Source organism: Meriones unguiculatus, chromosome 12, assembly GCF_030254825.1.
Source record: "Meriones unguiculatus strain TT.TT164.6M chromosome 12, Bangor_MerUng_6.1, whole genome shotgun sequence".
Lineage (NCBI taxonomy): Eukaryota > Metazoa > Chordata > Mammalia > Rodentia > Muridae > Meriones > Meriones unguiculatus.
In genome coordinates this window covers 12,320,472-12,392,049 of record NC_083360.1, presented here as the reverse complement: position 1 = coordinate 12,392,049, position 71,578 = coordinate 12,320,472, and the positions used below count along the sequence as shown (strand labels likewise).

The window sequence follows — 71,578 nt, the reverse complement described above, 5'->3', positions numbered from 1 at the left end:
TTTTTACATGGGTCCTGGGTATAAAAACTTGGGGTCTCAAGCTTTTGCTGTATTGTTTTACCAAGCTTTTGCTGCATTGTTTTACCAACAGCCATATCCCCAGGTCTGTACTATACTTCTAGAACAATGCACCCCTTCCCCTTTCCTTTCCTATCTCTTTCTTATGTGTATTGGAGACCAAGTAAAGCTTTTGACATGTTTGTATTTGCTAATTCCGTTTCTTCTAAGTGTTTTGATTTAGTGTTAGGTAATAGCAACATTACATAATAAAATGAAATACTGTTTTACTTGTGAATCAGATTCCCTGAACTTTTAAAGAAGTACTTCTACTTATAATAAACTGGCTTAAACTTACATAACAGACTGTATGGATGGTTCACATTAACAGAATTACAGGTTTCAGATTAATTGCTATCAATTTTGGTACTGTCAACTTTGGGTACCTGTTTCTGTTGCTGTGAAGAGACACCATGACCAAAACAACTTCTAGAATAAAAGGGGTTATTGGGAGCTTGCAGAGGGTTAGAGTCCATGGCCGTCATAGCGAGGAGCACGGCAGCAGGCGCAGTGTTGGGGCAGTAGCCGAGAGCTCACAGCTTGGTCCACAGACACAAGGCTGAGAGCACCACCTGGGAAGGGCATGGACTTTTGAAACGTCAAAGCCAACCCCAGTGACACAGCTCCTCCAACAAGGCCTCACCTAATATTTTCCAAATAGTTCCACCAACTGGGTACCAAGTATTCAAACATATGAGCCCACTGGGCCATTCTTATTCACAAATTCATATTTATATAGTTAGAGAAGATACCCTTTTAGGATCTTTTTTTTTTCTTAAGTTTAGAACAATAAATGCTTTGTGGAATATTTAAAATAATTTCTTCCGTATTTAATCTTTGTGTTCCCAAGTTACTGCTTAAGCTGTTGCCTCACTTTGAGATGTTTGTACTTTTAAGTAGTTATCCAGGAAATTTGAAAATTGGTATGCATAGTACTTAGCCATATCAAAAAACAAACTTTAGTCATTAAGTAACTTAAAAGTATGCTCAGCAAAAGAAACTGATAAGTGCTGGAGAGATGGCTCAATGGTTAAGATCACCAGCCGCTTTTTCAAATAACCTGGGTTCAACTCCCAGCACCCACATGGTGCCTCACAGCCCTCTCTGTAACTCCAGTTCTAGGAAATATGTCACCCTCTTCCAGTCCTTACATGTGCTATGCGAACATGGAGGCAAAACACCCATATACATGAAATCAGATAATTTTTTTTTTTTAAGAAAAGTAACAGTAGGCAAATAGCACACATTTAAGCAATGGATTATCTAGACTCTTTCTCTAAAGTTAGTATTTTCAAACTTTCTTCTCTAGAGATGAAAAATGTTAAATAATTTATTAACTAAATATATATTCCAATTTTTAAAATAACATCTATGAAATGTTTATTGTTTATAAAGATTGTCTCTTATATGACTGTGGTTTTTTTCTGGAAATCTAATTTTAATTTTATAGATTTCCAAGAGAGCATACACTTAAGCCTCAATAATTATTGTAATTGATCCTTTTGCAATATTTTTATAGACTTTTTATCAGTAGATCATTTTTCTCCCTTTTAGGAATCAAACTGGATTGATGGTAAAGAAATGCTTATTAAAATAGCTGCAATTGATAATGGGCTAGCGTTTCCCTTTAAACATCCTGATGAATGGAGAGCATGTAAGTATTTAGAGTTCTCTCGGATGGGCAGGGTACAAAATTGATAGAGCTTGAAGTAGGAAAGGAAACTGGATAAAGTGTGATCACTCACTAAAGCTCAGGTCTGTCCCCTGAGGCTTTGCAGGTACAAGTGACTTGGCTCTTGCTATGTGTTGTTTGTATACTTTTGGATGACCTTGTTTGGTTTTAGTCTTGGAAGTAGGTTTGGTAACGAGTTTCTAAGGTATTAACATAGGAATGATAGATCAGAATGTCTTGGTAGAAATGAATGCTGATATTTTGGGCTTTATTCCTTAGCAGGATTCAGACCTCCCATGCCTCTTCATGATGCTTTAGTTACCCTTTCTGTCTCTCCTGCTTCAGATGATTGTTTATGATGCATTTGGAACCAGTTTTGGGACTTTTTTGTTTGCTTGCTTTGTTTTTTAAAAGAGGATTTCTTTTTGTAGCCCCACCTGTCCCAGAACTTGCTCTGTGGACCAGGCTTGCCTCAAACTCAGAGATCCACCTTCCTCTGTCTCCTGAGTGCTGGGATTAAAGGTGTGGGTGGCCACTGCCCAGCTATGGGACATTTTTGTTGTATTTAAAATTTTCCATGTCTTGAAGTATTTCTTCTCCTTTTCCTCTTCCTCCCTCCCTCCCTGCCTCTCTCTCTTTCTGAGACAAGGTTTCTCTGTGTAGCCCTGGCTAGCCTAGAACTCTGTAGACCAGACTAGCCTCAAACTTATAGAGATTCACCTTCCTCTGTCTCCTAAGTGCTGGAATTAAAGGGGTGCACCACCATTGCCCAGCTCATGTCTTGAATTTGTAATTTATGACTTTAATATTTGATGTAGATTCTCCTAAAATTAAAATTTTCTTTGTTACATAATCATAATCTATTTTAGAAGGTAAATGAAGTGATATTTAGGGTTTGCCTTAAAATGCTGGTAGAGGTGGAGATCAGAGAGGGTCTATAAAGCATAATATGTCATTTATGTGCAGTCTTTATATATATGATAGATTATTTGGAATGTGAGAGCTTGTATTTTCAGACTTTGAAATATTTTTAACAAATTTTAAAAATAATCTCAGCATTTGGGATTGTACCTCTTTAGCTTATTGGTGTGCTTGTTTTCTGTTTAAACTTGCCAAATTTTTTTCTTGTCAAACACTGGCATGTTTATATATTCACTCATTTATCTTGCTTGCTTAGATTATATTATTATATATAATATTGATATATTATTGATCATATTTTCAGTTTGCTTGTTTTTTCCTCATGTTTTTCACCATTATTTTCTCTTTATGTATCTCTGTATTTTTTCTGTGTGTGTTGGCTAGGGTTTTTTTTTTTTTTAAGATTTATTATTTACACAGTATTCTGCCCGCATGCCAGAAGAGGGTATAAAATCTCACTGTAGATGGTCATCAGCCACCATATGGTTACTGGGAATTGGACTCAGGACCTTTGGAAAAACAGCCAGTGCTCTTAACCTCTGAGCCATCTCTCCAGCCCCATGTTGGCTAGTTTTATATCACTGTGACAAATACTTGGAAAAAAATCAGTAAAAGGTTTCTTTTGGCTCACAGTTCCAGAGACGTCAGTGAATGGTTACTTGGCACCATTGCTTTGGGTCTTAGGCAGCATAGCTCACATAGCTCATGGCAGGTTGCTTGTTAAAATGGTTGTGGGGAGTGAGACACGGGAAGGCAGCATGGTCTTAATGTTTCAAGAGATGTGCTCTAGTAGCCCAGTTTCCTTCCATGTATGACCCACCTTCTGAAAGTTCCACCAGCTCCAGTTGCACTGTAGGTCTGCTCCTTTGGGAAGCGAGGTTTAGGATCCAAGCTGAAGAGCTCTTAAGTATTTGTCAAGCTACGTGTTTTCATTTGGCCAAACATAAGGCTGGCTGTGTAGTCTTGATTTTTAAAAAGTGCCCATTCTTGGCATTTTCTTTTTGTTCATTTGTTTGATTGATTGCTTGTTTTTTTGAGACAGAATTTCTCTGTGTAGCCCCGACTGCTCTAGAACTCACTCTGTAGATCAGGCTAGCCTCACTCAGAGATCCACCAGCCTCTGTCTCCAGAGTGCTGGGATTAAAGGAGTGCTTACATGCCAGCCATTCTTGGCACTTTCAAAGCATCTGTTAGTACTATTTTCCAGGGTACTGTGCTATCATGTTTGAATATGAGCTATGTGGATATTTTTTCATGTTGTTAGTAACGTCTTTTTGATTATAAATATGATCAATATAAAGGACTATATTTGAAAGAATAGATTTGGGGACAAAGTTTCCTCTTTGTTCATTAAAACTTGTTAGTTTTTAGTACCAGAATGCCCTCAACTTGTCTTTAACTTAATCTGTTAACTTTTGAGAGCCATAACTGACTTTTTAAATGAGTTTCTTCTGACTTTTAGCCTTGTTTCATATACAAAAACACCAGTGTCAATACTCCCGGGTTCATTTGTGTGAAATGTAATATACTTTATTGTCTCGGTGGTCTTTGCATGTATTTTTTTCTGTTGTAACATTGCTACATTGCTTTTCATTTTGTTAGCGTTTACTGCGTGTTATTCTATACTTTTTGGTTCTTTGAGGCAGGGTTTCTCTGTGTAGCCTTGGCTGTCTTAGACTGACTTTGTAGACAAGGCTGGCTTCAAACTCACCAACTGATTTCTTTTAACCCAGACTGAGTCTTTTAATATGTATCTTAAAGTGTCAGTAGATTGGGGCTTATCTTTTTTTTATTTATTTACCATAAATTCTTATTTGTTTTCTTTCCCTATGTTTTGTGGAACTGATTTGAAATGTCTTGTGGTTGCATTTTATTTTTCTCACTAATCATTTGAAACTTATATGCAGACTGCTTTTTTAAAGTGGTAGTTTGGTCAAATTCCTATAAAACATCTGGTAAATTTTGCTAAACATGTGGTGGTGATCAAGGGTTTGGAGCTTACAAAAGAGTTGGTATTAAGAGTGTAGGGATGCTTTAGCTGTCATCCATATAGTGAAAGCCGTGGCTTTATTTACTGTCATCCAGGGAAATCATTGAGAACAAGCACCATTGCCTAATACAGTGCCAGGAGCATAAATACTCAATAAAAGTTTGATATGTGCCCAGTGAATGAAGGGGAAAAGGACTGATAGGGTCTTGGGGAACAGTAAGATTAAAAGAAAGGAGAGAAAGCCAGCAGACAGGGCAGAGAGAACTTTGAGAGCTGGTATCCACCAAGTCACAGTGGAAGAGCTTCCTGAAGGGTGAGACATGGCACAGCCCTGAGGTTAAGGAGCTGCGCTTGGGCTGTGAGAAGTACTCGGGCAGGCGCAGGGTGTGGGAGCTGGTGAATGGTGAGAGTAAAGTGGAAGGACAGGGATTAGAAACCAAAATAGCAAAGAATAAGAGTGTTTTAAATGAAATTGTTAAGAGGATGGAGAGCAAAACATGTTAGAGGAATGTGGGCAGTACGTGTAAACCAAGTGTAAGTCTCACACTGTGCAGAGAGATGGGTTAGGAAAGGGCCGCTGACGTTGCTCATTGCTGTGACCAGATGCCTGGTGGAAGCCTCTTAGGGAAGGAGTTGTCTATTCTGTCTCATGGTTAAGGAGATACGGTCCATCCGTAATAGGGATGGAGAGTGGAACATGAAGAGCATGAGGCAGGTCTATATCTACACGGTGGTGCTCCCGTAATCTAGCATTCTAGAGCAGAAGCAAGCAGATCTCGAGGTCGAGACCAGCTCGTCTATCTAACGTTCTAGGCTGGGTAGGACTATAGGAAGAAACTGTTGTCGGGGAGGGGAACAGAAGCATGAGGCAGATGCTTCACATTTTAAACATTTAACTGAGACTATAATAATTTCCTAGCTCCACTCCTGTAGTCCTACATTTGCTGTTCAAGCCCTATGTTTAGAAGGTTCCACAGCTTCCCAAATATCACCACATACCAGATGTTCAAACTCATGACTTTGTGAAGGTCATTTCACATTCAAACTATAACGAGTAGAGTTATCTGGTTGGTAGTCCTGGAATCTACCTATGTCTCATCCCTTTCTAGAAGATTTCACTGGTTTACTAATCTTCCTAGTCTGTTGCTAAGCTGCTTCCTGTTTTAGGCTCATGAATGATTTTTTTTTAATCCTTTAAAGCCATTTATTCACTTCCTAATTATTTAAAGTTGTAGAGCTTACTCTACAGATTCCGCAATTACTGATCATGTGTAACTATGGAAGATAGGAGCTCTAATCCTTGAGACTGAATCTGTATATGTGAAAGATCACAGGTTCCCACCAATTTCTTAACCCCAAATGTATGTGTTCTGATTTTTTTTTTTGAGACAGAGTTGTTCGAATTAGATTCATTATCACATCCCACCTCTTTACTGTGTGAAACTAAGAAACAGAACAACTTAGACAAGACCTTCCCATTTATTGGCATCCTGACTAGCCATCTGAACCTGGAGTCTGAATAGCTTGTATTGTAAAGGATGATTTGTTCTGAGAAATTTTCTTTTTCTTTTTTTATTTGGGAGAAGCTGGGCATTATAGGAAAGAACTGGATAAATGTGAGTCTGAATAAGCCATTACTCACTGATCATTAACATCTGTTTTCCCACTAGATCCATTTCACTGGGCTTGGCTTCCTCAAGCAAAAGTTCCTTTTTCTGAAGAGACCCGAAACTTGATTCTACCCTATATTTCTGACATGAACTTTGTACAAGATTTGTGTGAAGATCTTTATGAACTTTTTAAGGTAAGTGGATGTTTAATTTAGATGGTATACATTTATTGTTTTCCATGTTAGATTTTACCTTTCATTTTTTTCTCTGGTGCTAAAGATTGAACTGAGGGCCTTCAGCTTGCTGTACAAGGATTTGACCACCGAGCTACATTGTTTTGAATGGCTGTTTTGCAAGTCAGGCTGCTGTAAGAAGGGGCCACAAGCTGGCCCACTCATGCAATGCCCATGTCTTCCTCACAATTTGGGGGCTTAGAAGTGTGAGATTAGGGTGTGGGCATGGTCAGTTTCGGGGTAGCTTTCTTCCAGCGTGCATTCGTTAACATTTGTTCTCATTCATGACATCCTCACATGCTGTAAGAGAGCAGGGTAGCTGCTCCACTGTTCCTAAGGGAATAGTTCTGTTTTGGGGAGGTCCACCTTCCTGACTTGGTTACCACTCAGAGGCCTTATGTCCAAATGCTGTAAGATCTGAGATGAGAGTTCATCACACTAAGGACACATGAGCCTTTTTTCCATAATAAACACCATGATTTCTTATTTATATATAACTTTAAACTTATCCATGTAGCACTATTTTTATCATTTAACTATTGGTGAAATTAATGTTGAGAAAAGTCAAGTTCGTTGCCCAAATTTGGAATGTGAGCATAGATCTGTCAGCATTTTAAAAATATTCTTTATCCTTTCAACATATGGGTGTTTGGTCTGCATGTAAATCTCTGTGTGTGTGTGTGTGTGTGTGTGTGTGTGTGTGTGTGTGTGTTGCTCATGCAGACCAGAAGATCCCCTGGGATCCCCTGGGACTGGGGTTAATAGATGATTGTGAACAACTGTGTTGGTGTAGGAAGCACAGCCAGTGCTCTTAACCGCCAAGTCACCTCTCTAGCCTAGGGTGATTTTCATTTAGTACCAATAGCTTGCTCTTGCCTGGACAGATGTATGGACAGATGTATGCATGGTTCCTGGGGAGGATAGACTAAGCAAACATTTGTCCACATGCTAATTTTTTAAATATTTACTTTTGATTGTCAAAGAAAATGTATTCTTTAAAAATAGGCTACATTAAGCCTCATTTGTAGATACTACTTATGCTTTTAGCACAGCCTGGAAGGGCAGAGAGGAATTAGCAGTTTTGTTTTTATAATACATACATTTGTAAAGTTACATTTACTGAGTATTAATTAAAGACTTTTTTCAAGTTGTATGTTTTTGCAAAATTACTCTTTGAATTATAATGTATGTTTTGTGACCTGAAAGGATTTAATTCTTATAAAAAGTCCAAACCCATTGGCTCATATTAAATCCTTTCTGGAACAAGTTGAAGGTATAAGCAAATAAAACTCCTGTTATTCTGGGTCGTTCCTAAAATGTATCAGATTAAAATAGTTTTTTCTGGTTATGTTTTCAGTTGGAAAGTTTTCTTAATGGTCTTACTTGCTGCCTAGAAGGGTTTGTTTGTATTAAAAATTGATACTTGTTTTAAAGTTGTTGATGTTGGGAGCTGTATTAACCTCCTCCCCCTTTCTGTAACAGATGGACAAAGGATTTGACAGAGCAACCTTCGAAAGTCAGATGTCTGTGATGAGAGGCCAGGTAGGTCACTGTTTGATACTATTTGTGAAGAATGTCTCCTTGAGACAGTTACCAGCACTGTGACTCCTAATACTACCTGTAATGTGTGATGCGGAACCTAGACACCTCAGGTGATGATATGTGAAGTGGATTTAAGTACTTACTCTTTTGCCTCTCTTGCCCTATAAATTATCCCTCTTTCCCTTGAATGTTGTTTGTTTAGCCAGTTGTTTACTCAGCGTAATTGCTTGCCCCTTTAACTATTCTGCGTGGAATCCAGGTTGCACATTGCATGAAGGCAAACATTCTTCCACTGAACTATATCCTCAGTCCCATTTGCTCCCATTCTGATGATGATTGTCTGTGTGTTCCTACCTTTTACTTTGTCTGATACACTTGCACAAACATTTCCATACTTAATTCTTTTGCCAGTAGGTAATTTTCCATCTGGAACACACTTGGCTTTTCTAGAGCAGTTACATCAGCAAGGTTGAGTGCTGACTGAGAAAACTGCATTTCAGTGCAGTCTCTTTACTCCTTCCCCTTTAGCACCTGGACCTGAGATAAAGGCCCTGGGTCTGGTCGCATGAGCCTGAAGGTCATGCTCACTCACAAGCAATACTATTTGCTTCACCTATGTTCCAGAAGGAAGATTTGATATGAAAACTGGCTTTTAGTGACTCCAAACTAATGTCCTCATCCTAAAAGCATATATTTAATATAATATAGCTATCTTATACTGTATTGTGTCAAAGATGAGTCTAGTTTTTGCACTGACTGTTGTATTATACACAGTGGGATAATGGTGAATATAATGAAATCAGATACTCATTAATTCATCAAGTATTTACAGATGTAATTAGTAAGGTAGAGATAGAGTGCAAAGCTCCTTAAGGGCTACAGTATGAATTCCACATGGAAGGGATTATGGAAGTTGTTGAAGAGGCACTCTTATCTGGGGCTGCTTTAGTGTGCACTGTGAAACTGTTTGTGAGTTCAGTGAGGGACAGGTAGGACCTGGTCTCAGCAACAGGATTCCTAATGATACAGAGGTTGTGAAGAGGTCAAGCAGGACACTCTTGCCAGCCTGCTTCCCAGATGATCCCGGGCAGGGATCCCAGCTAGGAGGCTGCCATGTCAGGAGCAGGGAGTCGGGCCCAGTGGTTATACTTATGTAGCAGAGTGTTGCCGTCTCCTAATGAACTTGAACTGCATATTCAGGTAGAAAGAGTTAAGGCCTGCCTTGACTTTTTGCTCGAAACAAATTAACTTGGCATATGAGTATGGCTCGTCTTCTAGATTTTTGTCCCTGAGGGTGTACAACAGTCTGCTTTTATCCTTTGGAGATCCATCCCAAGTTCTCAAGTAGACACCTGAAATCTACAAGCACTGTAGATAAATAACCTATGACAGTATTTGATTAGCAATGAAAATTTAAAATGAAATAATTATAACAATATACTGAAACCTATAAGTTGCTTATTTTTTTTTCCTTCAAAATTTTCCAACTGATGTTTGCTGTGATGAGTACCTAAAACCAATAGATAAGAAGGAACTCTTGTGTTTATCTTAGGAATTTCATTTTAAATTTAAAAAATGTTATAAACAATTTTGTAAGCTTCATTTATGGATTGAAGTTCACACATGAAAAATTAAAAAACAAAACCAAAAAACACACTACCTGCCTGAGAAGGTGATGAGCTCTGAAGTTAGGTAGGACAAGCCATTGGTTTGTGCTGTTCTGAGTTCATTATTCATAGCCTCGCATTCACAAAGGAGTTATGTATTACACAGATAGGTGCAGTAGAGCTGGGCATGATAATGCACATTTACAATGCCAGTACTCTAGAGGCTGAGGCAGACGGATACTCAGTTCAAGATCAGCCTGGACTGCATAGCAGGATCTTGTCTCCAAAAGAGAAAAAGTGCATGACAGGTCACTGAAGAGAGAAAAGGACAAATGGTAGTATCTCGATGGTGTAATTTGATTTGATAGTCTGATTTCCTTTCTCTTTTTGAATATGCATGGTGAGCATATATGTATATATGTTGGTGTTGTGTACACATTAATGTGTATGCATGCATGTCGGATCCCGAGATAGACAGCAGGTATCTTTCTTGGTTGATTTTCTCCTTACATATTGAGACAGGGTTTCTCTTTGGACCCAGAGACTGCTGTTTTGCCTAGTGTGGCTGACCAGCTTGCTTTGAGGATCTCCTCTTTCTGCTTTTTTTACACAGACAGGTGGGCAACAAGCCTCCCCTGCTTTATGTGGATTCTGGGAATCCAGATTCTTTCCATTCCTCATGCTTGCATGGCAAGTGCTTTAGCCAGTGAGCCATCTCCCAGACTCAGGTATGGTGCCAGGGGAGAGGTCTAGTTTTTTTCCCTCTTGCCTGTGGCACTGATCTATTAAAATAATAATAACAACAACAACTCATGGGCTAGTCAGATGGCTCAGTGAGTAGAGATGCTTTCTTCTGAGCTTGATGACCTGAGTTCAAGTTCTAGTTTCAGTGTGGTGGGAGAAACCCAACTCCCTCAAATTGTCTTCTGGTTTCCACATGTGTGCCATAGCACATATGTCCACCCATACACACAAGCATACATGCGCACGCACAGAAAATAAATGAATGTTTTTAAACAGTTCTCTTGGGCTTATACATAGAATAAAAGTTTGCATACCATTGGAGCAGAGGAAAGAGCAGGTGATGTGTCGGGTGAGATTGGGTAGAAAGAAGGGAGGGCGATGTTCCCCAGGAGCTGTCCATGCCATTCTGCTTTGCAGTCATTTGCTCGCATCACCATTTGCTTCTGGGTTGTGAGTTCTTCTAGGGTGAACGTGGTTTTTCCTTCTGTTCGGTTCCTCTCCCCAGACGGGGTCAGGGGTGCTATGTGAAGGCTTCTCTAGTAATAATGCAGGACTGTCATGTGTCTTCTGAATTCCCAAGGAAGACGAATAGACAAAATAGATGAAGATTGAATTCTTTCTGCTGCTGTATAATGATCTGAAAATTAGTATCATGTAATTTTCATTTTCTTGTACCCTTCTGTCTTTCAGGTTCTCTGTAACAATCATGTATTGTTTAGAGTCCAGCAATATTATGTTACTTAAAATGGTATATTTGGATTAACATGCTTGGAATAGATTTTTGTTATGTTATTTTTCAAGATAGGGTTTCTCTGGCTGTCCTGGAACTTACTCTGTAGACCAGGCTGGCCTTGAACTCGACACAGATGCTCATGCCTCCTGAGTGCTGGATTAAAGGCCAGGATTACAGTAGCAGTGCACACCACTTGGCTTTGAAATAGAATGTTTTTAAAACCCAAGTTAATTAGAAGAAACTAGTCAGAACTCTCCATCCTGTAGTCATGGTGGTCCACATTTTTTTTTTTTTTTTTTGGTTGAGCAAAATCTTTATTGTGTACTTCAGCCACTTTTGAAAATATGCCTACAAGCGGTACAGCTGGATCTTGAGGAAGTACTTATCCTAGTTGTCTGAGAAAGAAACAGATTGATTTCCAGAGTGGTTGTACAAGTTTACATTCAAACAAGCAATGGAGGAGGTTTCTCCTCCACAACATTTCCAGCATGTGTTGTCAATTGAGTGTTTGATCCTGGTCATTCTGATGGTTGTAAGGTGAAATCTCAGGGTCGTTTTGCTGACATGGCATCCTGAATATCTCTGTAAAAATATAATCAAGGTTCCAATTAAATGCTTTTCGTTCAAAGATTTGCCTTGGTCAAGAACCATTTTCACAATAATTCACTGACTGAGGACATATCTGTGCATTTAACTAATAATAATAGAATCTGCAATAATGTGAAAGTAAAATGACTTTATTAATGACCACATGAAGTAAATGTATGACACTTTTCCTGAACTAAGAGTCTTGGACACAGGAACTGTCATCTTTGTTTTGTGTGCTTTTAGCTGCCCAGATTGTGGCATGTACATCTGCTCAGCCTTTCTCTTTTTTTTTTTTTTTTTTTTTGTTTTAAGAAAACTGAATTTATTTATTTACTTATTTTTCAATGCAGTTTATTCAGGAACCTTGAACAATCATCTGACCCTGGGGAAAGCCAGCCCACAGCTTAAATAGCCTCTGGGTAGCCAACCCAGGCGTGCCACGGGGGCAATGCAGATAGGTCCACATATATGGAAGCAAGCCAGATCCTCAGCCTTAGCCAAATGTGGAATTGTTTGTGACAGAGAGCGGTGGTCCACATTTTTAGGGTCATGGTACAGACAGTGCTTATAAACAGAGATTTGTAAATTGTTGTTACATAATAGCCTAGAAACGTTTATGGGCATTGTAAAATATAACTGCAACTGCCAGTAATGATTTATTTCCCTGATGAAATAGCAACATGGTTGGATCTAGAAACACATCTGATTTATGCTATTCAAAATACTATGAAGTTTGCTCACCTATGTGTCTTTCTGTTGAAAGTTACTGTTTATCACTTCTTTCATAAGAACCAGAGAAATGCATAGCATGTATATCAGATGTTTTCAGATACCTGAAGGGGAGGTAATGAAATGCCTAAAGTACAGAATAAAGAACATTTTTCTACTATTCAGGAAAAAAGAAAATGAACTGTAATGCTGGACAAGGTGGTACATATCTTTAATCCCAAGCACCCAAGCACAGTAAACAAAACCAGTAAAAGTAATATATATTATATACATACAACTGTTATATACACATATACACATAATGATATAATATATATTTATATGTTACTTTTACTTGTTTTGTTTTCCCTATTTGAAAGTAGGGTTTTAAAAACTTTAAATGGATGACTTCCTGACTTCTCTCTGGGCCTGCTTCATATTTCCCCTTTTTAATGCACAGCTTACCTGTTACTACTGACCCTTGGCCCCTGCTAAAATGAAGGCAGAAAATATGTCTTTATTTTAGTCATCATGTCCCAGCACACAGAAGAAAGGCCTTGGAAATGGTAGAAAGGTAGTAACTTTATTTGATGAATAAGTGAGTAGTAAGACAAACATTTGAAACAGTATTTAAGTTCCCTGTTAATGGAATATATACAACCTTTTGATTTCTTTACTCTCTGACTTCACTGTTGCTGGACATTGGCACATTGGAGTAGTTTAAAATTCCAGTTGGTAAAAACCATCTAATTCTAATCTTGTGCATCTATGTGTATTTAAGTGTATATGCATCTGGTATATATTTATAGTATTTACCCCAAATTGATGAGAGTCTGTGTTTCCACAGATCTTAAACCTCACTCAGGCACTGAGAGATGGGAAGAGTCCCGTGCAGCTGGTGCAGATGCCGTGTGTGATCGTGGAATGCAGTGGCGGCCATGGCCGGGTTGTCAACCTCAGCTGCTCCTTCACCCAGAAGGTCCACTGCAGGAAGCCGTTCTTTTCCTCCTGGTAGCAGATGTAAGGGGAACAGCTGTGTGGTTGTTACCGTGTCCATAAAATATTACAGTGATGTAAATCTGCTGCTGAGAGCACCAGTTGCCAAAACCTCAAAATAATTTAAGTCTTTAAATATACAGAAAATAATGCTATATTTTGAATGTAATCAAAAGTTTACGATTTTTTGTCCAAATATTAAATTTCTATTTCAGGGAAGAGGTAATATATCTCCTATATTGTATTTTTATAGAAAAAAATGTATTTTATGTTGTTATTACCTTAAAAAGTAATTTCATGGTTTACACATGCTAGCATGACTATAATTCTATAGCATTCCAACTAGAAGACAAAGATTGACTCTGAATACAGTAGTAACATTTTTTATACTGTTTAAACATGAGAAGAATCTTCTTGCATTCATTTCAAAAAAAAAAAAAACCTTCAAGGTGACCAAGAGAGAAACTGCTGCTCTTGTAGAATCTGGTTGTAGTTAGTAGATAGAGCAGACAGGGAGGATAAAGCAACTTTGCCTTCATTTTAAAAGCTGCTGTTTTAAAACTGGAATCGGTGCCCAATGGTAGTCGTTACCAGGAACCTGAAAGTTAAATTTTGCCTAAGTGACAGATGACGATATTAATTTTTCTACTTTGGTGTATTTGCTGATGAATTATTCTGTTTTAGTGAGGGAGAAATATCCCCCCCCCCTTTTTTTGAGGCAGGATTTTCCTGTGTAGCCTTGACTGCCCTGGAACTCACTCTGTAGACCAGGCTGGCCTTGCACTCACAGAGATCTACCTGCCTGTGCCTCCGAAATGCTAGAATTAAAGGCATGTGTCACCACTGCTCAGCCTTTTTTTTTTTTTTTTAAGGAAATAATTGAGATTTGAATAGAATAGTATTTAATTAAGGTAGATCTCCAGTATTTTTAAATTACCACATTGCCCTAAAATTTACCATTTGTTTCTCATATGGGATCAAATAATTGAAAAGTAGTACTTCCAAATACTAATTCTAATTAATTTAGTACTGCAGTCAGTGTTAGACAGCACTGCAGAGTAAGCCATCCCCTGAAGTGTATCCTGAATTTCAGTTTGGGGTCCTGAGTTATAGAGCCTTGGAAACCAAGACCCACTTTGAATCAGAAGGGAAATGTCACTGAAACCATCCAACGCTGATTTTAAACTTTTGTTCTTCGTGCATCGTGAGCATCTGTGTATTCTTTGGAATTTGTAGCAGTGTTTAGTCACCAGCCGATGAAAATGGAAATAAGCCCCAAGAGAAAAATGTAACTCCAGAGAAGAAAGCGTTGACGTCTTGCTCCAGGCTCAAAACCAGTGTTGCCCATGCTCGGGCGCACTGGGCAGCTGGTGGTTGGTCTTGCTGCTCGGGCGCACTGGGCAGCTGGTGGTTGGTCTTGCTGTTCGGGTTTAAGTGTGCTGTCCTAGGAATTTTTAATGAGCTTTTTTTTTTTTTTTTTTTAAATGAAAAGTATCCAGGTGGTTAAATTAGGGTGTGGGCAGACACAGCCTGTTTCTCATACCTTTACCTTTGTCTTGGTGGATGTATCAAACAAGCACACTGCTACCCTGAGGAGTCAGTTGGAAACCTGTGTCCTCCTACCTCTTCTGACCTTCCATTAGCTCGGCTTGGGATAATGGGAACCTGACTGGAATATCAAATTAAACCGCCACTGTTGCTAAATACTAGTCACTGAAATGTGCCTTTCAAAGATGTCTGCTGCAGGAACAGGCATAATTGCCTCTGCTGTGGATATGGCTTTCACAAACAATTTTTTTTCAGTATTTTGAGAATTTCTATATTAATTTTTATAACAAAGAACCTAGTATATTGCTACATTTTATACTCTAAAATTAAAATAGTTGAAGACTATTTTTAAATGTCTGACCATGTTAGAATAGTTGAGGTATTTAAAGATTACAAATGACAGTACTTAGGCTGTGTTTTGTAAGCATTCATGAACTTAATTCTTATTTAAATATTGTGGGACTTTTTAATGAGCATATTTATATTGTCAAATATGGTAAGCAAAAGGAATAAAAATCATTGTCTTGAGGTCACTGTGCTCCTTTGTCTTAAATGTTTAGAATGTTTCTAGTTACATTTATAAGCAAGAAGTCACTAATGGTGATAGGGATTGTCTTTGACTTACTGTTCAAGGGGATATAGTCCATCACGGTGGATGGCATGGATCAAGAAAGTGAGGCACCCAAGTGAGGCAAGAAAGGAAGCACTGCACTGAGTAACAGAGAGCCCAAAACAGGAAGCTAACAAGTGGTCTTGGCCCACCCACACTCACCCTCTGTACTGGAGCTTGGAAAACAGAACAATGGGAAACTTTACATCAGTTAAATGTGACTACAACTTGCAACATGGTCTCAAGAGCACAATGTAATAATCTGCAAACATACCCAGAGATTCTCACATGAACAGAGGGCTCAACAGCTACTTCTCAAATACATCATTTGAACACAGACTACGACGAAGCTTTGGTTAACACTGAAAAGGTAGTTCTGAAGCTCGTGTGAAAATGTTATGGGTAAAATAACTGGAAACGAATGGTTGTTGGGAGTTTTTTGCTGGGTCTCAGGCTTCGAAAGCTGTTGCTAGGCAGTGTGGTAGTGTGGTACCTGTAGAAAGAGAAGTCTGATTTCTCAGTAGAGAATTCAGAAGGACATCCTAGCCATGTGGCAAACTGATTTTAAACAAAGATCCCAAGGTAATTCAGCAGAGAAAGAGCCTTTTCAACAAAGGATACATGCAGTAAACCAGATAACAAACCATTTGTGTGTGTGTGTGTGTGTGTGTGTGAGAGAGAGACATATCAACACCTAGGTGCCCTTTACCTCATATACAGACCTACAAGAGTATGTAAATATATTAAATATATTATATGGCTAATATTCCCTTATAAGTGAATATCATAAGTATATGTCATGCATGTCATTCTGGTTCTGGGTTACCTCACTCAGGATGATCTTTTCTAGTTCCATCCACTTGTCTGCAAATTTCATGATTTCCTTGTTTTTAATAGCTGAGTACTATTCCATTTTGTAAATGTGCCACAATTTTTGTACCCATTCTTTAGTGTAGGGACATGTAGGTTGTTTTCAGATTCTGGCTATTACAAATAAAGCTGCTATGAACTTGGTTGAGCAAATGTCCTTGTATGGTGGAGCATCTTTTGTATATATCCCCAGGAGTAGTATAGCTGGGTCTTGAGGTAGTGCTACTCCCAATTTTCTGAGGAAGCGCGAGATTGATTTCCAAAGTGGTTGTACAAGTTTGTACTCCCACCAGCAATGGAGGAGGGTTCCCTTTTAACTAAATCCTAGCCAGCATGTGCTGTCACTTGAGTTTTTGATCTTAGCCATTCTGATGGGTGTAAGATGGAATCTCTGAGTTGTTTTGATTTGCATTTCCCTAATGACTAAGGACATTGAGCATTTAAGTGTTTCTCCACCATTTCATATTCCTCTATTGAGAATTCTGTTTGGCTCTGTACCCCTATATAATATAGGATAACCATACTAAAATCCACAGACCTAAAGAAGCTAAATAACAAGGACGGTGGATGCTTAAATCTCATTCAGAAGGACAAATAGAAAATAGACACCGGAAGCAGTTGAAGAGGGAACAGGAAGGGAGCCTAACATAGAGGTCCTCTGATCCCCAGTAGGGGATCAAAGCCGATTCTGAGACTCACAGCCAAACTTTGGTCAGAGCGCAGGGAGTTTTATGGAAGAAGCAGGGGGTGGGGGGGAGGATAGAAGGACTCAAGAGGGCACAAGAGCTCCACAGGGAGACCAACAACACCAACAAATCTGGGCCCAGGGCCCCTGAAGATACTGATGCACCAACCAAGGACCATGCATGAAGAGGACCTACACCCCCTGCTCATATGTAGCCCATAGGCAGTTCCATCTCTACATGGGTCTTAAGGGGCAGGGACTGTCTCTGACATGGTCTCTGATGCCTGCTCTTTGATCACTTTCCCTGGGTGGAGCAGGCCATGGAGGAAGAGGATTCAGGCAGTCCTGATGAGACTTGATAGGCTGGGGTCAGATGTAGTAGAAGAGCTCTCCCCCTTTCTGAGGACTAGGGTATGGTTATAGGGGGGAAGGGAGAGGGAGGGTGGGACAGAGGAGATGAGGGAGGGGGCTACATAAAGTGAGTAAGGTATAAAAATAAATTACAAAAAAAGTATGTAAATGCCAGGCACAGAGGAACATTACTGTAATCTCAGCACTTACGAGCCAGAGGCAGGGGATCACAAATTTAGTGGCCAGCTTGTGCTGTGTGGGACTCCCTCGCCACCAACAAAAGAGAACTGAGAGTTCCAGAAGCAAATAGGGGATCTTACTGACCATCTTAGGGTTTCTATGGCAGTGATAAAACACCATTAAACAAACAACTCAGGGAGGAAAAGGCTTATTTCATCTTACAAGTGCATACCGTACTCCATCTCTAAAAGATGTTGGGACGGGAATGCATCAATCTGTGTTCAAGATTTGGGTTACTGCCTAAAAGGACCAAGTGTACAAATAGATTCCTTGGCGTATGATGACAAAAGATAGCAAAGCTATTGTAAACTTTTTCTCTTATCAGACAACGGAGAGATAACCTGGGATTTTGAAGAAAAGGCTGCTGTGGCCGCTGGGAAGAGGTATACCAGGAGTCACGCCTTCAGGAAAGATGTGACATTTCAAAAGGTGTTGGTTCAGGTTCCTCAGAGGCTGGGTCTGGCCTGTGAAAAACTAGTCCAGCAGTTGCAGTGGCTGCAGCTCCTGTGAGTCTTCTTGCTGGTCTTTTAGATCTGAACATTGAGAGCACATGATTTCAAAAAGCAGCAGCTAATCCCTGTAGGCAAAGAGATACTTTTCTTCCTTTGGCAACTACAGAAGTCCCCCCCTTAAGGCTTCAGAAGCTCCAGGCAGTAGCAGCAAAGAGCTGGCAAGTGTTCTCCTGCCTCAGGAGTGAGGGTTATGTAAACATCCAGGGAACGAGGCCTAGGAAACTGGTCTAACCAGATGTAGGTGCCTGATGCCACCAGGGTAACACTGCCTATTACCTTCCTGTGGTTATGGAACATTGTCTACTCCTTGGAGTCATGGGGAAGTGCACCGAAACCACATGCTGGCTCAGGCCAGCCTGGCAACTCCATAGCTTGGTTACTAAACAGTTTAGTGTCTGGCCACCCTTGCTCCCGCCCGAGAAGATGGGAGTGCATTACTGGCCCAGATCTCTAGCTAAAATGCCATTATCTTCCCGGGACAGGTTCTGCTTCACTTGTCTGCACAGCAGGTATTATGACCTCCTTGTCAAATCTCAAAAGCCTGCAGTACAGGCTGAGTTGTCTGCATTGATGCAGAAATTTGGGGAAAGCCCTGGAGCACTGCCAAGGAGAAGGCCTCTTGACTGAGCAAAGAAGCTAAAAAGACTACAGGGGAAACTGTGCTCAGTGGGTCCAGGGAGTTTGGGCCTGCACTGTAGGTATGAGGATGTGGGTCGTAACAAAGGTATGTAACAGGATTCGAACAAACTCACTTTACTTACCTATTCCAGATACTACCTGGTGTAGCGCTATGTTTTCCAGGCTACACAGGACACCATCTCTTCTTGTAGATCCCTTCTTCCCTGCTCTGTGCCTGGTTGGCTGAACATTATGGCAGTATTGAAAGCACTGGTACTTCTCAATTTCCATTGCTTTCTGCCAATAGCAGGCACAGCAGAAAAAAAAAAAAAAGTGAGAGCTAAAGAGAGAGGGTTGGGCTCTTTACTCTCCAGCCTCAGTAGGCCACTTCGGAGAGCATACACATTTTAACAGTACTCATTCAGGTGCCTGTGTGTCCCCATTATAAATTCGCTTTTTACCCATGGCTTCTGCCCTGAGGACTTGACGTGATTTCCTGAGCCCTGTTGAAGGACTCATGTAGGATTGCCCTTGCCATAAATTTTTCTCTTTGGTTTTGTTATAGGAAGCCCACCAGAGAAGATCATTCAGACACAATTTTATAGTCAATTGAAAAGTCTTTATTCCAGTCAGATGGGACTTTACTCAGATATTCAGGACCCAAGTATAGCACTGAGTGTTTAGATAAGGGGCTTTTAAAAGGCAAAAACCTCCTCCTGTTAGCTCATTTAGCAGTTTCGGGGGTGTGTGTGCAAACAACCAGTTTAACAGAAGCCAAGATAAGTTAACTGGGGCAGCTTGACCTCAGGTTCTAGAATAGAACCTGGGCCAGTTTTCCCAGGGGCTTTCCATCAAGGAAATCAAATTCTAGTCAAGCCTAAAATGGCCTCAGCAAGAATGCAAGATGGAGGAATCTGTACTGTCTTCTCCTGTCACTGTTTTCAGAAACTATTGTCTCTCTTTGGCTCTGTGTGGTGGCTTATTTGTGTTTTAAGTTTAAATTACCATGTTTCAGAGATCTTATTAAATGCCTCCAACTTGTAAGCATCACTTGCCCAAGAACTGATAACTTCCTGGAGTGCTGGGAGCTATTTACATACAATAACAATCCATAAGTTTTCATTTGTAGACAAGCATGGTTGCACCAATTGCACAGAATGTGTGCTTGATCACACATAGGAAGTATATCAAGGTGTGTGTTTGTCTGGGATTGGATAAAGGTGGGAAGTACATAGCATTGTGGGTTTTATCTTTATATGTCCCTGTCTAATGTAATTTGGAGCCATACTCTGGGAATCCTGGGTATAGACCTGGCAGTATTCATGATCCTGCCCAGTATTTAATAAAACTTGCTTCAAATTTGACTGTTGGTATAATGTTCTTTTGAAATATATGCACCTTACCCTTGTTCATTCAAATGTTGATTTCTCTCCTCCCCACCCCCCACTCTCTGGTTTCAATCTAGATATTGCATTGTGATACTTATTCTAAGCATCCTGTCTCAACTGTGTTGTAAACAGGCCAAAATAAAACAACTAGCCACAATGTTGTGCAAAGGGTGGAGCCAGAGAACAGGAAAGAGGGGAGGAGCCAGAGGGCAGGAAATGAATGGGAAGAGAAGGGGCGAGAGGAGAGCTTGGAGAGGGAGCTGGAGGAGAGATCTTGGGACAGCGTGGAGAGATGGACTGGACCTAATATATCACTAAAAGCAAGTGTAATGTGGGAAATCTAAATGTTAGGAAACCATGAGGGCTTGGAGGTTTAGGAGGGAGTAACTATTGCCCAGCATTGTGTTCTAGGTTACTAAATAAACCCAGTCTCTTTGTGGTGATTTGGTTATACAGCTGTTTAGGACTAACAGCAGGTTACCAGAAGATATACCAATAGTAAATATTAATAGATTCTTACAACATCTGGTGAAAAAATGTGATAGTGGTCTTATTCCTGTCTGGTGGGGTGAATATCTGTAGAACAGAAAGGGTACAGCACTCACTGTCACCAGTCCCAAGATCAATCAGGCTCCTTGGTGGTTTAGCTTACTACAAAATTTAGAAAACAGCCCTTTGATGAAACATCCCTCAATACCTCACTTGATTGTCTTCTGGTTCTAGCTGGGATCTTGCGTGTCACACAGGTGATGTCATCTGATTCTTACTTTTCTCAGAAGAGCGATGTGCTATTTTCCCATATGCACCCAGAAAAGCTCAGAGCAGTTAGAATAATTGCCTGAAATTTAATTTATATGTGAGAGAGCAGGATATAGATTGAGGTCCCTCTGACTCAGCCCCACTGTTTTCTGCTGCCTAACTTACACTGGATTGGCTCTGAGGTTCCTAGTCCTGGGGAACCTCTTCATAAAACACTGCTTCCCAAATCTCCTTGACTCCTTTGAAATGGAATCGATGGTTGTGGGTGGAATGGTAAATTTGAAACAACACATTTCTTTTTTTTTCCTTTCTCTTTCTCCTTGTAAGCAAGGTCTCAGCCTGGGATGGCTTTGAATTCAATGTGTAGCAGAGGATGACCTTGAACTCTCGATTCTCCTGCCTCTTCCTCCCAACTGCTTGGATTATAGGCTTATACTGCCTAGCATTCGAGGTAAGCATTCTACCTGCTGATCTGCCTCTAAACACCTAATTGCAAATATAAATAAATAAATAATAAATAAATAAATAGACAACTACTTTTAATAAAAGCTCAAGATTCACTATTATCCTCATTCTGGGGGTGTCTGGGCTCAGACACTTTGAAACAGAGTCTCCTTAGTTTCTGCTAATATCAACCATGAATTCCTCAGGGGCTGTCTGAGCTGAGAGGGCTTAACTTAGAACAAACAAAGCATTAACTGTGTGCATGTTATGCTAGTGATAAAAACCATGCTTTACTGATTCAATTTTACAATACCGAGTACTGTGTATCTCTATAATATAAAATACAAAAGTATTATCTGTCCCTCCTGTCCCCTGTCAGTTCCCTAACTCAAGATAGAGGACTCCAGGCTTGACCCACCTGTCTCCCTGTGGCCTTGGTCTCTATAATCTCATGTTGACCTCCAATGTCTTCTCCTAAGGGTGCTACTGTCTTAGGTTCTTTTCTATTTGTGTAACAAAGCACAATGACCAAGACAACTTATAAAAGAAAGCATCTGAAGCTCACAGCTCCAAAGGGTAGTAGGATCCATGACTGTCATGGCAGGGATCACGGCAGCAGGCAAGCAGGTATTGTGTGGGGCGGGACTACAGAGTTACATCTGATCCACAAGCCTGAGAGAGACACTGGGAATGAGATGGGATTTTTTTTTTTTTCTTTTTTTAACTCACCATGAAGACCAGGCTGGCCTCAAACTCAGATTGATCCGCCCGCCTCCTGAGTGCTGTGAGTAAAGGTGCGTGCCACTATGCCCAGCTTTGGCACGGGATTTTCAAACCACAAAGTCCATCCCCAGTAACACATCTCCAAGGCCACACCTCCTACTCCATCCTGAACAGTTCCACTGGCTGAGGACCCAGCATGCAAATATATGGGTCTGTGGGAGCCATTGTCATTCAAACTCCCACAGATACCCTTAGAATTATTGGGTTTAGGGTCACTCTAATCAGCCACCGTATTGTTGGCTTGATGAACAACTTGATGTTTTTGAAAAGACTGACAGGAAGGTAATGTGAGTTCCAGGTGGACAGGAATCTTGAAGAGCACCTGCAGCCCACCATTTTCACAGCCGTCCTTTGTAGATTTCTTTACCTCAAAATTTCCATCTTACATGTATGTCTACAGCGAACAGTCACTTTCATACATGAGTCCTGTGTCCTCCCACCCTTCTTGCCAGGAAGAAGGCAGGAAGAAGGGACTGGGCTACTCTTCCAGATTTGATGAAAGGTCTCTTGGAAACTTCCGTTTCTGCAGTTTTTTATTATTATTTATTTATTTATTTATTTTGCTCTGTGGGAGCCAGGGTCTCCTGCACACCAGGCAATCACTCCTCCCGTTCAGGGTTGTTCTGGCTTTCTACAGACCCACTCTATGGGACTTTTGCCTAGCACATCAGACATGCTAATGTGAAGGCCAGATGTGATGGCACATGCCTGTAACCTCAGTGCTTTGGAGGATGAAGCAAGAAGATGGCCACAAGGACAGCAGTGAAATCCAAGCCAGCCAGTGATACACAGGGAGATCTTGTCTCTAAAAACAAAAACAACAAAAAACAAATGAACAAAACTGCTCAGTGAGTCTCAATAGCTCTCAAGGGGGTGTCAGTTCCAGAGTGTATAGTTCTGCAGCATTCCACTGTTTTTCAGAGATCCAAGAAGTCTCCCATACTTCCTGTGGGTCCCATGCCTTTCCAGCCTAGTCAGCATAGTTGGGGATTGTCAGGGCTGGGGAGGGAAAGCAGAGAGAAGACATCTAGGGGATTCCTGACTAGCTCAGCAGGGCATCTGATACTGAAATAGTAATGCAAAGGCTGTCGAGACCACATTCTATCAGGAACCTGGAAGATTTGGGGGAAGCTAACAGGCAGAGCTACCTGAGGCAGAGGATGCAGGGCAAGGTTTGGGTCTTGACAAGGATGCCACCATAGTGGCTATACCTCCACCATGCTGACTGCAGTGCTGTTTGTTGAGTGACAAGACCAAACTTCTTCAGCAGGCTTTAGGAGACTACCAGGAGATAGCAGCAAGGAATAGACACCCTCTACACAATGATTTGGCTTCATTCATATTCTTTGAAGCACATTTGGGGATTAGAATTCTCTAAGGACAATGGGATAGACTTCCTGCTGCTTGTACAAGTTCACTGCTTTGTCCACAGTCTCTGTGAGAAGAGTTTCTGAATTCATTGGGTCTTAGCCTTAGGATCAAGCTCTGAGTGATGGGACATGTGGCCAGAGTCCATCCCAGTGCTCAAGTCTATTTTCAGTTTCCATCAGAATTTTCCCAAGGCTTTCAGTGTATCTCCACACCCAGGATTTTCCAGTATGAACTAAAGACACTATTAGGCAATAAAAGCACTCATAACTTACTCATGGTTATCGGAACCCTCTCAGCAAATAGTCTAGTAACCATAGCTAACACCTCATAACAACATTCCAATCACTAATGGGATATGTACACAACAGTGTTCCCAGGAAATTAGGACCTTTAGGATGGTGTAGCCTTCCTAGTTGTGTTGAATCTGCTCTAATGTTTATGTGACAAAAATCCCCTAGTGCCACAGTTTCGAGAATCCACGCCTGTTGTGAACGGGTGAGTAACTGTGTATCTGAATATAAGGCATGGTTTTTCTTTCTCCTTACTCACTAAAGTCTTCCTTCAGAAAAGAGAAAATTGCACTACTTTTGAAATCTGCTTTATCGTCATAATTATGCAATGCTCCTCATGTACTTTATTCATATCAACGTGTGTGTGTGTGAGTGTGTGTGTGTGTGTGTGCGCGCAGTTGGCAATTTAACTGACAGTCAGATGTGAAGGTATGAGCCTTCATTACTCCTACCACCCTGCTTAGAAGACTGATTTTCCCCTCTGTTTCTTTCTTTCAAAATTATTGTAGCCATTTCTTTGCCTTTCCCTATAAAATCCAGAATTATACTTTGTATATCTGGTAGAGGTTTTGCTAAAAATTGCACTAAATCTGTCTGCACTGAACCTGGGAGGAGCTGGCATCTTTACTGTGTCTCATTTCCCACATAATGAACAGGCTGTGCTTCCACATTTAGTTAGATATGTCTTGAGTTTTTTCAGCCAGCATTTTCTAGTTTTCTGCTCATGAGACCTGTGCGCGTTCGACTTATACGTGCGTCTTTTATTTGGGAATTCTAAGCAGTATTCTAAATTTTATGTTTAGATGGCCATTGATAGTGTACAGAAATATGACCGATTATTTTGTATATTACTCTCACATCCTTCAACTTTGCCAAACCCAAGTTAAACCAGAAGTTATAAAAACTGCACATTCTTTGGTATTTTCTACATAGACAGTCGTCAGTAGCAAATGGGGACGGTCTTTTACTGAGGTACGAACAACAATGGGAATTTAATAATCATGTATAACAGTAAATGTTAGGTGAGTTCCAGGCTTGATGATGCATGCTTGTAATCACAGCATTTGGGAGGTAGAGGCAGAAGATCAGGAGTTCAAGGTCATACTCTGCATCTGGGAAGTTGGAGGCCAGCTTGGGGTACGAGAGACCCTGTCAAAACAAAACAAAACAAAACAAAACAAAACAAAACAAAAAACAAGGGTCTAGACAATACTGTAGCTTTGTAAAACCCAGTGGAGCTGCTGAGCGGTCAGCTAGTTCAGCAATCGTTTTAGCTCTTTGTTGCTCTTTTAGATCTATAATCGAATCAGATCTTTGTTCTCAAGATTCATCTCTTCTCCTGGCTCTAGCTGAGCTCTTGGCACAGGGCTATCAGCCTCATCCCGGGGTCTCTGCTCAGTCTCACTCTGGACCAATGGCGTGGCTCCTCCAAGACACTGGGGGCGCTGTGGCTTCTGCGCGCCGCGGCGACGCTCTTTCTCTGCCTCCTTGGTTGGGACTGAGGCTTTCGGGACCTTGGCGGAAAGATGGCGGCGCCCATGGACTGTCTTGAGTCCATGGAGGGTGAAGGCAGCGCGGGGCGTAGGGCGTCCGGGGTGGAGGTGGCGCTTCCCTCGGACCCCGCGGCTCCCGCCCCGCTGTGCCCACATGGTGGGTCGGCCCAGCCTAGTAGGCTTGGGCTTGGTGCTCTGTGGGCTTTTAGGATTTGACTCTAGAAGAGAAGGCTTTTCTCTGCCCCTCTTCCTCACCTTGTGTGATGCTTGAACACCATCCGTTTTCAGAAAGTGCTTTTCGCTGTAGTTAAGAAACCCCTAGAGAAGTCCTGACTGTTACAGCTTTGGCTCTAGAGCTGTTAACGTCTCTACTTTCGGGTAGGGAGTAAGCAGAACGGAGAATGCACGGGACTGAAGGATACCTGTTAACAAGTTCTTAGGAGAATTGGATTTGTTGATTTGCAGGGGGTTTGTGTTTTTATTTGTTTTTAAGTTAAAATGAGCAAAAGAAAATCCTGGAGGTCTAATTAAAATTTCGTCTTGGAGAAAGACGTAATGTCCAACTGTACAGTCCAGATTTTTCCTGAAAGACACCCTCGCTGGTAATGGCAAACTTTGCAGTTGCAATTCTCTGGATTTTTCCCTTTGGTTTATCCAAGTCTGTTCCTTTAAGCTTACTTGCATTATGGACCCAAGCTGGTGACTTTTATAACAGACAGCAAACATTTTCTTTCTGGAGAGAGCAGTTTTTAAAATTATTTATAATATTCTAATGCGTCAGTGTTGCAAATGAAGAAAGTAAAGTCTATCAAAGAGAATAGTGCATTGAATTATAAAAATGCCCAAACAAGTTTTACTTAAGGCAGAAAAAGAAATGACCACCTATTTTTTTTTCTTCTGATTCTGGAACTAGGGCCCACTCTTCTCTTTGTAAAAGTGAGCCAAGGGAAGGAAGAAACTCGGAAGTTTTATGCCTGCTCAGCCTGTAGAGATAGAAAAGACTGTAATTTTTTTCAATGGGAAGATGAAAAGGTACAGTATCATTTTGGCTGGTTCTATTGAGAATGAAGCAATAAACATGCAATTTAAACATTATATAAATGTTATTTGTTTTAATACATTGGTATTTTTAAAGGTTTTCTTTTTTCCAGACAGGGTTGCTTTCTGTAGCCTTGGCTGTCCTAGACTCACTGTGTGGCTGCCCTAGAACCCCCAGAGATCCAGCTGCCTTTACTTCCCCAAGTGTTGGGATTACAGGTGCCCACCATGCCTGGGTGTTTCTGTTTTTTTTTTTTTTTTGTTGTTGTTTGTTTTTCAAGATAGGGTTTCTCTGTGTAGCCTTGGCTGTCATAGAACTCAATCTGAAAACCAGGCTAGCCTCAAACAGATATGCCTGCCTCTGCCTCGAAGTGCTGGGGTTAAAGGCGTTCCTTACTGCCGCCCAGTTTTAAGATTTATTTTTAATTGTGTGTATATATGTGTGCCAATTCAGTATATACACATGAGTACAAGTGCCTGTGGATGTCAGAAGAGGTGTTGAGATTGTGAGACTTGATGTGGGTGTTCCAAATAGAGTTGAGTTTTAGGGTAGTATATGATCTCAGCTGCTGAGCCATCTCTCGAGCCCTAAGATAAATACCTTGCATTGAGGGTTTTTTTTGTTGTTGTTGTTTTGTTTTTTTGTTTGTTTTTGTTTTTAATTTGGGGGATTTGAGTCAATACTGAACTCTGACCTTTGATACAGACTTGTTACTGTTCAAAAGAAAATGAGTTCCCTGTAAGTTGTGATGTGTTTGTATTGTGTAGTCAACTTATGTGTCTTAACTTCAATTTTATTGATTGATTGATTGATTGGTTTGGTTCTTTTTGGTTTATTTTGGTTAGTTTTCAGTGTCTTACTGTGTCTCTGGCTGTCCTGGTCACTATGTAGACCAGGTTGGCCTAGAACTCACAGAGATCCACCTGTCCCTGCCACTCAGTTGCTGGTATAAAAGGCATGCTCCATTATCCCTGGCAACTTCTTTTCTAACAAGAATATCACAAAAATAACAATCATTTATTTCTCAAGAGTTCTGGAGACTGGGAAGCTCTAGACTAGGGTGGTGTTAGTGGTGTGTTCTGCCCTCCTGATGGTAAGAAATGAATATTTGTTCTGTCTTTCAGTTGTCAGAAGCGAGACTTGCTGCCCGAGAGGCTCATAACCAAAGATGCCAGCCTCCTCTATCTCGAACACAATGCATAGAAAGGTACTGGTGTGATGTCTTCTTTTTCTTTATTATTTTGGCAGTAATTTGCTTTTTTCTTCTTCTGTGTTTTTAAGTTTACTTTCATTTATTTATCTTTAATACAAGGCTTTCCATTTTAATTATTTATAAGTATACAATTCACTGGCTTTGATTACTTCACAGTGTGTGGAACCATTACTGCTATTTCCTAAAAATTTTTATCTCATCAAACAAATTCTTTCACCACGTAATAAGTCCTCAATTCCACTTCCCCCCAAACCTTGGTGACCTCTTATCTACTTTTTGTTGCTATGAATTTGATTATTCTAGGTATATATGAGTGGAAAAATATATTATTTATTCTTGATACTTGTGATTTTTACATTGAGCATGTTTCCAAAGCACATGTATCTGTGTTACAACACCTGACAAAGCTTTCTTTCTTTTTTGACTACTGTTTCATTGTATATATGAAACACGTTGTAAACATCCATCCATCTTTGATGGGCATTGGGTTTTCTTTAACTATTGTGAATAATGCTACACTGACACCTCTTTATACATGTGTTTTCATTTCTAGACACAAAGGCTTTGCATGGTCATGTGGTGACTGGTTTAGTTTAGTTTTGTTTTTGAGGAGCTGCCAAACTTTTATACAGTGGATGAAAACATCATAATATCCCTGTCAGCAATAGATAGAGGTTCTCTATGTTCTTTTAAACTTTTATTTTTTTGTTTATTTATTTTTTATCATTTATTTTTTTTATCTTGGTTTTTTGAGACAAGGTTTCTCTGTGTAGCCTTGGCTGTCCAGGACTCGCTGTGTAGACCAGGCTGGCCTCTAACTTGTAGTGATCTGCCTGCTTCTGCCTCCCCGAGTGCTGGGACTGCAGACATGTGCCACCACCATGCCTGGCTATTTTTTGTTTTGTTTTGAGACAGGGTTTCTCTATGTAGCCTTGGCTGTCCTAGAACTCACTGCAGACCAGTTTGGCCTCGAACTCAGAGATCCCCCTGTCTCTGCTGGGATTAAAGGCATGTACTACCACTGCTCGGCTAACATTTACTTTTGGGTGGAGCTAGAGATCTTGTGTATTCGAGGCAAGTGATATATCTCTGAGCTACATCTTAGCCATATAATTATGATTTTTAATGTGTGTGTGTGTTCTGTGAGTGTGCGTGTGCATCACAGCATGCAGGTTGAAGTCACAGGACATCTTCAGACAGTGTTTCTCACCTTGTTTGACATGGAGACTGGCTTGTTCACTGCTGCGAGGACCAGGCTAGTCTGTCTGAGAGCTTCCAGGAATTCTTCTTTCCACACTTCTTATTTTCCCGTAGGGCACAGTGAGTACATGTGAGTGTGACACATGTGCAGCTGTTATGTGACGTCACCAGGCTTGGATGGCAAGTGCTGCTCCTTTTACTTTATTTTATTTTTTAATAACGTCATCCTAGTGGTTGGGAAGTGGTGTGTTGTGCTTTTGATTTTTATTTCCCTGATTAGGACTGATTTTGGTCATTATTTCATGTATGTAATGGCATTTGTGGTTTCTTTGGAGAAATTATCTATTCAAGTACTTTTGTGTGCTCTTTCTCCGTGTGTGTGTGTGTGTGTGTGTGTGTGTGTGAGAGAGAGAGAGAGAGAGAGAGAGAGATTTATTGAGGGAGAGAACAGCAGAGTGGGCTCAATCCTTGGCCTTTGTTTTCCTTTGTAGTATGTTGCTCTATTCCTGATTTGTCTTGGCATTGATGTGTGTCCACTTGCCCTTCTTAATGAACTTGAATGCCTCTTGCCCTTGAGTCCTTGAGGAGCCCCATAGCTGTATTGCGAAATCATGTTTAGCCCTGGGCTTAAAAACAGAACAGAGAGATTGATTTATTTTTACTTTGTGAGTATTTTGTCTTCGTGTGTGTCTGTGCACCGTATTTATGCCTGGTGCCTGTGGTGGCCAGAAAAGGGCATTGGATTCCCTGAAACTGGAATTAGAGATGATGGTAAGCCACCATGTTCATGATGGGTACTGGACTGAGATCCACTGCAAGAATTGTATCTGCTCTTAATGTATAAGCCATCTTTCCAGCCCCCTCCCCCGCCCTTTATTTTAAGATAGGATTTCACTATATAGCTCTGGCTCTATTTGATCTCACAATCCTTGAGTTTCTGTCTTTCAAGTGCAGGATTATAGGTGAAATCTTTTTAAAGTTGTAAACATCTTAAAAAACCAGCATTATTAAAATGTTATTGGCTGCACTGGAATTCATAGACCTAGTTCTATAGGAAACCTGTGGCAAGAGTTCTTTCCTGCCCTGACTCTTAGGTATGGTGCTCCATGTGCTTGATGAAGCTGTCCAGGAAGCCCCATATGATTGACAGCTTGCTGATGACAGACAGGTTTTCATTTATGGTGCTTCCTTCTGCTCCCTGGGCTTCAGCATTCAGCACTGTGAGGCCTTTTTCTGGCCAAGTGAAAAGGAGGCCTGGGGCCTGTTTAAAATATCTTGCTTGAGGCTGGGTGTGGTTGGGAGCACCTTTAATGTCAGCACTGGGAGTCCAGGTAGGTGGTACTCTGTGAGTTTCAGGCCATCCTGCTCTATATAGAAAGTTCCAGGCCAGCCAGAGCTAAGTAGAGCGGGATCCTGCCTCAAAGAAAACAAACCCAAACTAAAATAAATGAATAAATAAATAAAATATCTTGCCTGAAGCTTCTTTAAAGTTTGTGATAGAGGATGCTTTTCTAAATGTAGCTTGATTGCCCCTTCGCTTCATTACTTAAGCAGAGAGGGCCATTTCCTGCAGAGGAATTCAGTCAACAGTGAGAAATGTTGAGAAGGGCATGAGTCTGCATGAGCATGCCTGTGAGGCTGGCTCTGTGCAGGATGTTTTACCAGAGCTGACAGTCCTGCCAAGGTGGCCAGCTTAGGTGGGAAATGGAGGCTTGGAGCAGTCAAGTAACTTAAAGTTCATCTGGTCAGAATGACTAAACTGTGACTCATGCTTTCTGCCTCTCTGATTCAAAGTATCATTTTAGATATGAAAGCAGATAGTAATTAGTGATCTATAATGATTTACCGTATATATGCAGGCAATAAAGCTATATTAAGTATGATCAGTATAACTGTAGGAAACAGAGTATTGATGGTTTGGGAAATGGAAATACATGCTCTGTGCTTTCTGCCCTGCAATCCCTCTCTCCTTTGCAGTCATGTACAATTTGGTGCTGACTTTTTTTTTTTTTTTCTCTGCTAAGAGGGTACAGTGAATCTACTGAACTGGACCACCCATGGGAAGAAAGAAAGGTGGGGATCAAACTACCAAGGCTATCTCTGAGGATAGGGGAAGAGAGAAGAACAAAATGGTGGAAAAGCAAGACAGTCAGCAGAGAGGGGTCTTTGGACTGACTGACCAGTACTGGGCAGGCCTTTGCTCAAGGTAGCTGACCTTTGGGGCAGATAAAGAGGGTGGTTTAAGGGAGGCTCCTAGTTAAACAGAAACCCACATTTAGCTCTGTTTACCCAAAGTTCTGTTTAGGACATTGTCACCAGCACAACTATTTTGGGGGCCATGTTGGAACTGACACTAAAGTTTACTTGTTTTATGGAGTTGTAGTCATAGTATGTACTTAGTTTTGCACTCTGCCTCTTTCTTCACTCTTACCTGATGAGTGTGCTTTATGTCACATAAGGATATTGGTGATATGATTAGACACTAAGAATATCTAGGTGATTCTTTTCTCTGTGTATTAAACCTCTAATCTGGAAGTGGAGTTCTGTTCTCATCCCCATACTGCCAGTGTGGGGGAGTTATTTTTTATACATGCCTCATATATTCAAGGCAAGCACCCACCACTTAAATATGTTTCCAGACTTGATAAAGAATATTTATTTATTTAGGTTTTTCAAGACAGGGTTTCTCTGCATAATAGCCCTGGCTGTCCTGGAACTTGCTTTGTAGCCAGGCTGTACTTCAACTCACAGAGCTTCACCTACCTTTTCCTTCCAAGTGCTGGGATTAAAGAGTATGCCAGCACACCTGATAAAGAATTCTTTTAAATCAGTTTTTAGGTGTATTTTCTTTTATGTGTGTATTTTGCCTGAAAATCTGTATAGTCATCATGTCCCTAATGCCCAGCGGGGGTCAGAAGAAGGTATTAGATCCCTTGGAACTGGAATTATGGATGGTTGTGAGCCGTCATTTGAATAATGGGAGCTGAACCCTGGTTCTCTAACAGCAATAAGTGTCCTTAATCTTGAGCCATCTCTCTAGCCCCTGTTAAATAGTTTTTAAATGCATAATTAATAAATAAAAGTGGCTAACATATGGAGTATTGAATTTCCAAAAGCTATTTTGGGGGTGGGGGTGGAAGAGTAACTTCATCTGTCTCATGCTGATTTCATGACAGTGTGTTTTGATAAAATTACAGTCAACAGCAATAAACCACGTATAACCCATAACTTCGGGTTTTATTGCCAGAAGCATCCATCCTTTCTATCATTTGTTCATACAGGTTTTTGTTGAGAGTTCGAAGAGAACATAAATGCTATCATTGGGGCTGATGTGTATGAGTGTGCTTAAAAAAACATAGATACAAGATTAACAGACATAGATACAATATAAAGAATGTGTTGAGCTTATAGCTGAATTCATTGATAAGACTTTGGTGCTCAGGAAATGGAGAACATTGCTGCTGACTTGTGCTTTAGCTGATCCGTACACTGTTAAGGTGTGGAATCTAACAGGTTTTGGAAGATTCATAGAGGTTGATTTGATTTCACTGCATTGCTTTCTAGTCGATCTTCCTACATTTTGTTATGTGCCGTGTGGAGTAAAAGTTTTCGGTAGGTCATTCTTCTAAAATTTACCTTAAGATAAATCCTGTTAAGGTCTTGGCATTCTTAAAGTCAAAGCTCAGTGGATTACTGTTCCCCTAATGTGCCTTTATGTTGAGACTAGAAATTCATTCTTGTATGTGGATGAACCTAATGACGATATCTTCTTGAGATTGTAGTTGTTTTCTAATTGGGGTAATTTAATTATGTCAACTCATCTATACATTATCTTGTTAAAGAACCATATTGCAAGTACAAACTGTTTTTAAACTCGATACCTAGTACAGAAAGCAAACATGGTCTCATTGTAAGTAGGATGAGCCTTCTACTGTTTTGGTTTTGGTTTTGTTTTAAGAGAAGGTCTAAGTATGTAGCCCAGGCTAACCTTGAACTTGTAGTCTCAGCCTCTGAAGAGCTGGGCTTATAGCATGAACCGTGATTCCCAGCCGGCTCGTATTGTTCTGAAGTTGTTAGAAAAGAATGGCAGTAAAATTAATAGATCTTTGTTACTCAGTTTTTGTTATGGGTCTGGGAATGTTGCACAGATTTCTAGTTTATGGAACAGGATTGATAAGCAGTTTTCCTAACACGGTCTTTGAGTCATGTTGTATTTCATAGATGCTCAGCTGACAGATTTATATTTTGTGCCTCCGATTTGCTTTTCCTTTTAGTTTTTAGCTGCCTGGTATGCTTTAAAATGTGTTAATATTCTATTATATGGTGTACTTCCATCCTTATTGTGACCTATGAAGGCTGAGGGGAAGATAAATTTGAATGTGGAGATCAGTGTTAATTTATGTGCATCCAGATAATTTTGTTTGGTTGATATTTCATTTGGTTATGTTTTTTTTTCCCCAAGAACTCATTTAAACTTAGATTTTCAGGGTCTGCTGTTAGACAAATGCCATAAACATAATTTGTGTACTCCAGGAAAGGCAAATGGAACATCAAATGGAGATCAATAAAAATGACATTTCAAAATGCTAGCCTGCAATTTGTGAATCACGCTGAGCCATGCGGCAGAATGAAATTTCCTCTCCCTCAGGGCATGTGCAGTAAATAGGAGGCAGAAGCTGAGTAATCCTGAGCACTTCAGTCTCCCGGCCTGTCTTCCCTCAAACTTGAAAAGCTTGTCAGAATGCTAAATTTAAAGCCGTATAGGTGAGCGGTGGTGTTGTGGTCATGCGATACAGAATGAACGTGAGATCTCAGGTCATCTTCCATTGAGAAAATTGTAAGGAGCTGGCGATGGAGGCCTCTAAGGAGCGGTGTGGAAGGCCTTGAAGGAAGGAAGTAATCAGGCTTCAGGCAGTAGTGGTTTTTTGCTATTAGTTACTCTCAGGTGGCTGAGTTGCCCTGCCTGCTCACTATTGCTTTCTGTAGTCATTGCTTTTCTATTGTTGGGATAAAACACTGTAGCCAAGGAGACTATATAAAAGAAAGCATTTAATTGGGCTTATGTTCCAGAGAGTTAGAGTCCATAATAGTGGACCAAAGAAATGGTGGCAGGACCAAAAGTTGACTTATTGAGCCACAAGGAAATAGAGAGTACTAACTCTTAACTGGCATGAGTCTTTTGAAACCATACAATGAGCCCCCAGTGACACACTTCCTGCAGCAAGGCCACACCAAATCCTCCCCAACAGCTACCAAGTGGTACTAGGCATTCAAATACCTACAGAGGACATCCCATTCAAAGCACCACACTTACTTTCCTAGAGACTTGATGGCTTCTGCCTTTAGCTAACTGTTCCTTTGTGTGATAAGTAGTTGGATTGACCACTTAAGTATCAGAACTGAGTGGATGTTTTACTCTTCACCTTCCTGTTTAAAATACCTTGACAAAAGCAACCTAAAGGAGAAAGGGCTTATTTTGGCTCATAGCTTGAGGTTATAGTGTATCTTGGCAAGGATGTTCTGGAGGCAAGGGCTTGAGGCAGCTGGTCACCTATGACTAGTCAGGAAACCGAGTGCTGAATGCTGGTGCTCTGTTAACCTCCTTTTATGCCATGCAGAGCACAAGCCCAGGGGAAGATGTTGCCCTGTGTTAGGGCAGCTTTTCCTTCTCAGTGAACTTAATCAAGGTACTCTTTCTCAGCTCTGCCTGGAAGCCTGTTTCTTTGATTGCAGATGCTGTCAAGTTGAGATTGCTGCTAACCGCCTCAGTTATCTTCCTTGTTTTCTTAGGTCTTATAAAGCCTGCTGTTTCTTGTGGCTGGCAAGTGTGTTCATCTCCAATACTAAGTGTGCCCACTGTCTGCATGGTAATGTGCCTTCATACTGAGCCATGGCTTGATGGCAGACAACGCTTCATGGCGATTCCAGTAATGACTTAAATATAAGATGGCATTAGGAACTGGGACCACAATTTCATATGAGCATACAGTTGAGTCCCACCTCTGACAACAGTTATCCATATAACGTCAATATCCTATATGCTAAAATAAAATGTGAAAATCTTCTTGGAAGTGATGAAATAACAGTCTGGATTTTGCTTTGATCCAGAGTGATATACTTTCTTTGATAGAGTGATTGGAGAACAAGCCCCTAGCCCCATGATAATGAGGTCAAGATACTCCAACTCTTGGAAGCAGGCACTTCCTGCAGGTCCTTTTTCATCTGGGATAGTCTTGCCCCAAATTCCCCATCCTCTTGGGGCTCAAGATTCCCTCCTGCTCTGATACATGGTGTCAGTCATGTATCAGATTGTAATTATCTGACTCTAAGATGCACTAAAAACTTACTAGTAAGCAGGTACCACCTGCTAGGGAAGACTGTGGTTTTGTGAGTCCTGGGGATCAAACTGAAGTTGCCCAGGCTTTTGTGGCAAGTGCTTTACTGGTTAAGTCACCTTGCTAGTCCCCCTTTGTAACTTTCTGTGCCATGCCTAAGCCTCTCTCTGACCTTTATCCATGTAAAATGAGGAATAACACCTGTTTCTTCCTTATGCTTTATCATTTTCACTTTAGTTGAAGGTTTTTTTAGATTAACTTTGATGCTTTTGACTATGTCATAGAGTTCTTTTACTTGACTTTTATAGTTTGGGGTATATCTGTGGGCCTTTACGCTATTCCACAGCAAACCTCTGTGCCTCTACTGGCTCCTACCTTCTCTTCCCTTCTGTCTCTTCTTGCATTGTGTATTGTAGCTGTGGTCCCCACCTTTGTTCTGATTCTGTGAAATAGCTTCAGTGCCCATAATAGCTCTTTGGCAGGACTTGGCTTTATGTATCTATTTGGCTGAAAGTCAAAGCATTTTTCATTTTGAAGCAAAAGTCTTTTATTTAAAAGTTTTATATAAGAATCTGTGTGTGGCTACTCTGTGATCACGTTTTATTTTACACGTCTAGAGGAGGCAAATCCTGGAGACTAGAGCTACATTAGTGGTGGCTGGGAGTGGGGAAATGGGGAGAAACAGCCAATGGGGTTAGGTTTTTTGTTTGTTTGTTTGTTTGTTTGTTTGTTTTGTGTGTGTGTGTTAATAAAAATGATCTGGAATTAGCCTGTGGCAATGTAGCATGGCTTTGTGAATACCCTATGCACCGATGACTTATACACAGCATATGTACAATGATTTGTACGGCATACGAATTACATCTCAATTTAACAGATGTGTCTGAGGCAGTAGAAGCAGATCGTCCTGAGGCTTCAAAAAGAACTGCCTCCTCCCCCCAGCCCTGGTCAGAGGAGGCTACTACAATCTACTCTTCTGGATTACTTCTTTTAGATTTAACCTTCTATCTTAGTTAAGGTTTTAGTGCTGTGAATAGACAGCAATCAAGTTGACCACGGCAACTCCTATAAAGGCATGCATCTAGTTGGGACTGGTTTACAGTTCAGAGGTTTAGTCCATTTTCTTCATGTCAGAAGCATGGCAGCCTCCAGGCAGACATGGTGCTTGGAGAAGGAGCTGAGAGTTCTATATCTTGATTGAAAGGCAGCAGAAGAGGACTGCATGACACCCTGGACACAGCTTGAACATCAAGGTCTCCTTGACATACTTCCTTCAACAAGGCACACTCCTGAAAGTGCCACTCTATATGGCCAGGCATTCAGACCCATGAATCAATGGGGACCATACCTATTCAAACACCACACCGTCCTACTTTTACTTCTTTTGTGTACCGTAATACAGATATTGGTTAGTTGTTTCCCTTTTATGGTATTAAGATCGATATTAGTTAGCCTGTATAGCATCTCCCAGCAGCCTTTCATCTGGTGATCTTAGCAATAATTGATGACCATCGCCTAGCGGTTAGGAAGGGTGACAGAATCTCATCATTGCTCACTGCATGTGTGAGCTGTAGAGAACACTGGATTGATCCACTGTGGGCTGACTCATTGCAGCTCGAGTGGAAAAATCAAGATATGCTTTTCATTCTTCCCCGCCTGTTCTTTTTCCTTTGTTTATTTCTTTATTTGGCTGCCCCAGAGACCAGCTCACAGCCTTGTAGTCTGTAACTGTACAATTGACTTCCTACATTAGCTTTTGCTTTGCAACCCTGCTTAAGCTTGCTTAAGCTTAGCAGCCTTTCTGAAGATGTTCTTAAGATCTTATAACTATGTTGGCTGTGATTAAAGGGATTTTAATGGTCTCTGTCCCATGTATCCCCATTATTTTGTCTAATTAGGTAGGCAAGAAACTAGCAGATGCTGAGTAGAAAGGTAAGAAGAGCTTGCTTCAAGCTTGGGGTGAAGACATTGAGTCTTTGCTCAGGAAGATGTTAGCCGTGAGGTTTCCTTGGACAAGCCTTATACGGCTGTGGAAGTTGATTCCTTCTTTTCTTTGTGTGTTTGTAAGGGATCTGCCTGTTAGTAACGGGCAGCTATGTTCAGCTGTGCACACAGGTGCTGGGGATTTGAACTGGGTCCTGTGCTTGCAGAGTATATGTTCTTATCTGTTGAGCCATCTTTTCAGCCCTCGGGGCTGTTTTCCCTCTCAGAGTACTGACCCCAGGATTTGTGTCTATGATGGTTTCCTGCTCTGGTCTCTAGTGGGGCCTGTGTAGATGCTTCCGTCATAATCCATTCACTCCTTCCAGGCTTCTGAGTGTCAGACAGTAAGTCTGGACTCAAGGAGCCCATCTCTGGATGTGGTGTGGAAACATTTGCACTTAGCACTCACTGGGCAGGGGTAGCTGTGGGGATTTGGCATCAGTGCTGCTGAAGGCACCGCTGACCTTACTGTGTCCTTACTATGTCCTTACTATGAAATTCCCTCATCTCTCTTTTCTCTGTAGTCATGAATAAAGCTGTCATAGGAGCACTCATCATGGGGCTAGATTCCTCTTTACTGCTTCTACTGTGCGGCTCCTAACGTTAGCCGGACCGAATCGAAGCTGCTGACTTGTCAGACTGCAGGAAAGCTGTAGTGCCTGTGTCGTGCTTGTGTTTACACATCTCTGCTTCTGTCTGTTCTCAGTGGGCTCTTTTCTTTTCCCTTTGTTTCTTACTCTGATTTTATAACTATTGTCACACATATAAAAACTATCAGGTTAAGATAGTGGTTCCTTAACCTCCCTAATGCTGTGACCCTTAAATACTGTTCCTCATGTTGTGGTGACCCCCAGCCATAACATTATTTTTGCTGCTACTTCATAGCTGTAATTTTGCATTATGAATCATAATGCAAATATCTGTGTTTTCTGATCTTCTTAGGTGAACCCTGTGAAAGAGTCATTTGATCCCCCAAAGTGGTCATGAACCACAGGTTGAGAATCACTGCTTTAACACATAATGATTATATTTTCTTTCTCTAATAGTCTTTGTTTGTTTGTTGTCCCTAGACAGGGTTTCTCTGTATAGCATTGGCTGTTCTGCACTCGATTTGTAGAACAGGTTGGCCTCAGACTCACAGAGATCCAGCTGCCTCTGCCTCCCCGAGTGCTGGGATTACAGGTATGTGCCACTGTGCCTGGTTCTCCAATAAACTTTAATAAAATGCAAAAAGAAAAATTGAGCTGTAGTAACTCTGAAATCAGATCTGAAAGCAAACCAATAGGGTATCAAGTATCATCCCTCTTTCTGCTTTTGAGACTGTTCTACTGTGTAGTGCAGGCTGGCCTGGACATGATTTCAGTGTGTGGGTGCTAGGGTCGCAGACACATGTGCTGCCATGCCTGGCCCAAAATAGTCTTTTTAAAGGCTTTTGGTACTGCCCTGATGGCTTAGGGAGGGCTTGCTTACAGCCTGTGTCAGTACTGCTAAGAGCAGAGAGCTCTGTAGGAACATCTTTCGTCTTAGGAGGTAATTTTTCTTGCTAAAAATGTCATGAGAACTTGAAGACTGATCTTGATTTCTCACTTTAAAATGACTGCCAACTGAGCCAGCCTGTTTAACATGTCAAAGTTAGAGCACATGGATTTGTCAATAAATTTAAATGTGCTAGTAGTTGCCATTACTACTAAATTGTTTGAGTAATATATTATATTCACATTTTAAATGGATATTGATCTTCATTCAGTGACTAAATTGGAGCATCTCAATTCTTATGAAATTGCTGACTCTTTTCCACTTTGTAGGTATACAGCCAGACATAAATTCTCACCAACATTCCGTAGATCCTTTTTCTCATTTTCACTTCTTTATGCAATACTCTTTGGGAAGTAAAAATACTTTGTGGATACTAAAAATAGCAAAAGTACATTCTTTTTTTTTTTTTAAAAAAAAAAAAGTTAAAACATACTCCCATGTCTTTCATTGTATCTTGAAGGTACTTAAGTTTCATTCAGTTGCCCTTGACTCAAAGAAAGTTCTGTCAAAGTTGCCAACAATTGCTGTTACCTGTGGATTGGAGGGAGCACGGGGAGCATCAGCTGTCAGCTGGCATTTCCATCACCCAGCTCAGAAGGCCCAGTCAGCTCCTCTACCCCCTGGAGAACAAGAAGACGCACGCCCAGTACCTGTTTGCTGACAGGAGCTGCCAGTTTCTGGCAGGCCTCCTTGCCACCCTGGGATTCAGAAGAGTACTGTGTGTTGGAACGCCGAGGTACAGTCCACTTTAAAAAGTTCTCTCAGCACCAGTTATGGGTGCAGGCATTGTTATGAAGCCGTTATGTCCTGTGTGCAGAATGAGGCACAAAGCTCTAGACATAAGAAGAAGCGGAAGTTGGGGCCCCTCAAAGAGTTTGCAGCCCCTGTCCTATGTGAGGGAAGCCTTGGTGTATGGTGGATGCTTTCTGATTGGAGAATAATTTGTGTGTGTGTGTGTGTTAGATTTCTCTGTTAAGTTCTTTGAAAAAATATCTGCAAAACTAAAGTGTGCCAGATTCTCTGCACTGTTTCATTGAAATATCTGAGATGGGAGAAGAGCAGCAACACGTTTTGTTTGTTGATTGTCTGTGGCATTTGTAGTTTCTTATTAAATTTGCTTTTGTTACTTGCTTCAGGCTCCATGAGCAGATCAGGCTGACAGCACCAGGTGAGAAGTCCAACATGAAAAGCCTTTTATTGGATATTGATTTTCGGTAGGTTTATAATATCATGTTTTCTCTTCATTATCTCATTTCTTTCTGTTTTTCTCTTAATGGTTCGTAACCTGTCATAGTCTGTACCTAACATTCAGAAGTAGTGGTAGGTTATGAACATCTTGTTGGACATGTAAAGTCGCCACACAACCTTTAGGAGTTCACAGAAGCTGACAGTTGATTTCTCTTTGCTACTGTGCATCACAGATTCTCCTTTGTGAATGCGCCTTCTTGTATGTAGCTTAGAGTTGATTAGCCAAGCGGTGGTGGCACACGCCTTTAATCCCAGCACTTGGGAGGCAGAGACAGGCAGATCTCTATGAGTTCAAGGCCAGTCTGGTCTACAGAGCAAGTTCCAGTCTCAGGGGGAAAAAAAAAGGAATTAAAGATGATTTTTATTAAATGTAGTCTTTCCCATGTACTAATGCTTCCAGGTAAACTGAACTACCCCAATTGTGGTCTGAGTTTTGGGATTTTGTTTCATCTTCAGATCTTGGTCATATGATATGATGTTTTAAAAATACCATTTTTGGGGAGATGGAGAGATGGCTCAGAGGTTAAGAGCACTGGCTGTTCTTCCAAAGGTCCTATGTTCAATTCCCAGCAACCACATGGTGGCTCATAACCATCTATAATGAGATCTGGTGCCCTCTTCTGGCCTGCAGGCACACATGCAGGCAGCTATAATAAATAAATAAATCTTTAAAAAATATATACCATCTTTTCAGATGATGTGCACACTGCTTCCCAGGTGCAACCGGAAGTGGAGGAAGTGCTGATTTGGACTCGGTGGGCCCTGGGCTGAGGGTTAAAAGCAGGTCTGTTTGTGGGAGACAGCTCGGTGTGAGAACGACATGGGCTCATGTTGGGCTGCATCCTCAGTGCTGACTTGTAGTGAGCATGGCCCAAGCATCCAGCCCCCTCCTGAGATGCAGAGCTGAAATGTCCCTTGGTGTCTATAATAGTTTGAGGGTTACCTCATGGAAACTTTTAGACATCGTTGATTATATTAAAGGGATCAGTCAGGCTTTGCATCTTTTTTCGATCTGATAGTGTCTGTTTGATCAGTGCTACAGTATTTGGTAGAACATGAGACGTTAGATATGCTTTCTCTACCTGCAAATAGGGCGGGTTTAAAAAAATTTTTTTATAACTGTTTTACCTACATGTTATATGGATATCACATGTAGGCCTGTTGCCCGAGAAGATCAGAGGGGGACATTGGATCCCTGGGAACTGTACTTAGGGATGGTTGTGAGCCGCCATGTGGGCGCTGGGAACTGACCCTGGGTCTCCTGTAAGTGCAACAAATATTCTTAAACACTGACAGTCTGCAGCTCAGCTTTGGGGCCGGGAAGATGGTGCAGGGGTAAAGCCCGGGGTGTGGGAGAGGGGCGCAAGCACAGAGGCCTGCGCTCAGGTCGGAGGTGAGCGTGGCAGAATTGGCCGTTAACCCCGACTCTGGGAGGTGGAAGGGGAGCATCCCTAGAGGCAGGAAGAGACCCCCATCTCGAAAAATAAAGTGGGGAAATGATTGAGGAAAACTGCCAGTGTTAACCTCTGCCTTCCTTACACACCCACATACCTGTCACCTCTAAAAGTACAAATTTTACAGTGTATGTTTCTTTATACAACAGCATTTCTTTTCTTTTTGTGACTAATATCTATTGCATAGATACATCATTTCTTTTTTAAAATTCTGTATTCCTTTGTTTTCTAATGTATTACTGTCAGTATAAACCCGTTGTTTTAGATGTAAAGTTTACCTTTGGGGTTTTTGTCATGTATCAACAGTCCCTGGTATACTTTGAGTTCTTCCCTAGTGCAGGTCCTGTGTAACTCATTCATCATAATATCCCTGTACTATACAACAGGTGCTGCAGTAATCCTTGCTTTCCGCATGAAAAAACTGAGGTACAAAGAAGTGAGGTAACTTAGCCAAAATCATAGTTTGTAAGTGACCAAGCCAGAATCCAGAGCCAGGCAGCTTGACTCCAAGTGGAAACAACTGTGCTTCTGGATGTGTAGATGAGCCTTCCTTAGCCCCCCCCCCCCCCCCCCCCCCCCGCTTTGCCCGCCTTCCCTGTCTGTCCCTCCTGCTGTCTGAAGGGCTTCATGTGAACGAGGGACTTCTGCCAAGCCTTCAGAGCAAGGCTCTCCTGTTGGTTACAAGCACCTCTTCGGTGTCCCGGCAATGCGTTCGTAAGAAGGCACTTCTTGTTTTATATTACTAGAGTCCAGGACACTGCCAGCTTTGCCGCAGTCACTGGCTGGGCCTGCCACCATGGGGTTAGGCTTCCGTCTCCATATATTGCCTTGCCTTTTATCCTCAGATGCTCTTTTACCTTGCTTCGCTCTGCTGTGGACTTCGGTGGCAGCGGAGTTAAGCTCATCTTGCCCCTGCTCGCCCAACGATACAAAGAGACGGTCTTTCCTGAGAGCCTCACCCGCAAAACTCCAGAGAGTGCTCTGATTGGCTTGATAAAGTCCCGTGCCAGTCCCTAGTCTAGAAGCCACCACTGTGGGCAACCCCCGACCAGGCAGATGGAATACGCCCTGTACAGGGTTACAGTGCGACTGAGAAGGGTCTACCTCAGGCGGGCCAGAGAGGAAGAGCAGAAGTCTGATTAATCATTCAGGACAACGGCAGTGGGTGCCTTCCTGGGTTAGTTAGTTTTCCCTCAGCAGGAGTGGGGCCGTCCGGCGCCCAGTAGCAGGGAGGCCCTGGGCTACCTTGTGTTGTAGTGACTCCGAGTCATCCTAGAGAAGCCTGTGAAGGCGGCTGTGGGATGCTCCAGGTAGAGGAGCTGGAAAATTCACGCTCTACCTCCTGGAGAGCTGCGCAGACAGCAAGGGTTCTAGAGCCTGTAAAGGAAAGGGGTTGTAGCGTGTGTTACCTCTAATCCAGATTTTTAGCTTTTCCATTTTTAAACATTCTTTTAAACATTAAAAATAATAGGTTCACAATAGTACTTTTTCCCCATTTCCTAGATTTCAGGGTTTTTATATTAAGATATATTTCACACATACAAAACAATGCTCCAGGTATGTTCATAAGATTGTGGCACCACATCACTGTCTAATTCCAGAACATTTTTATCGCCTTTGAAAAGGAACATTTTCCCAGTGAACATTTGCTCCCTGCCCCAAGCCTTTGGCCCCCACTTTCTGTCTTCTTCATGGGTTTGCCTGCTCTGGTATTTCTGTACATGGGGTCATGGAATAGGCAGCCTTTCAAGGTCCATCCCCGTGGGAGCATGTACTAGTGCACTTCTGCATGCATGAGTGGCAGTCCAATGAGTGGATTGTGCCATGCTTTATTAACACTGTATTTCCTCCAGTGGCCCATGTGTTAAAGGCTTCCCAGCGTCCCCCATTGTGGGGTACTTTTTAGTTGGGACCTAATGGGAGGCCCTAGGTGGGAGGGGATGCACTTGGCAGGTAATGCCCGTAGGTGGGTCACATTTGGTACCTCCCACAAGTGCAAGGCACTCTGGTTTCTTTTTGCCCAATGAAAGGCCAGTCTATGGCTGCCCAAGTACCTCAGCAGCAACTTTCTGTTCGTGGGCTATAGATAGTAGGGCTGAGCGATGTGAAGTTAACATTTGCTAAGATGGTTTCTGTATGCTCTAATTTTAGCATGAAAGATGTGAGACTCTATTTGGCAAACTATTATCCAAATAAAGTTAGAGAAAAAAATGAATTTCTTAGGTTCATTTATGAAGTAATTTTATTCAGCTCTTGATTACATTTCCTGTGGAAGAGCGTGCTTCACACTTGGTGACTGACTCTCATTTAAAGAGAATGAATGGCCAAATTAAGCGAATGTCCTTTTGAGCGGTTTTCAAGTGCATGCTTTTCTGATTGGTTTTGTTTGCCTTGTTCAGTGGAGAGAATAATTCTTTGTGGCCAATTTCATTTTAAGAGGGCAATGTTGGGTGATTTTTTTTATATAATTTAAAATATGAATAATTATGTCCTCTTGTTTATGTTTGATGGAAACTTGAACTAAAATCTTGGCCTTTCCCCTCTCTGGCTGTGTGCACTGCTGCCCAGAATGCTTTGCACAGGTGTGGTATCCTGAAGTTTATGTATATCAGATTCTCTTTTTAATCTTTGTGACTTCGCCTTTGTGAAGCAATAAAAAGAGAGAGATTAAATTAAAAGAAGATTGTATTTTCCTTTTTTAAAAGACAGAACACCCTCAGATGATAGTAGACCAACAGCTGTCTGTACCAGTATTAATTAAAAACAAAAAGGTAAGGCACAGGGCCAGAGAGATGGCTCAGTGGTTAAGAACACTGACTGCTCTTCCAGGGGTCTTGAGTTCAATTCCCAGCAACCATATGGTGGCTCACAACCATCTGTAATGGGATCTGATTTTCTCTTCTGGTGTGTATAAAGACAGAGAACTCATAATAAATAAATAAATAAATAAATAAATAAATATTTTTTAAAAGTAAGTCGGGCACAGTAGTATATATGTATAATCCTTTCCCTTAGGATTCTGAAGCAGAGCACCACTGCTCCAGGCTAGCCTGGGCTAGACAGCGAGTTCCATGGCAGCTTGAGCTACAGAATGTCACCCTGTCTCAGAAAATGAAAACAAACAACAAACAAGACCCTTGTGTGGGTGGGGAACCTTGAAATTTAAATCTCTTGGAGGAGATGTTTGTTTGCTGATACTGATTGTCTTGCCCCACAGTTTGGAGTGGCTGTTGAGCTCAGTATGTGGCTTGACTGTTCTAAGGTACCCAAGCCTTTATTTACTTCTTCAGTGCAAATTAATATTTTATGAAACCAGTGGATATGCTGACTGAGTCTTAAATAGCATTAAGGAATGGTGAGCAGCTGTTCTCCCCTCTCCACAGAGCAAGAAGAAATGTGTTTAGATTATGATTTGGGGAATAAAAACATAATTTCTAGTATTGGTGGCATTAAGGCATAAGTCCTTACGGCTAATATGTAGTAAAGTAAATGCACACTTTAATGTGTTCTATGTAGCCGCCATTGTCTGTGAAGTCCCAGGAAACAGTTTTCCCGTCTTGTGGTTGACAGATTTACTTCCTAAGGTTAATCACAATACAAAGAGTCCGCAGAGTTTGAACCAGACCTTCTGACTACGGAGCCTGTGCTCTTATCGCAGTGTAGTGAGAAGAGGCCACGCCAGGGCCCCCCAGTGTCAGAAGCCGGCCCTGGATGGCCAGTTACATACAGCGAGGGACTGCGCTGCAGTGTCACTACCATGGCCTTTCTAAGAGGTGGTAGAAGTAAGGCTGTCGTCCTGACTTTTTCTTTGTTTCTTTTTATTTTATTTATTTATTTATTTTTTTGAAGTATCAAAAGTTTCTGTGTGGAAAACTAAGGAATATAACAATGAAGACAGCAAGGCGCAGGCACACAGATGAAGAAACAGCTCAGCTGGGAAACAGAGGATTCAGTCTGCTACATAGTCAAATAAATATAAACTAATGCCATTATGTGATATGAGTGTTTCATAGCAAATTAGTAAAAAAAAAAAAAAAAGAAGAAGAAATTGTAAAATGTTAATTTCCAAAGCTGGCACTCTGATTCATTTTTTTATGGCGTTTTAAAGTAGTAGTTAGAATAGTTCAGTCAGTAGATAAATATTCCTCTCTCTCGGCACAAATTTAGCAAACACTAAATGCACATGCTTTCAGTATTATATTGAGAAATATATTTTATTAAACTAATTTGCACTAGACAAGGAAAACTTTTGTATTAAGTGTGTGTATGTGTGTTTTAATCACAGGAGAAATAAGAGCAGAAATGTTGACCTAGTATTTCCTTAAAATTACTAACCCTGAGGGGCTAGAGAGACGGCTCAGGAGAACACTTCTCTTGCAGGGGACTGTCCCAGCACCCAAATCAGGCACCTCACAAACATCTACAATCCTAGCTCCAGAGGCCAGACAGCCTGCGGGCATCTTTGGTGCACAAACCCACACACACACACACACACACACACACACACACACAGATGCACACGCGCGCACGCGTAATCAAAAATAAAAATAAGATCATAAATGATTAACCAGGAGAGACATTTAATTGTAAACACTCTGAAAACTTAAATTGCATAATATGTTTGTAGCCCAATTTATGTTTGATTGATATTCTGGTCTGTAAGAACATGTGTCTTATGTTTGCTAGTTTAGGAGTTGACCACAGGACCTTAGGAATGTTAATGAGGCAAGTGTTCTATCATTGAACTATATTCTCAGCCCTTACTTTTTATTTGAGACACAGTTTCACCAAGTTGGCCTTGAACTCACTCTGTAACCCAGGCTGGCCTTGAACTTGGCAATCTTCCTTGCACAACCTCTCAAATGACTGGGCTTATGGTCTGGTACCACCAGCCCACTTGGAATCTGTGTGTAATATATGATTACTCGTTGGGTTCACCACTGGCCTACCTGGGGAAATAAGTTCAATGTGTACTGTTACAGACTCAGTTAAGTTACTGTAAGGTATCTTTTATTTAAAAAAAACAAAGGATGATGAAATTTGTTTAATCAAAATGTGACTTCGGAGCTTAAAAATATACTTTAGTGTTTGTTTATTTACTGTATGTATGTGCCTGGGCTTGTTAATAATGAATTATTTTATAGATATTCACAGTTTTACCTGGAAGAAAGCTTTTGCCGCTATAACATGTTCAACCATCATTTCTTTGATGGAAAGGTAAGACTTATGACCACCATCTCTTTTTTCTGTTATTGTTGATTAACAAATTCAAGAGTACCTTTTGTTTTGGTTTTAGTTTTTTCAAGACAGTGTTTCTCTGTGTAGCTTTGGCTGTCTTGGGCTTGCTTTGTAGACCAGGCTGGCCTCAAACTCACAGAGATCCATCTGCCTCTCAGAGTGCTGGGATTACAGGCATGTGGCACCAGCCCCGGCCTTGTTGTTATTTGTTAACCATCTTTTTAGTATTTTTTTTCCTTTTTCCCCCTTGCTTTGTTTAATGGTACTAGGGACTGAATTGAGGGTCTCGTGTGCTAGCCAAGTGCTCTACCACTGAGACACATCCCTCTCCTCCACTGGTTATTTATTGAGTAACTAGAAGGGAATCCTTATTTCCTTATTGTTGTTTTATTCAGACAGGGTCTCACTATATAGTCTGCCTGGCCAGGGACTCAGTATGTACTGTAGGTTAGCTTGGCTTCAGGCTTAGGGGGATCTTCCTGTCTCTGCCTTCTAATGGGCTAGAATTGTACTTGAGTGCCCCACTCTGGGCAGGCCCATAGGACTCCATGTGGCCTGACTTCTATCAGCATTTCTGGCCCCACCTGTCTTTATTCTCCACCTTGATGTTTGTGTTTAAGATTCACAGCATGCTCACCTTCAGCTAGTTCAGTGACCTCGTCACAGATCCTTTGTCCCTCTGGTCCCCTCGCTTCTTTGCTTTGATAACTTTCAGAGCTCTGGTTCAAATCACTTCCTCCAGCCTCCTGAACTCCTAACAAGGTCATATCCTCCTTTGTTTTCTATCATACTGTAATTAAATGCATATTTCAGGACAGGGACTGTATGTGAAATCTGAACCTTACTCTTCCTTTTCCTTGAACCTGAAGTTTAAAAAAAAAAAAAGTAAGAGCTGGGTGTGGTGGTTCATACCTTCAGTCCCAGCACACAGAAGGCAGATAGGTTTCAATGAGTTTGAAACCAGTCTGACCTACATAGCAAGTTCTAGGCAGGCAAAACTACAAACCAAAATAAATAAATAAGTTTAAACAAACTCTTTAACCAAGAGGATAGTTGTTTGAGAAAAAATAAAAAAGCAAATTTTAAGATGATGTTGGCAATGTCACTGAGGAGAAATAGTTCATACCACCAACATGTCTGTTCATAGCTGAAACTTTGTTAGTCCTTGAGTCAAATCTGTAACCAGCTAAATAGTCACAGCTGACATGGAGGTTTATCAGAGGTATTTGAAAACTATCAAGAATGGTGTGAAATCTACCAGAGATGTATGCATGCCTGTCAATCAATGGTTTCCAAACTGTGACCCATGCTTAACTTTGTAACTTCCTTTGTAACTTCCACTATTGGTGGAGTGAAAACCAAACAAGACAAAAACAAAGCTTTCAGGAAATAAATATAAATGCTTAATTATTTGCTTAGGGCTGAGAAATGAGTCTTTTGATGTAGTAGACACAATTTTACATCATTGGAATCAGTTTGCCATTGAGATGGATGTATCTCATCCATGAGAGCCACCAAAACCAGAGATTAGGATGAATAGCGGTTCGAGTTTGGTGTATACCACTGTTTCCCAAGGGCATCATTTGGAATCACTGCATTTGAGGACTGATTGAGTCCATGTGGAGGAGGATGAGAGCTGAAGTCACCTGATAGTGGATGAGTTAGCATTTCACAGCTAGGATACTGGACAGAATGAGGCAGGGGGTGACAGTGCAGCCATGCCCAGATGGAAGTCAAGGCTGACTTGTTCCGTGGACTCTTCTGAAGAACAGAGGGCGAGGCGAAGAGTGAGGTCCAGAAATGCTGCGTTTGTGTGGCTGGTGGTGTACTGAGGTGGAATGATGGTCATGGCCTTTTGAAACACGTCAGGGAAAGTGTGAGGTGAGGGTAATGAGTAAAGAAGTGGGTTTGTATTCCTGATGTTGCCTCAGTGGGCTAAGTGAAGTCTGACTTTCTATTTACCTTTAAGCCTTGTGGTTTTTGAATACCGAAGGTGTTGATTAGCAAACTACTTCCAAGTCAGTAGGCCGGCAGTACTCTGATAGATGTCCCTCCTGTTAGCTGCACGCAGAACTGATAAATACCCTAACCACTGTTAGTTTGGCAGCCTGGTGGGGAAATGTGTTACTGGCACAGTTTGCAGGACCAGATGGCTTTTGCCATTTGTAGACTTCCTTTGTTTACTTGCTGTGCGTGCGCAAATATGTCTGCCGCTTACCTAATACTCTGGAGTGTGTGCATGCCTACCTGCTGACATGCAGCGGTTATTAAGCCAGAGTTATGGAGTCTACCAGAAGTAGACTTGTGGCAGTGGGCAAGACAGCAAAACCCGAAGCCCCTTCCTCCTTGTGTTCTCAGGGCTCAGCACTCCTCTGCTTCTGTTTGTCGGATTGAATGTGGAGGTTGTTTTCACGGGTGATGGCTTTCTCTTTTTTGGGTTACTAAATTTAGTTTTTTAATTTAACTATTTGAAATGTGTAGTTGTCTGATAGTGATGGTATTTGAATTTGCAATTTAAAAACCTGCTTATCGAGGAACCCAAAGATAAAATCTGACTTGAGTCACTAAGAGAGACTTTGGATGTCACTGAGGGACGCTGCAGCGGCAGGGTGACTTGGTGGCATTTCAGTCCTGAGTGAGACCAAGCTTAACGCCTCCTCCCAGTAGGATAAAGGGCTTCTCTCTGGTTCTAATTCAATGACGCCTCATTTGTTACAGGCCGCCCTTGAAGTATGCAAGGCATTCTTACAGGAAGAGGAAGGTGAAGGAGTGATTATGGTGACAGACCCTCCTTTTGGTGGCTTGGTTGAACCTCTTGCCATTACATTCAAGAAGTTAATTGCTATGTGGAAAGAAGGTCAAAGCAAAGGTGCCCTTTTCCTTTTTAATTACTGCAAAATGAGCATGTGTTTACGTGTCTGCTTCCTGTCAGTACTAGCCTAGCCCGTGGAAGATGCAGCTCTTGGGCTACTCTTAAAAGCATGTTTGGCTTGATGTGATCATGGGACACTTCCTCTTATCCTAGTCATGTTTTTAAAATAGCTTCTCAGTAACACGGTTGTAAGATTATGGAGCATTATGAAACACAACAGTAAGCTGCTGCCATTTGTTCAAAAAATAATCAGTGAGTGTCTGCTGTGTTCAGATGCTAAGGATTTAGACAGTAAGAATGGCTTAGTGAGCTTGTGGCCCTTACGTTTCCTGCCCCTAGACTCTTTCTATTGTTATGATAAAGTCCATGACCAAAACCACCTTGGGCAGGAAAGGTTTATTTGGCTTACATGTCCTGAATCATATCACACTGAGGGAAGCCAGGGCAGGAACCTGAAGGTAGGAGCTGAAGCAGAGACTGTGGAGGAAAGTTGCTTATTTATTTGCAACCCATGGCTTCCTCAGCCTGCATTCCTGTACAACTCCAGACCGCCAGCCCAGGAGTAGCCCACAATGGGCTGAGCCCTTCCACGTCAGTCAGTAATCCAGAAAATAACTCACTGGCCAGTCTTATGGAGACATTTGCTCAATTTTGAGACTTCCAAGTGTTTCGTACAAGTATCCCATTAGTCAGTACATTCACTTTTAGGTGCAGCTTCTGGCCTGTGAGCTGAGAAATGACATGAGTGTCCAGGGGTGGCCAGGCTTCCCTACTAACTGAGCTAACGTAAGTAGTGTGCTTCAAGGGTCAAAATTTAGAGGAATTCTGAAACATGGCTCATTGTTAAATATTGCTTATTACTTATTTGCTGGTCTTAAGGTCACTAATCAGAACAAATAAAGTCAGTGCTTTGTTTCAGATATGTAATATTCCCATTAGCCTTTGGAAAAGGACAGTGGACTGTCGTAAGCATTCTCTTTCCGTATAACAGATACATGTACTGAACAACTGAAATTTCTACTGAACATTCTAGTTTTGTTTTTAGAATCACTTATTTTATTTTTCTTATTTATCCTTTTTTTTTTTTTTTTCCTGTGTGATCCATTAGATGACAGTCACAAAGAACTGCCCATTTTCTGGATTTTCCCCTATTTTTTTGAGCAACGGATTTGTCAGTTTTTCCCAAGCTTCCGCATGCTGGATTACCAGGTATAGTGACACTCTTCTTCTGGCATGGTTGGGGAATGGCTTTGCGGCTGGAATATTCTGCTAAGACTAGCTGTTGGTTTTAGTAAACTGTTTTGAACTGTATCAACAACTGTATTGTACTATGTATAGGCTAGTCCCTGGCTCCTAATTTCTGCAACTTCTAGGCTACTTGCTAAAAGTACAGAGTCTAAAAATGTGCGCTCAAAAACAAAAAACCACCCGTGTCAAACAAAATTAGAGAGTAAAGTTCGAAGAGAAAAGACTTCCTCAAGTGTTCCAGGTGATTGCAGGATGCAGCAAAGTTTTTAGGTCAGCCAATCTATTCTTTCATCAGCACCAGCCCCAGACCAGCAATGTGAACTTTGCTTTGTTCCATTCACAGGCTGTGGGAAAGTAATCCGCCTTTTCTGGTAGGTGGAAAGTCATATATCCTTTTCTCTGTGCCTCTCAAGAATGCTAAGTCTTAAAGGGGCATGCTGCCAGCTGTGGTGTCTGTAGAGACAGAGGTGGCTGTGGGTGGGTGGGCTGGCCCACCGGCATGAGCACCCTTCCTGGCACTGCAGTCGATGAAACAGGGCCCAAAGGCCGGGAACTTCCACCCTGCCCCTCAGCTTATCTCTTTCCTGGGTCCTAAAGCTCGCCCTGTTGTCACCATTACTCTGTGTGACCACCAAGTCAGTACTGTTTCTTCAGTCTGAGAAAACATTTTCCCTGTGTGTGTTCTGAATAACCGACTGAAGTTTTTCAGCCCTTCAACTGTAAACATCTTTACTAGCTAGGAGACAGCGCTTGTGCTGTCTGTCTACTCTCAAAGGCATAAACCGTCGTAAAGAATGTGCTGAAGTGATGATGGTTCCCCAGCATAGTGGGAGAAGCGCCTGCAATTCCACCAAGAGAGCAAACAATTTTTATTTTTCACTTTGTTTTCAGTGTTGAGAATCAAACATTTCCAGCCAGTTTAAAAGTCTTTTTAAATTGTTCTCTGTTTTCTGTAAGTACATACTTTTAGGGTAGCTACAAAATCTTTATTTAATAATTTCAATTACTTCCTTAACTGGCTGTGCTGTCGTTTCCTTCTTTCTTATGTTTCTTCTGTCTTTAAAGTACTCTAAACAAAACTGCTCTAAGCATTTCTAATGCATAGACTTTTCCCACAGCCTCCATCGTATAGATTCTGAAAACTGGGATTCTTTTCTCAGGTGTGATGGGTGTTTTGTGAGTGTTGAACCATATTAACACTGTCCTTTCCAAAAGTGGATCGTGTAAGCCATGTTAACCTTGACTGCTAGGTAAAATATAGCCCCCGTCATGATTCCCTCCACAGCTGTTTTCCCTCCCTTTCAAGCTTGCAGGCTTTTGTGTCTTGTTTGAGGGAGGGCTGCTTCTCGAATTGCCACTTGCAATGCAGATGCAGCTGACTTTGTCTCAGGCGTGAGCTAACTAAACTGGCTCCAGTCTTCAGTGGCACCTGCTGCCTTTAGAGGAAGTGGTGCCCTCGCATGACGGTCGGCACGCAGTAGGTGATCCTATGTTTCAAATGAGTTAAAAAAAAAAAAAAAGAGCACAAACTCTAGCAGTAAGAAGTTCTGGGTTTTAGTCTCGGCTCAGCTGCTTCACCTCTCTGAAGCTCTTATCTTTAAGTGAATATGATGACGGTAATCATAATGATAATAGCATTGGTAACAGATATGTCTCATGGGGTAATATATGATATGATATGCAATCCGTGGGCGCCGTTATGTTGTGGTAAACTTAAATGGTATGGCTTAATAAATATTTATTATTAGGTTATAAATATTATGGCAGTATTATCTAACCTGCTATCAATCAAAATAAAGACACAGACACCTGTTGTATTTTATAAAATAGCCTTTACCTGGGGTATCGCAGATGTTAACCCTCTAAACTAACCTTACCTCCCAGCCCCAGTCTCAACCTACCTCCCATCCATGGTCCCAAAATACTTATAAATGTTCTCCATCTCCTCCATCCATGCTGATGCAGCCATGTGCTCCTTTCCCACACTAACCGATGGCTTCAGTCCATTTTCTTCTCCTCCTATCCTCTCCTCTTTCTCTTCTTCTCCTCTGTTCTCTCAACCCCAGCCCATGATCCCCAAACTCCCTTTCTTCTGCCAAATCCCAAGCTTCAGTATTTTTTTTTTTTTTTAGTCTACCAATCAGCATTAAATTATGTGAAGTAAGGAATATACAACAAAGGCAGTCATATGTGAGAATGTGCTCCTCTGAGCAGGGACAAGATCTTAGGGACCAGTAATTAACATTAAAATACATAGCACCAGGACAGCCCCCAACAATTCCCCTTTTCTGTCTAAATAAAAAGGCCATTTAAAAAATATGCAGTAAGAACAATCATGAAATAATTATAAAACAATAGGTAAGACTTATATGCATAATGTCTAGTTTAAATTTAGCAATCTATATATGAGGGTCTAAGGTTTTATACCTAAGTTATTTTTATTATATTTTGTATGTATCAACCTAAAAACATTTATCTAGACCTAAAACATCTTTTTAATTCCTAAGCAACTAAGCTAATGGTAAAACTATGAGTAGCTAGTCCTCGGCCCCACAAGATACTTTAGAAGGAATAAAATTAATTAATTGAGTAAGTAGGAAGTGTGTGCTAGCAACTTCCAAAAAATAAAAATTGACAGAGACACTTTGCTGCCTGAATAGGCACCCAAAACACTCTATAACGTTGGAGCATCATTTTCAGCCTTTTGGCCCAGTACCTTTGATAGACATATGTGAAGCAGGAACTATTTAGGACTTGCTTACCCTGCCTTGGCAGAGCTAGGCAGTTGACTTGTCCTGCATTTAAGCTTGCCCATTTTAGGCAGAATCCTGTCTGTCGTAGAAGTGGGGGCATTTTTGTTGTCCAGATTGCTGTTTTGCCATATTTGAAGCCATCTCCATAGGGGGGTTCCTTCTCTTCTTGTGTGTGCACTGAGACCTTAAGATTGGCTAGCGCAGGTCTCCCGGAAGACAGTTCCATCTGCATGTAGAGAAGTGGCAAGCATTTGAAATGTGATGGGACAAAAGAAGACAGCTCCTTTACTGCGCAGGCGAGAGCTGTTAATGTGTAGTCAGCACTTAATGCCACTTTCTTAGCCTGCCTGTGTCATTAGAAAAGGGCTTTGGGGGACAGTCGACAGCCTAAGCTTACTGGAAATAATTGTACAATTCACTGTATCATTTAAAAAATGTTCAGGTGAGATCATGTGTGTTAGGGAGCAAAGCAAAAGCAACTGCCGAGCAGAATGAGAATAAGATCTGTGAGACAAAACATAGTATGTGAGGCCTCAGGTTTAAATCCCCAACATCATGGACAAATCAAAATAAAACAAAACTGAATGTCTCCTGTCCTCCATTATAGATCTTTTTGCATAGCTCAAACCCCTGCCTTGAACATCATCAAAGCCACAATAAGACTCCAAGCCACAGTCTAATAAAAAAGTTAAAAATACTGTAGTCGCTGAATCTTTTTTTAGGGGTAGGGAGGACACTGTTCAGAATAGAGGAAGGCTCACAGGCTGCAAATCTTCATGAGACATAAGCCATGTGGACTTCAGTGATAACATGCTTGATAAGCAGGCAATAAAATAGTGATCGGAAACTGAGACATCCGCTGTGGCTTTATTAAGGGCAGATTAGGAAGGAGTGAAATTCCAATTTTGAGTTAGAAGTCTTAGTCCTAGCACTGCCTTTAAAGTGATGTGACCTGGGGCGACTGCCTGTCTTTCTAGGTCTCTGTTTGCCTCCCCAGTAAAGTAAGTGCTTGGAAGAACAGAGGAATGCCAGGGGCTTCCCTCACAGCGCTGAGCCTGAGAATCAGTCAGTAGCAACTTCCTAGAAGACTTGCTCAGAGAATGCCAGGCTCATGTGGCAAACTGACAGGATTGGTTGGTGATGCCTGCCCCGGGACAGGGCCTGGGAGCAGGGAGGAGGAGCAGCATGTTCATGTGCCTACCATACCCCAGTGAGATGGTCTCACATGTCACCCTCCCAAGGTGCCCTCTAGTGTCTTCTTGACATGGACCACATCTTGTGTGTTGAAAGTAGAGCTGTTTGCTCTGTCAAAGCCATCCTTTTTTATAGTCAGCCTGTGTAGGAAACCTCTTTTAAGCTTTTTTTTTTTTTCAGTAGAAAAGATATTTTGATAGAAATTTAGGGAAATATTGAATATTAGAAGATAACAACCAAATTCTTGAAACTTGGTGTGTTTCAAGAATAGAGGTTTAGTGAGTGTTGAGTAAAAAGGGGGTGTGGTCTACGTGGGAATTTTAAATTTGGGTTCGAGGGATGTGAGGCTGACTGTGGCGGTAGTGGGGGCTGCTTGGTGAAGCTGAGGCGTGGTCTTGAGACCTTACTTAGTGAGACTACACAGAACATAGTCCTCAGGGAAGTGCGCAAATGCTCGTGTGGCCTGGCATTCTGCCTGGCACATAGTAGGTACAAAATTAGCGCTCTGAGACCTCGGTGTTCCATGTGACTAGTTTCAGTCTCGTGTTGCAGAAGACATTTGCGTATGGCTCAAATTAAAAGTTGGGAATTGCAGAGATTTTGTGCTTTCCCTCATTTCTATACAGTACTTCATCACATTAATCAGTTCCGTGGGAGAAATTTTCTGTTTGAAAATGCCTCTCATCATCATTGTGAGTGAGATGTCAGGGATAATGACGGGAACATGGAGGATCAGCGCTAGCACTAGCGATAGGCAATTTGCAAAATTGTGTTTGCTTTACAGCACTTCCACGGGAGGTTTATTTGTGTGGATGAAGCTATGAAATATGGATGTATGTTAGAGGTACATTAATTTACTCTAGCAGCATGCGTTTTACATACCATATGTTTATAGTTAATTAGCACAACAAACCCGCATTTAAAAATAATAATAATCTCAATTAGGTTATGCAAAATCGAGCAATCAGCCACCTTCCTGACACATGCATTCTCCATCTCCTTGGGAAACCATAAAGAAACTGCCCCCTCCATCTGCTGTGGTAGCGCACGGAGTCCCGCGCAGCAGGAGCCCTCCCACACTGTAGCGCTCCAGCATCTCCATGTTTCTACCGGTTCTCTTGGGAAGAACGGTTTTCTTACGACACGCATCAGTTTTCATGCAGAACATCTTTTGTTGAATTTAATAAAGTGCCACGTATATGCAAGTCCATGAAGTCGTGCGCTAGGGAAACATTATAAATTTAAATCCCTTTAAACTACTTAAACTACTATTTTGGGGTTGATTTTTTGAAAGTAATGTCTGTGTTTGTGCCTTGCCTCTAATAGGTAACATATAGTTACAGGATTTTGAAGTTGGACAGAGACGCAGAGGTAACCTGGGCCAGCTCCCCAGCGTGGTAATGCGCTCTGCTGAATCCGTGGCAAGCCCTCATCCAGCGTCACTTGGACGCTTTCGGGGCGCAGAGCCTGGCCACCCTACAAGGCAGCTCAATTTATGTAGTAGCTCTAATCGTTAGAGAATTCTCTCATAGTGAGATAAAATATGCTCCCCATTATCGTCCAACCAGGGCTCCTGGTTCTATTCTCCGAGGCAATAAAGGATCAGTCTAATTTCTAGTCCATATGATCCCGCTTCAGTTATGAACTAGCTGTCAGTTCCTCCCAGGCTTTTCTGAACAAACACTCCCAATTGTTAAACTATAAATCCTATTCATTGCTATTATTTTCAGTAGAAATGAGCTGGTTTCATCAGTGTCTCCCTTAAAATGTGAGGACTGAACTCAGGGCTGCAAATGGGCTCTGACTTCGTCGTCTCTTGTTGGGATACTGAGTGTGTATTCAGGTTCCAGCCTGCACGGACCAGTCAAGACATGACCAGGGATTCCCCTGCTGGCAGCCACTCAGAAGCCCTTGGGACTCTTTACTTGGCTCTTGCCCTCCCTCATCTCATCTGCTGAGCGTTTCCTCACCGCTGAAGCTTGTTAGAGCGCCTTAGTGAGCACACTTCCTTGTAAATCTGGTACCACTGGGTTAAACCAGAGCTGCAGAGTCGAGCAGTCTGCCATCCAAAGCCTGACCCTTGGCAGTTTGGTTAAAAGTGCGGGGAATCAGTGACTGTTGAGTATTCAGCCCTACATGGGACTTTTTTGTATCAACATCCTCAAGGCTCAGAAACGTCACGGAGGAAGGAGTAAAAAGAGTCGATCGGGATGGGGGAGGAGTGCAGTGAAAGGCTGTTTTCTGGATGTGCCATAAGCGCCATAAGCGAGGCATTCCTGGCCTCACAGCAGTTACCTACAGGACCTGCCCACATTCTGCCACGGATGGGAGGGTGGCTGGTGAGGGTCCAGCCCACTGAGGGGCTGCTGGCAACTGATGCCTGCTGCAGGAGGGGGAGTTATTTTCCTTCTAGGGTGTAGTTGCTGGCAGGCTGCCCCGGCACATGCAGGTAGCTCTAACTGGACTCAGAGGGTCTTCATATAACACACACACACACACACATATGTAAATGTGTCTATGTATGAATGTGTATACATATATGTACAGTGTATGTATGCATATATATGTATACCTATATTGTTTTAAAGGACATGAAAGTGGGAGGAGAAAGCATTAGGGTGTGGCCAGAGGAAATGGAATTTGGGGAGGATGTGATCAAGATACTGGTTAGTTCCAGCTTCCTAAGTGTACCCTGGTTTCTCATCCGAATAGCTCAAGACACCTTATGTGGAATTGGGATCCATCCTGAGCTGATAGCAGTCTCACAGTATTCTTAAGGATAATCCAAAGCAGTGGGTATAAACTTGGGCTTGTGAGGAGGGCTTGCTAAAACATACCCCACTCCCACACTTTTTGATATAGGAGATGTAGGTTGGGTAAGAATTTGCATTTTAAAAAAATTATTTTGTTTTTTTCGAGAGAGGGTTTCTCTGTGTAGCCTTGGCTTTCCTGGACTTGTAGACCAGATTAGCCTTGAACTCAGAGATCACCTGCTTCTGCCTCCTGGAGTGCTGGGACTAAAGGCGTGCACTTCTACACCCTGCTAGAATTTGCATTTCTTTAACAGGATCCATCCCAGTGTCACTGAAACCTAAAGAAAGACAGGTTTAATAGCTAGAGGGTTTCACAACAGATCAAAAGCCAAACTGAGGATGTTTATGGTTAATAGCTGAAGGAGGACAGGGAATGTAGGAGGATAAAACAACTCATTGCCTTGCTTTCAAGATAATCACTGAAATAACAAATGCAGTGTTGAGGGAGGTCAGTGTTGGAAAGAGTCACTGTGGGAATTGGAACCACACGTGGACTCCTCTTCGTCGCCATCTTCCCGCCTCATGCCAGACTCCGAACTAATGTTGACCATCACAGCAACTCTCAAGGTCAAGGACCCCCCTGACCTCCTTTTAAAGGCGAAGGGCATCTAACAAGTTAGTGACAGCCCTGGTCTGATCCCTAAACCTCCGTTCCATCTGAGAGCGAGAGGCTAGATGGTGTAGAGGGCAGACTAGGGTGCAGTTGACTTTACCCCAGGGAAGTGGGGGCTAGCGTACATCTTCAGTCAAAGGCCCATGTTCAGCACAGAAATCAAGCTCTGCTGGATGGTGGTGTGGGGGCCGTGAGGTGGAGGCCTCGTGAGGTTGGCCGTGAGTAAACTTACTTCTAGGACTTTCTTATTCACTGCTTGAGTATTTCAGCCTGTATCTTGGTTTGTTTGTTTATTGGTTAAAGGAGCTTAGTGAATGTTGACTCCTTTGAGTGAATTTTCTTTTTACTTTCTAGGTAGATTATGATAATCATGCGCTTTACAAACATGGAAAGACAGGTCGAAAACAGTCTCCTGTGCGGATTTTCACCAACGTCCCAGCCAACAAAATAGTCCTTCCTCCAGAAGAAGGGTACAGGTGAGACCACTTTGAACTTAACAGGTCACCTGAAAATGCAGTTCTGTGTACCTAACAATAAAACGCTTTAAATATTGAATCATGTGGCTTTTGTATTACTCTCAGATTTGGTCCATCATTTCATATTGAATTGAATTCTGATTACCTCCAATTTTTGGAGCAAGTACCATGTTCACTTTTGTCTGTTCTGTGAATCTCAATGAACACATGCGAGTCATTTCCCCATTTCTTTCTTTAGATTTTGCTCCCTTTGTCAGAGATATGTTTCTCTTGAGAATCAGCACTGCGTGCATTGTAATTCTTGCACATCCAAGGTATATTTCTCTTATGTAATCCATTTTTATGTAAGCAATTGTTATATGATAATTTGATTACTTTTAAATTGTTTTATTAACGCTTGAATTCCTATGTAGTATCACCTCTTATTCCTATATACAGTAGTACCTTCTAATTATAGATTGAGGAGGTTTTTTTAAAGTCTTCGTTTTTTGTTTGGAAGGCATATGCGTGTTGTGTGCATATACACACATATACATATAGGTGGAGGTCAGAGGGCAACTTGCAGGAGACCATTTTCTCCTTCCACCCTGTGGGTTCCGTGAATCAAACTCAAGCCATTAGGCTTGGTGATGAATGCCTCACTACTGAGCCATCTCTCCAGCCCTGAAACAGGCTTTTTAAAGTACTTAATTTCTTTCATCATCGTAAATAGCTATTTCAATCATTTTCATATGGTACTTCCCAAGAGTGTTTCAAATAAGGCAGTAAGTGCTGAATTTATATGTCTGTTAAGGGTAAAATTGTGATGTTTCACATCAGACTTTGGACCATTAGACGCCATTGCTGTTCTGATGAGGTGATGATTAGTAGCAGGTACTGTGCGCGTTCTATGTGCGAGGTTTGTTCCTAGAGCTTTGCGTGGGTTAGCAAACACACTTAATCCTCAAAATAGCCCCTGGGGAAGGACTCGTTCCCCTCTGCTCTCTTGCAGGTGCAAAAGAGAGACCTGTCTCCTGTTGATGGCTGTCCTGCCTGTGTTTTTCTGTAGAGCCTTTGTTTTTGAAAGCATTTTAGATTTGCAGCACAGTGAAGCAGAAGGTATTGAGATGATACTCTCTCCCCTGCTCCCGTGCACAGCCTTCTCATCAGTACCCTGGACTGGAGCGCACCTTGTGTGACGGTTGCTGCACCCTCTAATCGCTACCCTCCAGTCCAGGTTTTACTCTGAGGTTCCCTTTTGGTGCTCTGTGTTCTTTGAATTGGTTGAACATATAAGGACCTGCTTCTGCCACTGTCGGGTCATTCAGGGACATCACTATAGACCCTGAAACATCTATGCACTACTTGGTCCCCCTTCCCTTTCCCAACCACAGGCAACTGATCTTACTAGCTCTATAGTTTTACCTTCTCCAGAGAGTCATAATATTGGAGTTATACAGCACGTGAAACTGCTTTTCAGACTGGCTTCTCCCACTTGAAAGGGCCATTTAAAGCTCCTGCCTGGCTTTCTGTGGCTACACGACCCAGTCCTATTAATGACTTCCCATTGGCTGGCTGTATCTCAGTGTGTAACCACTGAAGGACATCTTGCTTACTTCCAACTTCGGGCAGTTAGGAACAAGCGTCCTGCTTACTTTTGAGAAGATAGGAGATAGGAGCCTCCAGCTACTTTGTTCAGTTTTACTAAGTCTAGTCGGAAAGAGCGTATGGAATTCAGCCTAACTAAACATCACAAATTATTTTCCAGAGAAAAAGCTATGTAACTATTAGTTTAGAAATGGTTATTAGTTTAGAAATACTATGTACAGGTTGTAGGAGGTTTAAAATTGAAACAAAACTTATTTAGAAATGTGCACATGGGTGGTAAAGATAAATAAGAACAGGGGAATGAGGGTCACAAAGAATTCTAACAACTGCTGTCCAGTGGGAAGGGGTGCTGTGGTGAGAGGCCATGCTGTGAGATTTCTGGGGGCTCAAGGGGCTGTAATTCTTAACCAGCAGTTGCTTTAATATTTGTAAAGTGCACACATGTATTGAATGTACTTTTGTAGGTGTGTTTTATTTCACATTTTAAAAAAATTACTCGAATAATAACCTGTAATCTATCTCTGTAAATTACATGAAGCTCTCAAATATGAATTTCATTAAGGACTATGTCGTATAGATAACATAAATTATGGAATCATTAATTCTCTTGAAATTTTCATTTGCGTCCTTCTTTGTGAGGATTGGGTGGCTTGGAGCAGAGTGGATTTTCAAGATCATTTGGGTAAATCTAGTTTCATAGTTAAGGAAATTGAGGCCCATCAAGGAGGCATTTGAGTTAAGTGGAGAAATGCATAAATTAAAATCAAAGTATTTAATTGTGAAGCCCAGGAAAGGGAGAAATAGGGAATGAATAATTTACACATATTTTAATAAGACATTTTAATTTTTAATTGTGGAACTTGGCTTTTACAACAAATTGAACATTTTAAAATTTGTTTTTGTAGGACGGCAGGAAATGGAGCCATTGCTTTCTCTGCAATAAGTGTGTGAAGCCGTGTAAGTGTTCGGCCGGGTGTTTGAGACCCTGGGAAAACAGTTTTGAGTTCTGTTCATAGAAACAGGATTTTTGTTATATTCATAAAGAGAAAATAATGTAAAGACCAACACTGACTTTGATAGTTACCAACACCCTTTCATAAGAGAGCTGGCTGCTAGCCTGTGCCAGTGTGGCATTCGGCTCCTTTACTTCAGTAGGGTTGTGTGCCTCTCAGCCAGCCTCCGCTGTGGCAGCTGCTGGCAGGTCATGCCACGCTGGGCAAGAGCTGACGTGTTGCATTATAAGTGATGGAAGTCGCCAGTTTCTGTGGGATTCAAATACTGCACCTTGATCTCTTTAGCCAAATTAAAATGAGCTAAGCAAAGCAGCCACAGTGTTTGAGGTGAACTTTAGTCATATAACCTACTTCAGAAGTTAAGAAAATGGGAAATCAGGGTAAATAAACCTCTTCTGAAACTTGGTATTTCTCTTACAGCCTGGATACACTGTAGCACCTGCAATCGCTGTGCACTTTCAGATCATTCCTGTTCCGGTCCTAAAGATGGCTGCTTTATTTGTGGTGCATTGGATCACAAACGCAGCAATTGTCCCCGCATCGGCACCTCTAGGAGAGCTAACAAGTTAGTTGAATTCTTTCACCTTCCAGAAAAAAGATTGCTGGTGTCAAGCTTCCTAGGAGCAATCTACAAAAGTACAAAGCTTTCAGAGGACTCGGCAGTGCTAAATCGTTACTCTCACCATTATGTATTATTTAGGTGGATGGCGGGGGAAGGCTCTAAGGCAAGTGAAGAGTGTGCTTCAGAGAGCTCAGCGGTGACAGGTTAGACACAAGATGGCCAGAATCTAAGGGGGAAGTTGCTAACTTTGCATCTCCTATGGTTCAGACCAAATTGTAAATTTAGGGTGAGAGTTCAGAGCTCACTGAAGGAAAGGGTACTCAGGTCGGGCTCTGTGGGCTGGCCAGATGTGGATACTTGGTGGCAGAAGGCATTTCGGATAGAAGGAACATGCCATTTCATAGCAGAGAAGTGTGAATTCCAAACCATTATAACAGAAAAAAGTTACCGGTTGATGTGGGATTCAAACCCTGCACTGTGGTCTCTTCAGCTGAGTTAAAATGAGCCAATCAAACCAGCCGCTCCAAATGTAACATTATTTATGTTAGTACTAGTTCTATAAATTCTGTCTGCTCTTAAGAACATTTACGCATGCTTTTTACTAAATATTTAAAATACTGTTTTTGTTTTTGTTTTTTTTTTCCATGATTGTTTTCACATCTCCTACCATCATTTGGGATTGACAACTCAGAGTAAAATTATTCCAGGGATTATAGTGTGTTTAGAAAAAAACTACCAACTGGGCTAATGCAAGTGTGCCCTCCCCCACCCCCCAGATATATTTTTATTTTAACTGTGTTTGGGTGATTTGCCTGTGATTTGCATCATATGATTTGCATCACATGAGTGCCTGGTACCTGAGGAGGTCAGAAGAGGGCATCAGATCCCCTGGTACTGGAGTTACAGATAGTTGTGAGCTTCCATGTGGGTGCTGGGAAGTGAACCTGGGTCTTCAGAAACAGAACTTTGGCATTACATACTACCTTCAGATTACCAAATAGCTAAGCTTCACATTATGTGAAAATTGAGATTATGATAAAAAATTTCCCTATCATATTATTTGTGATGAAACAGATAATATGAGAAGTGTTTGAAGCTTCAGTTACTATGATTATATTATAGTTATCTTCTGTCTTATTTATTTGTTTGTTTACCCCAGTGGGATTTTTTTTTTCCTTCAGGTCAGTCAGTTGGGTTATATTTCCTATTTAGACTGTCATTTTCATAAATTTACTTTGTAATTATTTCTACTGAGTAGTTAAAGGTAGAAGAATAATTTTTAAAAATTAAATGAATTTTATAATTTTCCTCTTAGAAGCCTTCAATAATAAAACACAATCCATCTACCTGTTGGTCTAGGATGGTTGCATCATTCATTTACAGTATAATTTTGAGTACAATCAGGAGTTAACATGCTCAGCCTTTAACTCTGTGAATTAATGCATATGAAAACTGAATCTTAATTTTGGTGTGAGTTTTGATTTTGAGACAGTTTTGCTGTATGGCAGACTGGCCTGGAAATTGAGTTCCCCCAGGTGCTGGGCTTACAGGCCCTGCTACCGTACTGCAGCGATGTTTATTAATGGATTATAGGCACTATACTGCTGTTGAAAAAGCTAGTCTAGCCTGGCATAGTGATGTATGCCTTGATCACAGCACTGGGGAAGCAGTGGCAGGCAGGATTCCAGGCCATCCAGGGCTACACAGTAAAACTCTGCCTGTAAAAATTTAAAAGAAAACAAAACAACAAAATCCTAGTCCTTTTGTTGGAGTATTTAGTAGCATTGTATTTCCTTTGGGGGTGTAGTGAGAAATCATTATGTTTCAGGATTGGATTTTGTCAACTTTTGTTCAAAGAGCAAATCCTTTGTGGTGCAGTGTACCTGGTGATGCTTTGGTAGAATTGCATTCTTCAGACAGAGAACTCTTCTAGATTCTATTACTGCCCCCTCCCTCAAAACACACACACACACACACACACACACACACACGCACAATGAAATTGACTACCTAAAGGAAACTTTATTTTATGTGTACGAGTGTTTCGCCTCTACATATGTATGTGCACCATGTACCTGTGTGGTGTCTGCAGAGGCCAAAAGATGCCCTGGAACTAGAGTCGCAGATAGTTACAGCTGCCACATGGGTGCTAGGAATCGAACCTGGGTCCTCTGCAGGAGCATCAAGTCCTTTTAACCACTGAGCTGCTTCTCCAGCCCTTACAGAATGTCCTTTCCTTATAAATGGCAATGCTTCCAGTCTGTATTTGGGCATTCCATGGCTTGCAATGTCTTTCAGTCCTATGCATTTTACAGTTCTCTACTCTATTTTGTTTTTCCGTGGTTAATGGTCCTTCCGCTGCGACCTGGAATGCTGCTGGCTCCCTCTTGTGGTGAAAGCTCATTCTGTCAGTTACAGAAATCCTCAGGGTTAGAGGACAAATACTAGGTCAGTGTAATTTTAAGGCAAACTAAAATGATCAATTTTACTCTGCCAGCACACCCCAGTTCATGTACTTAGCTCCTGAAGGTTTTGTTTATTTACATTACTAGTGAGTACATTCAATTCTTTTCTTCTGCTTATTCCCTAGTGAAATCTGGTTCATTTTTAATCCTGCTTATGAGTAGATGAACCAAAGAGAAATTTAAAATTTGAATAGAGACACATGGCTTCATTGACTTTCCTATTAGAGATTATACTTTACTTCATTAAATTTGCTAAGTCCTTACTTATCAGTAAATTATCCTACTTTAAGGAAATGACTGCTTGAAAGAAAAGGTTTGTGTAACATGCAAAGAAACAATATAAAGTGAGTTTTATTTTGGGCTGGTGGGTACTCTCAGCCCTCAGCACAAAACGTGAACGATGTAAGTTGTCAAGCAGTGTTCTGCTGAGTGGCCAGGTAAAGCTGATGTTTATCAGTGACCCTGCAGGGCTGGCATTCCACTAACTGAGCAGTCACTACCAGGTGAGCGTGAACACGGAGTCTAGAGTCAGGCTGGCCTGGCCACTCTCTCCTGGATGATTCAAGGACCTGGAAAACAAAAATTAGGAGAAAGAGAGACACCTACCTAGCACAGTTTTTCAGCTCCTTGAGTTTTTTATTCCTAACTTCTGATGCAAACTATGCTGAGCAAACAAAATGTGAGGCTCAAGTTTGACTGGCGAGGGATCGGCTACTCTTCAGGAAGCCCTTTACCCGGGGTTAGATCAAGAAGGGCCTAGCTTGTTAGGACTTATGCAAGTCATGGCTTCTGACTCTCAGCAGCTGATAATGCTGGGTAGTCGGGGCCATTTCCAGGTGTGCCCAGTGCTGCACGTGCCAGCCCAACCTTTGACAGGGGAAATGACATGATTCTGCCGGCGTGGAGAAGTGAATAAACGGTCAGGGGTCCTGCCGTCACAGGCTGCCCGGTTCAGAGACCAGCAGAGCAGAGGATCTGTTCTGTCTGCCGTGGCATGTTGTAGAGGAGAAGTTCCAGCCTATTCATTTAGAAGCTTGTTTTCAAGAAGCTTGGGACACAAAGTCCGGCATCCTTTGAGGTGCTTGCTGGCACTTTCACACCTGTGAGAGAAGGAAGATTAGCTTTGAGGCTTTAGGAAATGAGCCCTCTTTAATGTGGTCAGTTTTTCTTTTCCTGTTGTGCTGTTTCATTTTTCTACCCCTGCTGACTGCCGCATGTATTAATCCCTTTCTTAAAAAAAAAAAATGTAATTCAGGGATTTGGAAATGGAATTGCTGAGCTGAGCAGTATAAATGTAGCAAAGAGACAAGCCCGTTGGTGTGTTGCTGACTTCTATGGCGTGTCTGTCCTGAATAGCTTTTCTAAATCTGTAGTAACCATCTTTTAAAAAAGTGTCTTCAGAAACATTTTGCTTGATCAGGCCTCTGTCTGTTTCCTTGTTGTCACGGTTAGGACACTGGCAATTTATGCTTACTACACAGCAAATTCTTTCGTGTCTTCTGTTTTCCTATTTGGCTAGCCAGTTAATTAAACTTCAACATAATTACATAATTCACTATGCTCATTCCATAAAATAATTTAGCACCTTGCTTTTCAGAGCTGTCAGAAAGCAGAAGCAAAGAAAAAGTAATAAGATAAGAACGGAGCCACTAAAGGACAATCCATGAATCACACATCTGCTCCAAGAAGAAAGAAGAGGAGGGAAAAGGCCCATCAATATCCTCGCTCTTAAATGTCCAGTGACTTGAGAATAAGGAAGATTTATAGTCCAACCTTTGATGCCATTTTCTTCAAGTGCCACACTGGACTTAAATCCAGATGCTTTCAAAGGTGTGCCTCCTCCAAAGCCCGGCAATAGGCAGGTGGCATTTGCTGGCTGAGTCCCTTCAGCTGCCCTGCAGACCCTGGAGCCTTCTGTTCTGTCTGTATGCTTTTTCCACTCTTTAAATCCCTACCAGTCTTTATTTTGGCTTCTTTTATCTGAAAAATGGGTATACAGCATACATTGACATACAATACCAGATAGAAATGCAAATGAAAAGCTTTTGTTTTAATTTAGATATGAAACAATTTTGTTAAATGACCAAGCAATATAGTAAGGTACATTTGGCCCATATTCCATGGGCCTGTTGTGCCCCAGGACTGCTATGAATGTGGCCCAACACAGAATCATGAGCACACTTAAAATAGTATGAGGCTTTTATGTGACTTTTATTCATAACTTGATTGCACAGTCATTGAGTGGACTTGACAGCTGATGTCATGTTGCAATGTCAAAAGGTTAGATGCTCCCAGATACTTTTAACAAAAAGTGTGATACATAGTTATTTATAGATTGGATCTGAAGATGATGGGGAAATTGTTATTGAAGCGCTGTTGAAATAAAATATTGTAATTATTTTTCATTAAATCTTTATTTTTTCAGCACGTTTCCAGTTGTTTTTATTATTATCATCATCATTTATTATTATTTTACATTTTACAGTTGATTTATTGTATGTGTGCCCACGTATATCCAGGCGCTATAGCACTCACGTGCAAGTCAGAGGACTTGTGAGAGTATGTTCTCCACCATGTGGGTTCCAGGGATTGACCTGAGGTCGGCAGGCTTGGTGGCACGTGCCTTCTCCCACCTCCCCAGACCACGGTTGTCTTCTGATGGCATGGAATCCCTCAGATGTTGGATGAATGTTTACGATTGTAATTGCTCTGACATTTCAGTGTCCTAACCTGTGCTATAATTTATCTCTTTGTGAGAGGAGTTGGGAGCAGAAGGCAAGATAGTGATTAACCCCTCATGCTTGTGCTGGGGAACACTTCCTGGCTGTGTGTCTTTGGTCAGATCCCCTCTATAACCCTCTGTATCTTCGGTATGGCTGTGGGAGCATCTTATATATGTCAGCTTTGGTTTGTGATTAAATAAGACACGTGCCCAGCTCTCAGTTCTCTGTGGTAAGTGAGCTGTGTAATCACAGAGGCCAGATGGCCATCTTCTTTTGGCCCAGTTGCCTAGCACTGAAGAGAATGGTTCCATCTCCTAGAACAAGCAGTTCATTGCTCCATTTTTCTGGCAGCTACCTGGCTTTATCTCTTTAAGACTGAATAGTTGTAAATGGCTTAATTTGCATAATGACTTTTCTCCTCTTTCCAAACAGCTGCTCTGGAGCTCATTGTGAAGCCTCTTGGCTTGGTGTTTGTTACTGGGGCCCTATGAGTGCTGTACCTACTCCCTGTAAGCCAGGACTGTTGGATGCCTGATGTGACATATTTAAGCTTGGTGCAGATCAAAAGGTGGTAAACATCAGGTGACATCAAAAGACAAGGGGATGGTTCAGTGGTGAAAAGTGCTTGGTATTCAGGCGTGCTGGTCTGCATTGCATCCCTGGAACCCATGTAAAAAGCCGGTTGTGTAATCCAGTACTCCTATAGCAATATGGGAGGCAGGACAGAAGAATTGGCAGAAGCTTATGAGCTAGCCTAGGGTACCTGTGCTGTAGCAGAAATAAGAGAGACCCTCCTGATTCATGGTGGAAGGAGAGAACTGACTCTCATAAATATGTGTGGCACACATTCCCCTGCTGGCAGGCGTACATGCATGTGTGTACACACACACACACACACACACACACACACACACACATTCAAGTGTTCAGTCCCTGCACTTCACCCCTGTTTCATCCTGTCATTTGTTACACAGATGGCTGTGATGATCGTAGAGACGTGACCTGGAGGTCACTTCATTCCCCTCTCTCTTTCTAGCCTGGGTAGGGAGGGACACTGCCAGGCTTTCACTATGTTTAACTCACCCTGGTCAGCTCTGTTGAGTTCTCTGAAACTCCGACACCTGAGGAACCATGACCACTAAAGAGGTGGGTCCTGGTAGCCAGTGGTCATTTGTATCTCCATACGCCTTAATTGTAAGATAATGTCAGTTATGAAATACGTCGTCCAGCTAGGTGTTGTGGGTTATCCCTACAGGCTGGCTATTCTAGAGGCTGATGAGACAGAACTGCGGGAACCTGTGTTTAGGGCTAGCCCCTCAACACAAAGAATTCCATATTGATTTTGTCCTGGCTTTCCCTGGGAGAAAGGAACAGTGCTTCATTAACTGAGCATACTAGTTTTTAGATTGTCTGATTTGGGGAATATTGAAATGTGGAAAAATTACATCCTAGAATTAAGGAACATGAGCCTCAGTAATAGTCAAGAGTAATGTACCATAAAATTCCATGGCATGCCATAACCCAGCTGTTTGAGAGGTCAAGACCAAAAGCTCAAGACCAGCTTGGTCAACTTAGCTATACCCTGCCCCAAGTAAAACCAATAAAATAAGGGATAGGCTTAGTTTGTGGTAGAGTACTTGCCTGATATCACTAAGGCCCGGGTTTAATCCCCAGAACTGCAAAAATGAAAATAAGCTTTAAAAAGTTACTTCTAGGACCGGAGTGATTTTTCAGTAGTTGAGAGTACTTGATGTTCTTCTAGTCGACCTATGTTCAGTTCCCAGCACCAACTAGTCCCGGGGGATCTGACATTCTCTTTTGGCTCCTGCGGACACCCTGGCATGTGTAGCACATACACAATTAAAAAACAAAACAAAACAAAACTTCTTTTTCTTTTTCTCTGTATATCTTTGGCTGTTATGGAACTTACACTGTAGACCAGGCTGGCCTCAAACTTAGAGATCTGCCTGCCTCTGCCTCCTGAATGCTGGGATCAAAGACATGTGCCGCCACCACCTGACTGACAGTTATTTTCTTAGAAAAGTAAAAATAAGTGGTTTAGTAAATCTGTTCTTCCATTTAGCAAATACTAATTTTAGGGACATACCTTGGTGTTCTCAGAATAAAATAAGGGGAAAATGTCATTTTTGTCTCTGGGAGGTAGGAAGTGAGTTGAGAATGGGGTCAGTTATTCTGACTAGAGATTTGAATATCTGAAGAACATTGAAGTGCACACTTAGGACAGCAAGAGAAGATCTCTAAGCTTTTAAAGGGAGATTTTAAATGAATAATATCCTCACTTGCTTTCTACTGCTTTGATGAAGACCATGGCCAAAAGCAACTTGTGGATCGAATGGCTAGTATGACCCAGGTCATAGTTCATCTTTGGTCAAGTTAGGGCAGAAACTCAAGCAGGACAGGAGCTTGAAGGCAGGGACTGAAGCAGAGGCCTCCTCCATGGCCTTGACTTGCTCTCCATGGCTAGCTAGCTCAGTTTGCTTTCTTAGAAAATCCAGGATAGCCCACCCAGAGGTGGCCCCATCCACAATAGGCTGGGCCCCCCAAGTCTACCATGAACCAAGAAAATGCTCCACAGACTTGCATACAGCCAATCTTAGGGTGGTATTTTTTCAACTGAAGTTAACCACCTCCAAGGTGACCCTAGCGTGTGTCCGGTTGACAAAAAAACTATCCAGCACAATAATTACAGGTAAATTTCATTCTACTTATAGTATAACATTTCTGGTAGCCGTGGTCATGGAAGTAGGTAATGACACCTGCTACCAAGCCCGAGCTTGATGGAGTCGGCATGGTGGAAAAAAGAAACAGCTTCTTACAGTTGTTCTCTGAGACTTCCGCATGTTGTGCTTCCACGATTATACTCACACAAAAAAGTGAAAAAAAAAAAAAGATAAGAAAATTCTGATGCTCATATCAATAGAGGTTACTAGAATCCAGAGTCATTTTGCAGGCCCTCTCCAATCAGATTTCAGTTTTTCCTGCATGAGTCTAATACTTAGACTCTCTCTCCAGTGTGCCTGTTTTTTTCCCTCCCCTGCTGCCTCTCCTGCTTGGATTGTCTTATGGGACTGTGAGGCTTGACTCCAAGCCTGTTCCCTTTGCTGAAGTCTTCCTTGAGGCCCGGGCACTTTGCCTCCTCTGAATCCGTTAGCATTCTGCACCATGCCAGGGTTACTTTGGCTTTAAAAAGTTGGTAGATTTTATTTCTCTCTCTGGAAGATTTAGGCTTTCAGTGTCAGCACCTGTTTTATCTGCTCTTCTGTCTCGTGTTTTGTAGGTACCCAGTAAAATTTGGGTGAAAGAACCGAGTTTTTTAAGAGCTTTTGAGATGGCAGATACACCTAAAATAGGCAGAGGATTTGCTCTTGTCTTTTTCAAAGGAGCAAAAGAGGGAAGATAGACACAGACAACAATGCTAGAAGGCATTTAGAGTCTGTGTAAGGACTGTAACAAGGTCTAATGGTTGTGCTGGGAGAACACTGAAGCCTTGAACTTTGTAAAATGAACAGCTGGGCTTTGGGAGTGAAAAAACAAAAACAAAACCATTTTGTTGGTGCCTAGCCCTTTCAGCGTAATGTAAAATTGAAATATGAAAAACAGCCTACAAAGGATCCTAATTTTTGCCCCCTCCTTACCATGTCCTCTTTGTCCTCTCCTGTGGAGCTAGAAAGCTGCAGCACATCTCAGGCCAGTGAAATAAAATTTATGTGTATGTGTGTGTGCCCACGCACACACTTTTATACTTTTTTTTATAGGTATACTTTTTCAGGGAACTCACAGCCTTCCATTTGTTAGGATAACTTGATGTGCTTGCTGAACTCTGTACAGATGAGAAGCTCATGGCAGAAGTCTCTTGCCTTCATTGGGTTTCACCAGAGATTCCATCTGCATCACGTATGACCTCCATCCATGGGAAGCTGGCATACAGAATACCATGTTTTCCTGCTAGTCGGTGCGCATAAACACCACTTAGTGAAGGAAAATGCCGTGTGATAGAATACTTTCTGAGATCCCTAACCATGCTCCATAAGAGGCTAGTGCATTTGGCGCTGAATGGAGGAGGAACACTTCCACCAACAGCAGAGGAAAAAATCCAGTTTCGCTTATTGGATGTGATTTTAATTGGAACATTAAGATGTGGGTTAAATTACTTGAGGGCCAGCTAAGGAGGTCATTGTGATAAAATGAAGATAAGGTCCCCACTGTTTGATGTCAGACATTTTCAGTGTAAATGTTAACTCAGCAAGATTGAGGAAGATAGCAGCAGAGGGATTGAGAAGATCTCAGAACTCTGAGAGGTGGCTTTTACGCCATTAGCCAGTCAGTTCCAAGATTCTTAGTGTTTCCTTACATGTCACTCTGTTAACTGGCAGAGCTACAATGTTAGCTGTGCCCTTGGAAGAACTAAGCCTGGAGCTGGGCATTGATTTGCATGCCTGGAATCCCAGCAGCTCTGGGAAGCCAACGCTGTATGGTGTGTTTGAAGCCTGCCTGGATAAAGAGAAAGAACCCAAGGAGATGGGCCTGTTTCTTCATCAGCACAGGGAGAGAATGAGGCTGCACAAATCCTACATGCTTACTGAGCATTCTCCACTGCTGCCTATTACTTATCCGTAACTGAGTGCAGCA

The 71,578-nt window shown here is 41.6% G+C and overlaps 2 protein-coding genes across 4 annotated transcripts in view; both read left to right on the top strand.

The window, feature by feature from the left end:
- Positions 1-15,477, top strand: part of Pi4k2b (phosphatidylinositol 4-kinase type 2 beta) — a 30,853-nt gene extending 15,376 nt beyond the window's left edge. The window contains exons 7-10 of the mRNA XM_060365316.1: positions 1,612-1,711; positions 6,311-6,444; positions 7,966-8,025; positions 13,253-15,477. Coding sequence (XP_060221299.1) covers positions 1,612-1,711; positions 6,311-6,444; positions 7,966-8,025; positions 13,253-13,420 — 462 coding nt within the window. The 3' untranslated portion in view covers positions 13,421-15,477. The remainder of the gene's footprint in view (positions 1-1,611; positions 1,712-6,310; positions 6,445-7,965; positions 8,026-13,252) is intronic.
- Positions 15,478-25,386: 9,909 nt separating this feature from the next.
- Positions 25,387-66,629, top strand: Zcchc4 (zinc finger CCHC-type containing 4). Of its 3 annotated transcripts, XM_021653778.2 has the most exons (13): positions 25,387-25,520; positions 26,277-26,395; positions 27,527-27,609; positions 39,130-39,405; positions 39,806-39,883; positions 46,516-46,588; positions 49,328-49,478; positions 50,590-50,690; positions 58,457-58,578; positions 58,817-58,892; positions 61,071-61,122; positions 61,599-61,743; positions 65,803-66,629. In XM_021653778.2, the coding sequence occupies exons 1-13, from the start codon at positions 25,397-25,399 to the stop codon at positions 65,870-65,872; spliced, it is 1,470 nt and encodes a 489-aa protein (XP_021509453.1). In that variant the 5' UTR covers positions 25,387-25,396; the 3' UTR covers positions 65,873-66,629. The 3 variants fall into 3 exon arrangements, with proteins under 3 accessions (XP_021509453.1, XP_060221297.1, XP_060221298.1); XM_060365315.1 differs by lacking the exons at positions 25,387-25,520; positions 26,277-26,395 and adding an exon at positions 26,599-26,620; XM_060365314.1 differs by lacking the exons at positions 58,817-58,892; positions 65,803-66,629 and having other exon boundaries at positions 61,599-61,739.
- The last annotated feature ends 4,949 nt before the right edge of the window (positions 66,630-71,578 follow it).

Excerpts from the sequence above, each read along its gene's own strand:
- Zcchc4 (XM_021653778.2), top strand. The coding sequence starts at position 25,397 with ATGGCGGCGCCCATGGACTGTCTTGAGTCCATGGAGGGTGAAGGCAGC. Across the intron at positions 39,884-46,515 it reads TTATTGGATATTGATTTTCG|ATATTCACAGTTTTACCTGG; the intron begins GTAGGTTTATAA and ends ATTATTTTATAG. Across the intron at positions 58,893-61,070 it reads GTAATTCTTGCACATCCAAG|GACGGCAGGAAATGGAGCCA; the intron begins GTATATTTCTCT and ends TTGTTTTTGTAG.